Source organism: Trichomycterus rosablanca, chromosome 16, assembly GCF_030014385.1.
Source record: "Trichomycterus rosablanca isolate fTriRos1 chromosome 16, fTriRos1.hap1, whole genome shotgun sequence".
Taxonomy (NCBI): Eukaryota; Metazoa; Chordata; class Actinopteri; order Siluriformes; family Trichomycteridae; genus Trichomycterus; species Trichomycterus rosablanca.
In genome coordinates, this window is record NC_086003.1 from 27565701 (window position 1) to 27622754 (window position 57054).

The 57054-nt window shown below is 42.4% G+C and overlaps 1 protein-coding gene across 1 annotated transcript; it reads left to right on the top strand.

The window, feature by feature from the left end:
- Nucleotides 1-1313: 1313 nt before the first annotated feature.
- Nucleotides 1314-45710, top strand: capn5b (calpain 5b). The gene is made up of 13 exons (XM_063011511.1): nt 1314-1401; nt 16131-16309; nt 26564-26695; nt 32533-32741; nt 32970-33162; nt 36841-37034; nt 39920-39997; nt 40331-40526; nt 40606-40728; nt 41491-41687; nt 42196-42317; nt 43694-43830; nt 45255-45710. The coding sequence occupies exons 2-13, from the start codon at nt 16145-16147 to the stop codon at nt 45435-45437; spliced, it is 1929 nt and encodes a 642-aa protein (XP_062867581.1). The 5' UTR covers nt 1314-1401; nt 16131-16144; the 3' UTR covers nt 45438-45710.
- Nucleotides 45711-57054: the final 11344 nt, after the last annotated feature.

Here is a 57054-nt window from a genome sequence, read left to right on the forward strand (position 1 = left end):
AAGTTGTTTGCTGGTATTTAAAGTGGGCTGCAGTATATATTGTATAAGACTGAGGCTGCTGTTGCAGTAACAGTAAACTACCGGTAGATGGAGACAAATACTGTAATAATATAATAAAGGAAAATTATGGGACGCCCGAACAACTTTAATGCATTTTAATATCAATCACACAAATTTAAAACACTCACACACACACACACACACACACACACACACACACACACACACACACACACACACACACACACACACGGGTTGTGGTGTAGCACTCAGAAAATTGACTTGGAAACATACTTGATTTGTTCTGTTGCTAAAAGAATAAGCTTTAATAAAAACATAATTTAGATTTTAAATATTACAAATACCAATATATCCAGGCTCTTTGATACAACACATGCCATGTTACTCATTCTTCTTCTGAAGAAACAACACACGTCATATGAGTATAAGTTAAGCCATAAAACATGAAGTGGTGAAGCACTGAGACCTGTTCCGTTCTCTTGGTGTATGTCATGCATGCCATTAAAGACGTGAACAATGGACAAAAGACAGAAGTGCACCTCACTCATCCGCCCACTCACTCACTTACTCACTCACTCTCACACTAACTCACCCACTCACTCACCCACTCACTTACCCACTCACTTACTTACTCACTCACTCCTCTGTCATCCACTCACTCAATCACTTATTTATTCATTTACTCACTCACTCATCCACTCACACACTCATCCACTCACACACTCACTCACTAATTTATTCATTTACTCACTCATTTAGTAATTAAATCACTCACTCACTCACTCATCCACTGTTTCACTCACTCACTTACTTACTCACTCCTCTGTTATCCACTCACTCACTTATTTATTCATTAACTAATTAAATTATTAAATTATTAATTAAATCACTCACTCATCCATTTACACACTTACTCACTCACTTATGTATTAATTTACTCCTTCACTTACACACTCACTCACTCACCCCCTCCTCACACACACACACACACACACACACACACACACACACACACACACACATTATCAGACCAATTTAAAGTACCCAGTAGATCTTTTTCATGTTGGAAGGACAGAAAAGCATTCTATTGTTTTGCATTTTTACGCAAGATGGACCAGCGGTGAGTCCACTGCTGAAATGAGTTTTATACCCACGCACACGTACCTGAGTGGGATGGAAACGTGCACGCGCGTGTGTGCGCGTTCGCGTTCATTTCCGCCGCACATGCTCAGATGCGGAGTGGGGGGGAGAGAGGAGAGGCAGCGGGAGCGCGCACGCACGAGCACGAGCACGGAGGAGGTTCGGGTCGCGGCTGAATCCCCCTCCGGAGGAGAGAAGCGAGAAGAGAAGACGTCGCGGAGGGAGCGGAGCGGTGCTCAGGTACAGCATCACTCACTGCACGGGCCATGCGCGTTTATATGATGGGATTTAAACCAATACAGTCCGGTTTGATTTATTTCAGGCTTAAACAGCTACAGTGCACCGGCTTGTTCTGCGATTTGTGTTTGTTATGATGCACCGGGAAGTAAATCTGTGTTTGGACCTGACAGAAGGACCACTGATGGGTCACTAACGACCCCCCGTGTGCATTTTGCACAAGCTTTTGCACTGTAAATGTGTGTTTTGCAGCTTCTCATCTGAACCTAACCTGGTATGCACCACCGGCTGTGTGAATCAAGGCAAACAGAATATTGTCCCAATGCTTAGCTCAATTTAAAGATAGATACTTTAATAATTAAGGAATTTCCTTCGGGATTAATAAAGTATCTATCTATCTATCTATCTATCTATCTATCTATCTATCTATCTATCTATCTATCTATCTATCTATCTATCTATCTATCTATCTATCTATCTATCTATCTATCTATCTAAATACTTGTATTTCAGAAATGCATGCAATTTATTGATTGATCTGTTACTGTAATCTATACTAGGGCAGTGGTAGCTTAGTGGTTAAGATGCTGGACTAGTGATCATAATGTTGCCTGTTCAAGCCCCACCACCACCACCACTGTTGGGCCCCTGAGCAAGGTCCTTAACCCTCAATTGCTCAAAGTGTAGTCATGATTGTAAGTTGCTTTGGATAAAAGCGTCTGCTAAATGCTGAAAATGTAAATGTATACTGTATTTCTGCCGTGCATGAGCAAAGTCACATTTTAAATGCATTTAAATGTATTTAGAAAGCTTTGGGTATCTGGACATCATGCCAGTATATAATGTTGTAGTGTCTGGAATGCATGTAAGTATAAAGTGTATTTCAGATATAAAGTTGTATACAGTGACATTATATTCAGAAACACTGCTTATTGTAACCTGTTTTTCCAACAAAAGACTTTTTTTACTACTCTTTTTTCCTTATTATGGCTGTAAATGCGTATTTTATGTTTTACTACAAATGTTATTTGCCTGTTTGTGCTGCTTTAACATTTATTGTAGGCAACGTACTGTAAGTGCTTGTAATAAAAACTCAGTGGTTTTAGCGCCCTCTGGTGGCTGTGCGGCTCTAAGCAGATTCTTTTTATTATTTATTTATTAGCATTTTTAACGTCGTGTTTTACACTTTAGTCACATTCATGACATTCATTAGTTCATGTTTTTAAAGTCAAACACAGTCATGGGCAATTTCGTATCTCCGATTTACCTCGTTACCAAGTCTTTGGACTGTGGGAGGAAACCAGAGCTCCCGGAGGAAACCCATGCAGACACGGGGAGAACATGCAAACTCCACACAGAAAGGGAATAGAACCCAGGACCTTCTTGCTGTGAGGCGACAGTGCTACCCTCTGAGCCACTGCCTACAGTAGGATAAAACCAAAGGAACTACTGCTCGTATCTTAATTCATTTATTAATTCATTCATTCATTGTCTGTTTTACCACCGCTTCATCCTGGTCAGGGTCATGGTGGGTACAATACACTTGGTGAAAGGTATGAAACACAGGTTGTCAGTCAAGCACAGGGCAAACACACACACACACACACTTGAGGCAATTGTTATTTTTTTCAATGCATTTTCTCCACATTTTACTCCTGATTTAGCACACTCAATTTTGTCTTCCGCTGCTGAGGGATACCCGATTGCATCCGAGGAGAGCACGTCGCTGTACACGCCTCTTCCGACACGTGCACAGCCCACCTCTTCCGCCAATCAGGGTCCCTACACAGCGTATGAAGACCCACCCACCCACAGATAGTCCGGTCCCCACCCTGCAGATACGGTGGCCAATTACTATCTCCTGCAGGCACTGCCAATTATGCCCGCTAGATGGCGCCCAGCCGACCGGTGGCAACTGGACTGGTGCTAGCGGAATATCCCGCTGCACCACCTGGCCCGCCTGCACAGTTTTAGTATCTCCAATTAACCTGACTGCATGTCTTTGGACTTGTTGAAGGAAACCGGAACACCAGTAGAACCCCCCCCCCACACACACACACACACAGAGAGAACATGCAAACTCCACACAGAAAAGACTCGACTCGCTTCTGGGGATATTCTTGCTGTAAGCACAAAATCCGAGGCTGAGGGCAGGACCCACTCTGGCCTGATGCCATCATGCCCTATGCAGTAGTATCTGCAATGCCAGGACTAGGATACCCTGAAAAGAGAATACAGGAAGGAAGAGAACAGGAGGGGGGTTTAACCAGCCATTTGGGGTGCTTTTTGCCTCTGAGCCAGCCAGTGCATCTATCTTAGTTTCTATTTTCCTTTCTCTCTTGCTCTCTTGATTCATTGCAGCTCACCCCTGCATCACCATCGTTTATTGTTGGCACTGTATTGCCGTTACAGCCCTACGGGATGCTTTGCTTTCAGGGCATATTTTCACCAGGACTCGGGCTTATGCAGTGCCATTTTGTTTCATTATGAACGCGAGATATTAAACCACATCCATTTAGCAGGCCGCTTGTGAAGTTTAATGCGAATGCTGCAGATAAGCTAGCGAGTTTCTTTTGTAGCTTAAATGCTTTAAACATTATCAGGCATCAGTCTTTTCAGTAGCGGATGTTTTCATCCTGTAGTGAGTATCTGTACCAGACGATAGCCTAAAGTATTGGACCAGGACAGGCAGGGACGGATCACGTCAACACTGGACACGGGCTCATACTGTATACTTGACAATTAAATCAATCCATTCGGCCTTTCCTGATTTAAACATGATAGGAAGTGTATAAATAACACTGTCAATTAATCCTTCAATGCTGTTTCTATATTTGTTATCCTGTTTCTTGTATCTGTATCTTGTTAGAATACACGACAGATCAGCGATTACTGAAGCAGGCCTAGCGCTTTAGTCCTAGCAGTCCTGTGTTCAAAAAATTTTTCACAGCCCCCCTTGCACATGAGTTATAATATTATTCTTATGGTTTCGGCAAGTATGATAAAAGATCAAGTCTTCAAACAAATGTTTATTAGCCCTGTTTGCTCATGGGAAATTAGATGAATCCATAATGAAGGTTTATACAGTGGTACCTTGTAACTCGACGTCCCCTAAACTCAAATATTAGATGCCCTGCGTTGAGAAATTTGTACCCTTAAATTCGAAATGTGTGCGACCGGACAGCTTGAGCGGTAAAACATGCGGAAAAAAAAGTGTGAATATGAGACAAATCTGCATTTGTGTGGAATAAGCATCAGATCCAGGGTTACAGCTCCACGTGTATCTGTGTTTATCTGGATTTTCCTCCCTGTTTCACTTTTAAACTTGTGTTAGAGCTCCAGCTTCTGAGAAATTGTGAGAATCAGAATCAGCTTCTTCCAGAGTCTAAAAATGCTTCTGGTTCAAAATAAAGCTTAACGTGGTTTAGTGTAGTAAAAGAAGGAGACAGGAGAAATAAACTTCTCCTCATTATTACTCCTTATAAGTTCTCTCTCACTCGTTGTTTTAGTACAATAAGTCACGTTAAGCTTTGTGCACCCGGCACAGAAAATAACAACACAGCAGCGCAAAAGCGGTTCTCACGTGAATGTGCCGGTACTTAACTCGTTAAGGAATCCGGTTTTCCATGATCAAGCATCTCCACCATTAAGAAGCATAAGGAAACAATAAAGAAGTAAAGCTAAAGTTCAGGTTTATTAGATTATATTTGTGTTATTTTCAGTGTATAAGTGTCAAAAACAACCCCATTATTTTACATGAGCCTAAAATATATGCAGTTCAACTGGACGCATTAACAGGTTTCCCCAAACATCCTTATGGGAAAAAGTTCCTTGAAACTCAACGCCACTCCCAGAACCAATTGACATTGACCGCTGTACCTCGGTATTTTCAGATTGGGTTGATGTTGTGGTTTTACTGCTAGTGCTTGAAGAGCTTGTCTAACTGGTGGTTGGAGCTTCCTCACCTGGGTTTACTTCACCAAGATCTACATCCCCAACTGAATCAGAATTATTTGTGGTGTTTTTGTATTTGTGTTGACCTTTGCGATTCTGAGGTGGACAAATCAAATATTTGTCCACTCTCAAAGCCCAGTAAAGGCTAAAGGTGTATGACGTAACAAGAGATGCTATTAGCCTATTGATTTTCCTGTCTCATCATATGTGATTATTTTTACTCTTCTTAATAATGTGTAACAGGACCCCCCAGGTTGAGAACCCCTGGTATAAAGAACCTTTAGCTGACCCTCTGTGAGTTTAGTGCTGGTTGATGGATAGAGAACGTACAGAGTTTATGCATGTAAAGAAACGTTTGACTGATATCACGAGGCAGTCACGAGAGGACGACCGACACCATCTGTCATGCTGGCTCATGATCACACTGTTTTTATTTCTCCAGCTTTTTACAGGCAGAAGTGCAACAGTATCGACACTATTTCAGTCCTGCTCACACTGAACCCCGAATAATTATCCTCTGTCCATAAAGTAAACCAGAGATTCAGACTAAACCAAGTCTTCTATTAATTTAGACGTAGTTAATTCCCTCCTCCTCATTATGTAGGTTATTTATTCTATCATTGATGGGTCGCGATGGGTCGGATTTACTGGGAGAAAGATAGAAAACACCCCCAGACAGGTTGCAAGCCCATCAAAGGGCAAACACACACACACACACACACACACACAGAGGGAGAGCAATTAGGGCAATTGTAATTACTCTAGTAAAAGGATAGTAGCCTTTATTTGTCATATATACATATACACGTGTACAGTACAATGAAATTCTTTCTTCGCGTATCCTAGCTTGTTTGGACGCTGGGGTCAGAGCGCAGGGTCAGCCATCGTACGGCGCCCCTGGAGCAGAGAGTGTTGCTCAAGGGCCCAACAGTGGCAGCACGGCAGAGCTGGGATTCAAACTCTCAACCTTTCAGCTGATAGCCCAAAGCTCTACCCACTAGGCTACCACTGTCCCTAAAGTCAGTGTGGCCCGTATGAGGGCCTATATGACCTAACTGCATGTCTTTGGCTGTGAGCTCCCAGAGAAAACCCAGACACAGGATGAACACACATACTCAACACAAAAAGGCTTCACCTGGGAATCAAACCCGAGACCTTATGGCTTCGAGGCGACAGTGCTACCCACTGAGCCACCGTGCCACCCCACTATGTAGGTCTGTGGTTCCCAAACCTTCCTCTGTGTTCAGTGTAGCACAGCATTCTTTTTCTTGTTGTTCCTCAGCCTTTGTCCCGTTTTTCGATTACGGGGTCGGCATTTCCGTCTTCTTCCCGTTAGGGGTCGCCGGCGGGATTTGGCACAGTTTTCACGCCGGATGCCCTTCCTGACACAACCCTCCCTATTCATCCGGGCTTGGGACCGGCACTACAATGCACTGGTTTGTGCATCTAGCGGCTCGGTATCTATAGGCCACCCTAAAACAGGGTAACACAGCATTGATCTCATGATTAATGATGTATTGTAATGATTGTATAGATATCGAGTGTATTTTTAATAACCACAACAACAACAATAATAATAATAATAATTATAATGATTCATAATAACCAGGGTCATGGTGGGTGCAGGCTCACTGAGAACAATGAACATAGGGCAGGAATACACCATCTGGGTCATTCCTGGGATTCGGTGCCTTTTGGAACTTAAAACTTAAAAATGAAACACTGTTTTAATTTGTTTTTCATGTTTTATTATAAAAAGGACGTGTTATACTTTTCCAGACTAATACTGGTCAAGCTCAATTACACATGCACCTCATATACACTGTGACATCCAGCCTGTTACGTATAAGGTTGTAACAAGGTGGACCATAACGGTGGACATTCTGACATAAAATCAGCCATTAGCTAGCGAGTGAGCAAAACCATGCTAACATAAAAGTGAATTCCGACAAAGAATTCTCAGCTTTTTAGTGTGATAATTTTTAAAATGATCAAATCGTTTTTGCTTTTTCTCATATATCCCATAACAGGGTGGACATGTTATGGTTGACCATATAAGACTTTTAGGATAAAATGTGGAAAAAACAACATTAAAATGAGGAGTTTAATAAGCCGCTCATCTTCCACAGTTGTTTTCCCTCCAAAAAGATCATGTGAGCTCCAGGAAATGATGTCAGTATGTAAAACAGTTCTTCATTATAAGAGACAGTAGTAAGAAATAACAGGGTGGACGGCAACCTGAGGGACGTGTGAAAAACCCTCATAATCAGCAATAAAATTAAACTCATGAAGAAATAAAATCCAAGGTTTAGAGGGACTTAATCAAAGCTTTTAAACAGTATTGAAAGAGTAAGAAATTTTCATGATTAAACCTCATATATCATCACTAAATCAGAATGTACAGCACTGGGGATCATGGGAAAACCTCTGCTATCTAACAGATAAAAACATTATGTATACAGTCATTTTATTTACATTGTGTTTAGTATTTGAAAAGTGTTAATTATTTCAGTAAGATGTTTAGAAATTGATTAAAATGTATTTAATAAATACAATGATCAGTACTGGGGACACAAAAGGCACCGAATTGTAGGAACGACCCATCTACAGCTTTTTAAATGATTTCCTGGATGTTCCTGTATGTTGTTTGGAGGAAAGTTCTCCGGCAGGCCAGACTGACTAGATTCAAAACTCTCTCTCTCTCTCGCTATGGTTTATGATGGTCAGATTCAAAATGAGCGAGACTGTTATTCTACATGGCTGATGAAATTAAGACTGGCTTTGTTGACCTGGCTAACCTACTGGGTGTTGGATGACTTGGAGAATGAAAACACTGTGTACATGTTAGTAAAGACCTGTGTAATAAATACTCTGGTTTTTGGCTGATTTTTGATTGTATGAAATTATTTATTCATTGTCTGTTTCATTGGGCGAATCTCTCTCTCTCTCTCTCTCTTTTTCTCTCTCTTCGGGCAGTAGCACCACCCAGGTCTTTCTTGCTATGAGGCGACAGTGCACCACCATGCCACCCCATCCCCAACCTGACATTGTTAATCATGTCTGTATGTAGACGCCCGACTGGCCGATAGCCCCGCTGGGGATTTAAACCCCGGATCCCAGTGTTAGTGGCCTGGTGTAATTTATTGCTGCTGCGCCACCCGAGCGCAGATATAATGTGATAATGTTTTCCATTTATTTTCTCAAGACTTTTTCTATGTTTTTTTCCCATTAAATCCCTATTTAGGATAGCTGCTGTTTTTTTCAGTTCCATAATGCAGTTTTGCTGCTCTCCACCCCCTAAAAAACTCAAGCTGCAGAAAAAAATTTAAGCTTATTCTTGTTTAGTGTTCTGATAGCAAAAAACCCCCATTATTTTTGCACGTTGTGATAAATACGCTTTAAAATATTCGTGCTCCGTCAGGAACATTGACTTAGAACTGTGAATACAATTTTGAATATATTAAATATCGAATATTTAAGTGCATATTTAGGAGGCAGCAAATTTATATGGAAATTTTAAAGCTCATATTTATTTTATTGCTGATAAAACAAATCCTCTTATTTGACTATTTTTGATAGTAAAAAAAATCAAATGGCTCAGTCTCAGGAGGATCCGTGACTCAACACTGACTAACGCTGAATGATTAAAGGAATAAGTGACGATAACATATTTAATAGATGATTTCACCCAAAGCAGCGAAACATTTGGCAGGACACAAAACAAGTCCCATCATACACTGCTAGTGTGGCCACCTCATTGTGCGGCAAGAAGGTCCTCGGTTCCCCAGGTGGAGCGGTCCGGGTCCTTCCTTTTAAAAATATTTTTCTTAATGCATTTTCTCCCTTTTTTTTTTCGCGTCCGATTGCCCGATTGCGTCACGCTTCCTCTCCACCAATGCCGATCCCTGCTCTGATTGAGGAGAACAAAGCTAACCCACGCCCCCTCCGACACGTGGGCAGCAGCCGTATGCATCTTGTCACCTACACTTTGACGAGTGCAGTGCAGCACAGCGCTATGTATGAAGGGACACACCCTGATAGCACTCTTTTCTCATCTCTGTGCAGGTGCCATCAATCAGCCAGCAGAGGTTGTAATTACATTAGTTATGAGAGAGAGACCCTATCAAGCTTTAATATCCCACCCAAATCGTTGTTCATGTTGCTGCTCAGCCCAGCCAGCAGGCAGAGCTGAGACTCGATACGATGTTTCAAGATCCCAGCTCTGGTTCCTGTGTGTTTTTACTGCTGCGCCACCTGAACGCTCGTGTCCGGGTCCTTTCTGTGTGGAGTTTGCATGTTCTCCTCGTGTCTGCGTGGGTTTCCTCTGGGAGCTCCGGTTTCCTCCATCCAAAGACATGCAAGTGAGGTGAATTGGAGACGAAATTGTCCATGACTGTGTTTGACATCTTGTGTAATGAGTAACTACTGTTTCTGTCAGGAATGTAACCAAAGTGTGTGAAACATTACATTAAAATCCTAATAAATTAATAAATAAATAAACTAAAGCTGTTTCTGTCATGGTCCGCTTAAATAGATAACAGCTCTAATGCTCAGTGCAGCTCCTTCCAACTAAAATCAAGTGTCGAAGAATGTACCATTAGTCCAGCAGCAGTGGACAGAGAAGTAAAGTTATGATTAATCAGACCGGAGTTCTGGGACTAGAGACGATGAATAATTCACTGCAGCTTCAGCAGTAGCACACAAAACCATGGAAGAGACGTGAGTGACAGAGCGGCCCTGCGCTCCCGACACCTCATCTAAAATACGAGAATAAGAGAGCGGTCTCCTCAGAATTACCAGAATTCATCAGACCTTCCTCTGAGCTCTGAAATGGCACTCGGCTCATCCTCACATCCACCAGATCCAATTAGTTTATAACCGTAATAGCAGGAAACGACTTTTTTCTTTTAAAAATTGTGGATGAATAGAGGTGCAGGTACAGGGTGTCGTGTTTTTGGCTGACCCGCGGTTTAAGAGCAGGAACAGAGCGTGAAGAACAGCGCAGAGCTGGCAGTACCCGGCGTGTTCAGGCACCGGCCCGTTACACGGCCTGATTCTGATTCTGCTTCTGCTCGACTGCGAGAGATAAACGACTAACGAGATTAATCCGCCGTCTCGCTTTATTCGGCGACTGTATCGTCCATCTAGCAACTGGAATCGTTGCTAGCCGCTTATTGCACGAAAAGAGATCATCAGATCAGGGAGGGCAGTCACCAAACAATAGGTCTTTTTTTTAAACAGACAGCTGGCACTGTGAGCAATGAACTACACTATAAGGACTAAAGTACAGCATTGGGACACCTGAGCATGAGCTTGTTGAATGTCCTGTTGAATGTCCTGGCTTGGTGGGTAGCACTGTTGCCTCACAGCAAGAAGGTCCTGGGTTTGATCCCCAGGCGGGGCAGTCCATGTCCTTTCTGTGTGGAGTTTGCATGCCCCCCCCCCCGTGTCTGCGTGGGTTTCCTCCGGGAGCTCCGGTTTTCTCTCACAGTACAAAGACGTGCAAGTGAGGTGAATTGGAGATACAAAATTTGTTTGATATTAAAAATTTAGTAATTAAACACCAGTAATTATCTGTCATGAGTGTAACCAAAGTGTGTAAAACATGATAAAAGAAATAGATTTTTCTTAACTTTGGAGGGAATGTGTCTGTGGGAATTTGTGCCCATACTGATGTTAGAATAGAAGAGAAGGCCTGGCTTGCAATCTAAGTTTAATTCATCCCAAAAGTTTTGAGTTGGGTTCAGTATTCACCAGCGCTGTGTGTAGTCGACTGGAGCGCCTTTGCACACAACTAGTCAAATCATGTCTTTATAAAGCTTGCGTTGTGCTCAGGGACATATTCATGCTGAAAGAGAAAGGGGGATTCCCCAAACTGTTGCCACCATGTTTTTTTTTTCTATTTTATTTATGCATTTTCTCCTATATTCTCCCTATTTAGCGTAGTCAGTTTGTCTTTCGCTGCTGGTGGATCCCTGATTGCATTTGAGGAGGGAATGTTGCTGCTCACGCCTCATCCGAAACGTGCGCTGTCCTTAGCGGACCCGTTCTTTTCGCCCATGCATTCTGCACTGGTGCCTCTATCTTCTAACCAGGGTCCTTGCACAGCGTTTGAAGACCCCACCCCCATAGTCCGGACATCCCACACTAGCAGATACGGCGCCCAGCGGACCGGTGGCAACGCCGAGTTTCGAACCGAGGAGTTTTGAATCTCGGCACTGGTGTGCTAGCGGAATATCCTGCTGTGCCACCTGGGCGCCCTTATATAATTTTTATGCACTGATAGCAATAGATGTGACTGAAACAACTACGTTTAAACATTAGGAGATGTGTCCACATACTTTTGGCCATATAGTGTATCACAGACTGGTGTTGTTCCTTATGTTTTAAGAAATGGAGCTGCTTGGGACTTATTTTATTTACTGCCATGAGGCTGGGCGCATAATGCCACTTACCCAAGTGTTTAAACGCTTCATGTGATACATGAGAAATCTGATTTTTGCTGGATGTTCCACTGAGCAGCGAGCTTAAAAACAACACGCGGTAGTAAAAGTTTTGACTGGCAGTTTTGACAGTGTCTTCACAGTTTTATATTTTAGTTTAAATTAAGAATGCTTTGCAACCGCTGTCATTTCGAGAAGTGAGAAGAAAATGCAATAAAGGAAGCGGGTTCATGAGCATTTATTATTTTGCCAATCACAGTGTGAATGAAATCTTATTAAAGAGCTACGAGGCCACGACAAGCGATTCCAGAATTAGTAAACGTAGGCGTGCTGTCTAAATGCAAACCCAGTATCACCGTTTCAGGTTGCCACTGCTGGGCCCTTAAGCAAGGCCCTCCACCCTCCACTTACCATATAGAAGCACGTTGTAGTTCTACAATTACTGACTGTAGTACATCTGTTTCTCTACATGCTTTGTTAGCCCCCTTTCATGTTGTTCTTCAGTGATCAGGACCCCCACAGGACCACCACAGAGCAGGTATTATTTAGGTGGTGGATCATTCTCAGTACTGCAGTGACACTGACATGGTGGTGGTGTGTTAGTGTGTGTTGTGCTGGTATGAGTGGATCAGACACAGCAGCGCTGCTGGAGTTTTTAAATACCGTGTCCACTCACTGTCCACTCTATTAGCCACTCCTACCTGGTTGGTCCACCTTGTAGATGTAAAGTCAGAGACGATCGCTCATCTATTGCTGCTGTTTATGTCGGTCATCTTTTAGACCTTCATCAGTGGTCACAGGACGCTGCCCACGGGGCGCTGTTGGCTGGATATTTTTGGTTGGTGGACTATTCTCAGTCCAGCAGTGACAGTGAGGTGTTTAAAAACTCCAGCAGCGCTGCTGGGTCTGATCCACTCATACCAGCACAACACACACTAACACACCACCACCATGTCAGTGTCACTGCAGTGCTGAGAATGATCTACCACCTAAATAATACCTGCTCTGTGGTGGTCCTGTGGGGGTCCTGACCATTGAAGAACAGCATGAAAGGGAGCTAACAAAGCATGCAGAGAAACAGATGGACTACAGTCAGTTATTGTAGAACTACAAAATGATTCTATATGGTAAGTGGAGCTGATAAAATAGACAGTGAGTGTAGAAACAAGGAGGTGGTTTTAATGTTATGGCTGATCGGTGTATACAGTCCATTGGTGTGATTGTTTTTGATTTCTTCTCTGATGTAGTATTAGGTTGTGTATCAGCGGACCGGTCTGCTGTCATCACAGTTGTGTTTATTGTTCTGGACTGCGGACTAACGTTGGTACTGACGTTAGTATTTTCACCACATTAACAGCATTCGCGTGGATAGCAAAAGAGAGTCGCAGTGCCTTGATTAAACTGGAACTGGAATGATTTTTCACCCCTCGGCAGCGTTGTGGACAATATGAGGAGGTAATAACTCACCCACGACTCAGTTACCGGCTGAAGTAGAAGCTAAAGTAGAAGCTGAATCCATCACAGCCTTTCAAAATGTCCGTGAGTGAGAACATGTGCTGCTTATTACATTAGAGATGAAAAAGAGAGAATGGGTAAAATGTGTTTAACATTTATTTTCTAAAAGGAAATATCAGTATCTGTACTTTTAAACTTGATTTCTAAACAATTCTGTTACTTGTAACTGAATTTATTGCTAGACTGTGATGTATCTCACTTTCATATATAGTTTTTGAGGCCAGTATTACAATATACATTAGGGCAGGGGTTTTCTTCAAGCGATTCACATTTTGTCTAGGATTTTTACCACGACCCAGGCAACAAACAATGCATCAATACGAAACACAAAACGAAATATACTAAATTAATAAAACTGGTGGCAATCTGGTGCCACTGTGGTTTACAAGATGTAATGTAAAGCCTCCACAAGAGGGCGTTTGTGTACAAGTTCGTTACGAGGGTCGTTACCCAGGGTTTGAAAAACTCTGCATTAGGGGGACATGTTCCCCCAACATTCAGATATGCCATAACATTAAAACCACCTCCTTGTTTCTACACTCACTGTCCATTTTATCAGCTCCACTTACCATATAGAAGCACTTAGTAGTTCTACAATTACTGACTGTAGTCCATCTGTTTCTCTACATGCTTTGTTAGCCCCCTTTCATGCTGTTCTTCAATGGTCAGGACCCCCACAGGACCACCACAGAGCAGGTATTATTTAGGTGGTAGATCATTCTCAGCACTGCAGTGACACTGAAGTTTTTAAAAGACCTCACTGTCACTGCTGGACTGAGAATCGTCCACCAACCAAAAATATCCAGCCAACAGCGCCCCATGGGCAGCGTCCTGTGGCCACTAATGAAGGTCTAGAAGATGACCGACTCAAACAGCAGCAATACATGAGCGATCGTCTCTGACTTTACATCTACAAGGTGGACCAACTAGGTAGGAGTGTCTAATAGAGTGGACAGTGAGTGGACACGGTGTTTAAAATCTCCAGCAGCGCTGCTGTGTCTGATCCACTCATACAAGCACAACACACACTAACACACCACCACCATGTCAGTGTCACTGCAGTGCTGAGAATGATCCACCACCTAAATAAATCCTGCTCTGGGGTTGTCCTGTGGGGGTCCTGATCATTGAAGAACAGGGTGAAAGCAGGTTTAAAAAGTATGTAGAGAAACAGATGGACTACAGTCAGTAATTGTAGAACCTTTAAGTGCTTCTATATGGTAAGTGGAGCTGATAAAATGGACAGTGAGTGTACATGTTGAGTACAATCCCAGCTTGTTTGGAAGTTGAGGTCAGAGCGCAGGGTCAGCCGTTGTAGCCCTGGAGCTCAAGGCAGAGCCAGTATTCAAACTTACAACCTTCTGACGAATAGCCCAAAGCTCTACCCACTAGGCTACTGCTGTCCTGTACTGATGTAAATATGATAAATAAACATATTCCACTCGCTAGCCTTGTGTAATGTCAGGATCTGTCAATCAAGTACGCAGTTGTAGCCTAGTGGTTAAGGTAATGGACTAGTAAGCAGAAGGTTGCTGGTTCAAACCCCACCACTGCCAAGTTGCCACTGTTGGGCCCTTGAACAAAGATAACCCTGAACTGCTTAGACTGTATTCTGTAAGTCATCTTGGATAAAAGCGTCCACTAAATGCCGAAAATGTCAATGTAAATGTTCCTATCAGGTGGTGATATGACGGGAATGATTTAGAATGGCGGACCTGCCACTCTTCTCTCATAGATTTGGTTCCCCCATGTTTAATTTATGGCTGTGGCCTTGCTGCCTACACTAAACTGGAACACTACAGAGTGCAGGAGCCATTATATCATACAGCATGATGTGCTCGACACTGTGCTTATACGGGCTGTGAGTTACTGTAAGCCTGCGCTATATGTAATAAAGTTACAGTGGACCCTTGAGTTACAAACGGTTTACCATACGAACATTTTGGCTTACGAACGATCCTTTTCAACTTAACGTACGAACAAATTTCGGATTACGAACCGAAATTCGCGAAACACGTGACATCACGAACAAGTTCACTCCAGCCATCTCTCTCTCTCTCTCTCTCTACATATACTGTATGTATATACAGTATATATACAGTGATCGAACATTCGGACAGCGGACGGTGTTTTTCCGGTGTTTTCTTTATATTTTGTAAAATTCTATGCAGTGTTACTGTTTGTTGTTGTATAATTACTCCTGCCAGTAGCTGTCACTGTGTATCAGACAGAGGGGACAGTGAGTGAGAGAGAAGAAGGAAGTTATTCTTTCGTGAAATTACACCTACAAAGTACAACACTATTGAAATAAAGAAGGAAATAATAGAGAAATATGAGAGTTATTGTTGTTTCTGGTAGATACATTTTATATAAAAAGAAGGAAATGTATTATGGTGTATGGTGCAGCACACGTACTGTACTGAAATGTGATGTGTGTTTTTATGTACAGTACTACTGTGTATTGTTGTTTATTATTGTTTATTACAGTATTATCTATTCTATAATTTAAGATTTAAAGGAAATATACTTGTATTTATAACAAAAAAAGCCTTTAATACATTATAAAGGTTAGGTAAGGGGGGTGTTTGGGAGCTCTGGCACGGATTAATTCTATGTACGTACATTATTTCTTATGGGAAAAATAGGTTCAACTAACGAACATTTTGACTTAAGAACAGCCCTTTAGAACCAATTAAATTCGTAAGTCAAGGGTCTACTGTATATTTAATGCACATTCAGATATTCAGATCATTGTAATTCATCATGCATCGTGAGATCTGACGTTGCGACACCCTTAATGCGTCTACGTCTCTATTTCAGCTGCAGCTGGAAGGATGTTCTCCTCTGTGAAGGCGTTTGAGGGGCAGCACTATTCGGTCCTGAAGAAGCAGTGCATGCAGAGTGGGACGCTGTTTGAGGACCCGCTCTTTCCTGCTGTGGACGACTCGCTCTTCCTGCAGGGGAACCGCATTGGGCACGTGCACTGGAAACGGCCGGGAGTGAGTTGTTCCCAATAATCTGATATTGATGTATGCTAAATGTAATCCAAGCAGCATGTGTCTCTTTTAAATCTCAATAAATATACAGTATACACTGATAAGCCATAACATTAAAACCACCTCCTTGTTTCTACACTCACTGTCCATTTTATCCGTTCCACTTACCATATAGAAGCACTTTGTAGTTCTACAATTACTAACTGTAGTCCATCTGTTTCTCTACATACTTTTTAAATATGCTTTCACCCTGTTCTTCAATGGTCAGGACCCCCACAGGACCACTACAGAGCAGGTATTATTTAGGTGGTGGATCATTCTCAGCACTGCAGTGACACTGACATGGTGGTGGTGTGTTAGTGTGTGTTGTGCTGGTATGAGTGGATCAGACACAGCAGCGCTGCTGGAGTTTTTAAACACCTCACTTTCACTGCTGGACTGAGAATAGTCCACCAACCTAAAATATCCAGCCAACAGCGCCCCATGGGCAGCGTCCTGTGACCACTGATGAAGGTCCAGAAGATGACTGACTCAAACAGCAGCATCTACAAGGTGGACCAACTAGGTAGGAGTGTCTAATAGAGTGGACAGTGAGTGGACACGGTATTTAAAAACTCCATCAGCGCTGCTGTGTCTGATCCACTCATACCAGCACAACACACACTAACACACCACCACCATGTCAGTGTCACTGCAGTGCTGAGAATCATCCACCACCTAAATAATACCTGCTCTGTGGTGGTCCTGTGGGGGTCCTGACCATTGAAGAACAGGGTGAAAGCGGTTAAAAAGGTATGTAAAGAAACAGATGGACTACAGTCAGTAATTGTAGAACTACAAAGTGCTTCTATATGGTAAGTGGAGCTGATAAAATGGACAGTGAGTGTAGAAACAAGGAGGTGGTTTTAATGTTATGGCTGATCAGTGTATATGACATATGTCACACACACTAAGTCAAATTTTTCTAATTTCCCTGAATCTGTTTTACAATATTATGCACAGTAGATGGCAAAATACCTAAATTATTTGCATTCTTGCTTTAAGAAATGCTTTTTGAACTGTTTGACAATACTCTTACAATGTTTGGCACAAATCTTGCTTGCAAAGACTGAACCTCTAGTGGATTCTGCTGTTAAATGAAACCATTATTTTATCACCTGGTACTAATTTATTTGCTTATTATTAAGTAATATAAATTTTTTTTGCCAAGTTTGGTTTACAGACCAGATCAGCTGGGAGTTAGGTAGGGCCTTGTTTATATTACTTATGCTATTATTCCAGATTTAACACAATATTAGGCTGCATGCTTGGCTAATGTTACTACACGCTGTGCTGTTAAACATCTCAGGTAGCGAACACAGTGGGTGGGCAGCGTTCAATTTATTCTCATCCTGTGGCGTCTAATCAGGAAGCACCGAGTCCAAGGACGGAGAGAAGAAAAATAGCACTGTAGAGTAAAGGATTTGATTAATGTCTGCTTTCCAGATCGTCCTGTGAGTCCTGTTATCTAATCGCAATGTTTGACCTTTCGGTTTTGGTGTCAGAGAAGAAAGAATTGCCAAACCGCTCTCATCAGGCACTGAACCTCTAAACCCAGTTTAAGTTTCCCCCCAACACCTAGTCCCCATAGCTTGACCTGAGTACTTTAATTGGGATCTTCTGATACTGGGCTGACTGAATGGTAAAACCTAAAGTTGCACAGTTACGTCTTTAAGTATTTATCTATTTATTAGGATTTTACCGTCATGTTTTACACACTTTGTTTACATTCATGATAAGAACGGTAGTTACTGGTTACAAAGATTCATCAGTTCATAAGTTTAATGTCAAACACAGTCATGGACAATTTTGTATCTCCAATTCACCTCACTTGTGCATCTTTGGACTGTGGGAGGAAACCACAGAGGTGATGCTGGGGATCCTGGGAACAGAGATGATGCTGGGGACCCTGGGAATAGAGATGATGCTGGGGACACTGGGGATGGAGATGGTGCTGGGGCCCCTGGGGACAGAGATGATGCTGTGGACTCTGGGGATAGAGATGATGCTGGGGCCCCTGGGGACAGAGATGATGCTGGGGACCCTGGGGATAGAGATGATGCTGGGAAACTGGGGATAGAGATGATGCTGGGGCCCCTGGGGACAGAGATGATGCTGTGGACTCTGGGGATAGAGATGATGCTGAGGACACTGGGGAGGAAACCAGAGCTCCTAGAGGAAACCCACACAGACACGGGGAGAACATGCAAACTCCACACATTAAGGACTCGGACCGCTCCATCTGGGAATTGAACCCAGGACCTTCTTGCTACCCATCGACAGTGCTACCCAGTGAGCCACCGTGTCACCCAATGAAATCAATTAATGTTTTAATTTTGTGTGCTGTAGACACGATCCAGGATCTGATGTCCTCTTTTTGGGGTTATGGAGGTGGCCACACTAGCAGTGCATGATGGAACTTGTAGTTCATTCATGCTGCCACCGCTGGGCACTTGAACAAAGCTCTCAACCCCAAATGACTTGTTTTGTGTCCTGCTAAATGTTTCGCTGCTTTGATATCATCTATTAAATATGTTATTGTCACTTATTGCTCCTTTAATCATTCAGCGTTAGTCAGTGTTGAGTCACGGATCCTCCTGAGACTCAGAGAGCTGCAGGCGAAGTGAAAGTGATCGTCTCATTTTACATAATTCTTCAGGAGCCTAATGGAGGAGCTAAATTCACCTGTTAATAATCCTGCAGCCCAAAGAGAAGAACAGTGTGAGCAGATCGATCACCTACAACACCCAGAGGCGACTTCAGTGTCCGCGCCGTCTAAATCAATCATCCTACAGCCTTACAGTCTTACTGTACTGCCCTGGAACACTGCACACACACACACACGCGCGCCTTACGAGTGTGTGTAAACTCTTCACCTCCACCACTGCTGAGTAATATGTCACTGTCCCAGTCGGACATATCTATTTACCCCTACTTAAAGACACGGTCACAGTGGTGCAGTTGGTACCACTGTCACCTCACAGCAAAAGGGGACCTGGGCTCGATTCCCCAGTTTCATTATTTATACCACTTTGTAACCACTTGAAGATGCAGTAGGGATGTTTGGTGCGATTCATTTTTGTACCCTTTCAAGTCTAGCTTGTCTTTATTCATCTTCTGCTCTCATCTTTAATCCTTATCTCTCATCATCACCTCCTTCCTCTGTCTCATTTCTGGAAAGTCTAACTGCTGCAGCTGTAAATCAGATAGAAATGATAGAAATGATGCTGGGGACTCTGGGGATAGAGATGATGCTGGGGACTCTGGGGATAGAGATGATGCTGGGGACTCTGGGGATAGAAATGATGCTGGGGACTCTGGGGATAGAAATGATGCTGGGGACTCTGGGGATAGAGAGGATGCTGGGGACTCTGGGGATAGAGATGATGCTGGGGACTCTGGGGATAGAAATGATGCTGGGGACTCTGGGGATAGAAATGATGCTGGGGACTCTGGGGATAGAGAGGATGCTGGGGACTCTGGGGATAGAGATGATGCTGGGGACTCTGGGGATAGAGATGATGCTGGGGACTCTGGGGATAGACATGATGCTGGGGACTCTGGGGATAGAAATGATGCTGGGGACTCTGGGGATAGAGATGATGCTGGGGACTCTGGGGATAGAGATGATGCTGGGGACTCTGGGGATAGAGATGATGCTGGGGACTCTGGGGATAGAAATGATGCTGGGGACTCTGGGGATAGAGATGATGCTGGGGATTCTGGAGATAGAGATGATGCTGAACACTCTGGGGATAGAGATGATGCTGAACACTCTGGGGATAGAGATGATGCTGGGGACTCTGTGGATAGAGATGATGCTGGGGACTCTGGGGATAGAGATGATGCTGGGGACTCTGGGGGTAGAGATGATGCTGGGAACTCTGGGGATAGAGATGATGCTGGGGACTCTGGGGATAGAGATGATGCTGAACACTCTGGGGATAGAGATGATGCTGGGGACTGTGACCACCCCATTCTTACAGGCTCCAATACTGTTCCCATGTGTCCATTTGTGCCCTCACACAACCCGTCTCCAGGTGCTATGATGCCATTTCCACTCTATAACACCCTGACCTAACAGTATCCTCACCTCATATCTATGTGCCCCAGCACCGCCCCTGTCCCCCTGTGTCCCAAGAACCGTCTCCATCCTGCCAACATGTACCCAACCTACAAAAGAACATAACCTGTGGTGGTATTTTAGGAACGTCAGGTAATTCAGCTTCATGTTTTTCACCCAGAAGATCTGAGGTTGATGTAATGGTTCTGTGAGCCTGAGGTCTTACAGTGCGGTACTTATTACGAATTAAAATTCGTCTCACGTCTTTCGAGTTCGATTTATTGGCGCGTCGCTGAGAGCTCGTGGCACGGCCGTCCCGCTTTTTCTTTCTGATTCGTTCATTCTCATGCCCTCCTCGAACGCTGTCTGAAACACGAGAGCGCTATCGATCTTCGTTTCAGTGTCGAGGCCTTAAAGTGCTCAGACTCCTTCATAACGTTTTGCCTTGATGAGTAGAAATGATTGTCAGATGTGGAGCGATTCTCCAGTTCAGTTCATTTATTAAAGATGATCGATAAATTGGCTTTTTTTGCACGGAGAGTAAACTGAGAGGCTTTTTTACAAGATCCTAATGTTGTATTATTCACTAATAGCACTTACAGCTCTACATATAATTGTTATAGATGCGTGCCACGGTGCTCTCGGGATTTTAATTACTTCTGCAGCAGATTTAGTTTTATTGGGACACACTTATTAATTAAAAAAAACCTCTAACAGTTGAATATGTTTATTGTGGATTTGCTGAGGATTGGGTGGTGTAGGAATGTCATTTAGCTACATGTTTTGACCTTCTAATTCCTCAGTAGTGATTATAAGTTGCTAAAGCTTGTGTCTCTCTGTCGATTTGACTGCACTTAATAAACAAGATTGTCATTTTAAATATTTTTGTTTATGCATTTTCTCCTCTTTTTCTCCCGGCTTTTTAGCGTATCTTATTACCCAATAGCTTTACTCTTCCTTTCTACTGATGCCGATCCTCACCATGATTGAGGAGAGCCGTGACTAACACACGCCCCCTCCAGTGTGCAGTAGCCGACTGCATCTTTTCACCTGCACGAGGCGGGTTCATATGCGGGTCAGCTTTGTGTATGGAGAGCCACACCCTGCTCACATTATCCCTCAGCGCCATAAATCAGCCAGTAGTGGTCGTAATTGCCTCAGTTATAAGGAGTTCCCTGTCCGGCTCTTACCCTGTGTGAAACGGACAATCATTGATCATGTAGGCGCCCAGCCTGCCGGATGGCAGGGCTGAGTTTCGAACCGACGAGTTTGAAATGTCAGCTCTGGTGTGCTGCATTGTCATTTTAAACCATCCACAATCAGCTTCTGATTCCAGTATTATCTGTACAATAATGTTATAGCACATGGAACAGTGGTCTCTTTGCCAGGAAGTCAAAATTGAGTTTTTGTTTTAGTCCGAGTCCTTTCTGTGTGGACTGTGCATGTTTAAGGTGACACGGTGGGGCAGCAGGTTGTCTGGGTGCTGGATAGCTGCAAAGACCCACAATTAATCGTCATCTCTTTTTGGTCTGGAGTTTAGCACGTTCTATCTGTCTGTTCAGAGTTCCCCGACATTCTTTACCCCATCCTTGTGTCCCCCAAGACCGTTTTCACCTGCCAAAACACCATCCCTCCCAGTCTCATCCCCACGTACTCAGAAGAAAAACCACAAGGATACATGGACGTGAGACTCAGTTTGATAAAAGCAGTCGTGCACTGTAAATGAACACTGTCTCGTTTCAGGCTCGGAGCGCCCAGACTCCCGCCGTCTGCGCCTGATGGGCGTCAGAAATGAGAAACGCACGTGGTGCGAGTGGGTTTTCCCCTGACATCATCAAATTTCATTTTCACGCGCTGCAGGACTTCCGTAATAAATAGTTCTCCTGTTGGACGGTGTGTGCTGAGAGCAGGTGATGGATAAGCATTGTGAGCACAGTCAGCACACCTGCTGAGGTCTGGCGAGCAACACACACACACACACACACACCTGAATCAATATAATAGAGAGAGAGAGAGAGAGAGTGTGTGTGCGTGTGTGTGTGGGTGTGTGTTTTATCTGTATTAATGCAATAAAACAGACCCGCTGGTGCATTTTGTCTTACAGCCCTGCTGATAAAAGCAACACAAAACAGCATCAGTCGGTTGCTTGCTTGAACTGGTTTCTTCTGGTATTATTGTTTTATTGTTAATCTGTTACTGGTTTAAGCTTTGGTTTGTTGGTTTTACTAGCTAGTAAGGAAGAGCTGGTTTATGCAGGTGAGTTGTGGTCCTAGTACACTAACAATTTTGTCTTGGTGGCTTTATTTAAGAAACCCAGTCACATTTGGCTATCCTGTAAAAGCAAAATAAGAGATTTTATTAAGACTTTAAGACTTTATTGATCCGCTTAAAGAAATTAATTTGTTACAAGAGAAAGGTGGTAAATAACAGAAAAAAAATACAGACTTAAGAGCTGCAGACAAAATGCACACATAATGTGTAGTTATTTGCACTAATATAAGTAATATAAACCACCTCCTTGTTTTTCACACATATTTTATCAGCTCCACTTACTATATAGAAGCACTTTGTAGTTCTACAATTACTGACTGTAGTCCATCTGTTTCTCTGCATGCTTTGTTAGCCCCCTTTCACCCTGTTCTTCAATGGTCAGGACCCCCACAGAGCAGGTATTATTTAGGTGGTGGATCATTCTCAGCACTGCAGTGACACTGACATGGTGGTGGTGTGTTAGTGTGTGTTGTGCTGGTATGAGTGGATCAGACACAGCAGCGCTGCTGGAGTTTTTAAACACCGTGTCCACTCACTGTCCACTCTATTAGACACTCCTACCTAGTCGGTCCACCTTGTAGATGTAAAGTCAGAGACGATCGCTCATCTATTGCTGCTGTTTGAGTCGGTCATCTTCTAGACCTTCATCAGTGGTCACAGGACGCTGCCCACGGGGCGCTGTTGGCTGGATATTTCTGGTTGGTGGACTATTCTCAGTCCAGCAGTGACAGTGAGGTGTTTAAAAACTCCAGCAGCGCTGCTGTGTCTGATCCACTCATACCAGCACAACACACACTAACACACCACCACCATGTCAGTGTCACTGCAGTGCTGAGAATGATCCACCACCTAAATAATACCTGATCTGTGGGGGTCCTGTGGGGGTCCAGACCATTGAAAAACAGCATGAAAGGGGGCTAACAAAGCATGAAAGAGAAACATATGGACTACAGTCAGTAATTGTAGAACTATAAAGTGCTTCTATATGGTAAGTGGAGCTGATAAAATGGACAGTGAGTGTAGAAACAAGGAGGTGGTTTTAATGTTATGGCTGATCGGTGTATTATATGACTGTATGATGATAAAGCTCCACCACGTTGTCAACCTCTGCATCACAAACAACATATGCATCATAAACAACTATGACTAGCATGAGCCTATTCTGACATGTGAGGGCATTGGGCTCTTATTTTCACCAGCCGGCAGTGGATTCCCACAGAGAACTATTACAGGCATGGTGGAACACGCTACACTTAAGTATTCCTTCACCACTTGTGCAGACACCTTGACCAGACAGTAGAAGTCAATGTTGCAGCAACAATTTGCCGATGACCCATCCACTCTTCTGTTCCTTAAACGCTTTGTCTTTACAGTAGTTGACCAGGCCAGTGGCACAGGTGTCAGTCTCAGCGATGGTGGGCTAGTCTGTGGTGCCTCCTAAGTGCCACATCTTGAGATTTGAGGTTTCTACATGCATTTCCCGACTTTAGCATATCCAATTACCTGATTGCATTACGCTTCCTCTCTACTTATGTTTATCTCCACCCTGGTTGAGGAGAGCCATGACTGACACACGCCCCCTCCGACACGTGTGCAGTAGCCGACTGCATCTTTTCACCTGCACGAGGCGAGTTCATATGCGGATCAGCTTTGTGTATGGAGAGCCACACCCTGATCATTTCATTTCCTGACCATCATTTAGCCAGCAGAGGTCGTAATTACATCAGTTATGAGGAATTCTCGTCCGGCTCCCTCCCTGTATGAACAACAAGCCAATCGTTTTTTTTTATATTTGCTGGTTTTATTTACTTGGACTTTGTGAAAAGGGTGCATATTACTACAAAACTCTACAGATGACGCTCGCGAGTTCCCATGTAGAAAATGCTATTTCCAATTTCCTTGTGTGCTAATTTGTATTTGTTATTTTGTCGCTGATAGTGTATGATGAGGGTAGATGAGCTGTAGCATCACAGAGGCCTGATTGTGGCTAGTGTTGAGGTCCTTCAGTTGCTATGCAAGCTAAAGAGACACTCGTGATTTATTAACGCCGCCTCATCCACATCCATAACGTTTAGGGAATTAATTAAAGAAACCGCTCAGGCAAGAATTACATTTACACGTAATCACCCTCCTCTCGCCAGCCCGCAAATGTAGCTGCTCAGCCATAACATGTTTTGTGTCTCAGGTTTGCCTTTTCAGTATTGCCAACAGGAGTAAACAATTAGATCAGGTTAGCATAGCATAGCATAGTCTATGTTTCATATCAGGTCTTGCTGTTTAGTCCTTTTAAAACGTGCTTATGTTGTACATAACACTAGACACATGGCCAAAGGTATTTAAAGTCACAATATTTAAGGACAAACTGCAAGTTAGAAGTGAATGACTAAATAAAGCAGTTCCAATCATTGTTTTTGCTGAACCATCAAGAGGGGCAGCCAGATTGTGGGCACCAGATGGGCACCATCTGATAGTGCCTGAAGCAGACAAAATTGGCCACAGAGTCTGCTGGGTGGGAAAAAGGCTGGACTAACTGGGTGAGGTCTTCAAACGCTGTGTAAGGACCCTGGTTTGCAGGCTGAGCACCTGTGCAGAAGTGGATGAGCCTCATGTGCGAATCCAACGAAGCACGGGCGAAAAAGAAGGTGGTGGAAGAGGCGTGGAGCAGGCGAATATACCCTCCTCGAACGCAATCCTGATCCTCAGCAGTGGACGACTAATTGGCTACGCTAAACCGGGAGAAAAAATGAGAAAATGCATAAATAATTAGGAAAAAAGGCCAAATTTGTTTACTGGCTAACTGACTTTACCGTATGTAAACAAATGTAAACTAGGCCGTAGTGTAGACAAAACTCACTGGCCACAAACCACCTGAGAAGAAGAAAAGCAATCGTAATATTGGATGGACCGAAGATCTTTTGTTATTTACAGTGTGAATCCAGCGTGGTGAGTCCATCACAGAAGGTGCTTGTTTTTAGTCCGGTATCGTCCGAAGGATCAAAGGTCATAGACATTCGGTGGTTTTTAACCTTGACCTTTACACTCATGTATTTACATTTTCAGCATTTAGCAGACGTCTTTATTCAAAGCGACTTACAGTGGAGACCATATACACCAATGAAGCATAACATTATGACCACCTTCCTAATATTGTGTTGGTCCCCCTTTTTGCTGCCAAAACAGCCCTGCGACTGTGATGCTCTGTGTATTCTGACACCTTTCTATCAGAACCAGCATTAACTTCTTCAGCAGTTTGAGCTACAGTAGCTCGTCTGTTGGATCAGACCACACGGGTCAGCCTTCGCTTCCTACGTGCATCAATGAGCCTTGGCCGCCCATGTCCCTGTCCCCGGTTTTCCACAGTTTTTTCTTTGGACCTCTTTTGATAGATACTGACCACTGCAGATCGGGAACACCACACAAGAGCTGCAGTTTTGGAGATGCTCTGACCCAGTCGTCTAACCATCACAATCTGGTCTTTGTCAAATTTGCTCAAATCCTTACGCTCGCCCATTTTTCCTGCTTCTAACATCAACTTTGAGGATAAAATGTTCACTTGCTGCCTAATATATCCCCCCACTAACAGGTGCCGTGATGAAGAGATAATCAGTGTTATTCACTTCACCTGTCAGTGCTCATAATGTTATGCCTGGTCGGTGTATATTGCAAACAATTGAGTGTTAAGGGCCTTGCTCAAGTGCCCAACAGTGGCAAGCTGGCAGGTGGGGCTTGAACCAGCAACCTTCTGATTACTAGTCCTGTACCTTAACTGTTGAGCTCCTTTTTCTGTTTTTGTCACAAACTATTTAAAGATCTGCACAACTGCACACTCTTTTATTTCTCTTCCTCCTCACTCCCTGTTGTTGCTTCCTGTTTGTCTTCACCAGGAGCTGTGTGATGATCCTCATTTATTTGTGGACGGGATTAGCGCTCACGACCTGCACCAGGGGCAGCTGGGGAACTGCTGGTTCGTGGCGGCGTGCTCCAGCCTGGCCTCCCGTGAGTCTCTGTGGCAGAAAGTAAGTATTTTCCTGGTTTTCCTGGAATGTTTGTGTTACAAGTAATGCCTAGTTCACACTACACGATTTCTGCCCTGATTTTCGCTCGCCGACTGGTCGGCGCTAGATTTGCCGGCTCGGGAGCAACTCAGCGTTTGCTCGGTAACCAAAACTCGGTTCTCAATCGCTATGTGTGAACTACTCAACAACTCGATCCGAGCGGCTCACCGAAGAGAGATATTCAGCTTGTCGAATATCTGGATCTGAGTTGCCCAACTGGCAACTGTGCTATGCCGAACAGCCAATGAGAACGCAAGATACGGGGTGAGGGGAAACGCAGGGGAGGAGTGTAAAAAGGTGGGGCAGGGGCGTAATATAGTTTATATCAGAATACATCAGCACACACACACACTACTTTTACAGTATTTCTGACCTGATCGTTCTCTACAAAACAAAACACCAACACTGCATTGCAAAAATATTTATTACCCTCCAACTCACTACAGAACAATCCATGCTGTTCCTATTTTTCCTCTTTGATTTTACGCTGCACATCAGCGCACAAACTTTGATCGCTCGCTACTTGTTGATGTGCATTTTTGGACGTGGTATCATTAAACCCCTCGTCACTTCTCGCGTTTGTTTTCATGACAAAACGTAGTTTGGGAGACCAGAGAAGCTCACCTGTGATTCCAGTTGGTGATAGATGGTGTAGTGTGTGACCCCCTATCGCCGATCAGTCGTGTAGTGTGAAATACACACCGACCTGAAAGACTCACGATTACAAGAGATCCAGTCGTGTAGTGTGAACTGTACAAGGACCTAACAACTTGGAAAGTCATGTAGAGTGAACTTAGCATAAACCATCCTATGACACAGTAGTCGGTTTGCACCGTTACTTTCGGCCCTTGCGACAGAACTGCCCTGGATGAGCGAATTGCCCCAGAGGCAGCGTGACATTCCTTTTTCCGTAAATCTACGTCTTGCTTGTTGCACCAGCTGGTTGCCGCTCTTGCATTTCTGTCCTCGACTTGTGTTTAGTGTTCACTTTCCTTTCCTTTTCGAGTTCTTAATTCTGCGCTATCTCTGTTCCATCCACTTTCTCCATTGTGTGGTGCGGATGTTTCTGCTATTTTGGATCTATCTATCTATCTATCTATCTATCTATCTATCTATCTATCTATCTATCTATCTATCTATCTATCTATCTATCTATCTATCTATCTATCTATCTATCGGTCTATCTCTCTATGTATCTGTTTGTCTGTCTGCCTAATTGTTGAAGGATCATATAAATGGATCATATAAATATAGGACACATTCCCTCTATAGCATATGCTGAGGAACCAGTGTTTGCTTTATTAACATTTCGATGGGATTAGATTGCAGTATGTTGCTGCCGTCTCAGATAAGCTTTAACAACTTAAAATCCTGGTTTTCGAGTACTATTTAGATACGCGTTTCCCCTTTTTTGTTAGCAGCTTTTTAGCCACAGAATTGTTCTACATTCATCGAGTTCCCCTGTACTCGAAAACCAGGATTTTAAGTTGTTAAAGCTTATTTGAGACGGCAGCAACATACTGCAATCTAATCCCATCGAAATGTTAATAAAGCAAACACTGGTTCCTCAGCATATGCTATAGAGGGAATGTGTCCTATATTTATATGATCCTTCAACAATTAGGCAGACAGACAAACAGATACATAGAGAGATAGACCGATAAATAGATAGATAGATAGATAGATAGATAGATAGATAGATAGATAGATAGATAGATAGATAGATAGATAGATAGATAGATAGATAGATAGATAGACAGACAGAATTGTTCTACATTGGTGGAGCATTTTCATTCTTGCAGGTGTGGGGCTTCACTTTACCCACCCTGTTACATGATAAACAACATAGAGGAAGTTTCATACTGGAAAATCCTAAAGCTGCTTACTGTACAGTGCAAAACCAAACCTGTAATGAAATTCATTCATGAGTTTCATACATGGACTGAAAGCTACATTTGTCAAGTTTACAGGGAAATGAGTTACATCGTATTATACATGTACAGCTCCACATTTCTGTGTTATTATATCACCTTCATCACCTCCCGCACCATGTTCAGCACTCAGCTATTGTATTATAAAGCTCATTCATTCACTGCAAACTGCTGACGGCACTTCACACAGAGGTCAAACTGAACCTCTGGGACCAAATGGGTTTGGGTTTGAAACAAATGTGCCAGCGTAAACCCTCTTTGCTTCAGAGGTGCTGCATAATAGCTTTTGCTCCTAAACCTTTTGCTCTGACTTTAATCTACTAACAAGCAATCTATCATTCATAGAAAAACCAGTCATGTACCATTATGTGACTCCCTGGCAAGCTGGATGGCCATATTCAGTTTGGAACCGACCTGCAATGCTACATCTTTACTTACTGGTCTGCAGGACTGGCTCTTGGCCACTGTTGCAGTCCTTTGCAGACCTACTTAAAATAAAGGTAAAAAATCGCAGGCTTATAGATATTACATATTCCCGTCATGGTCACGAACAATTACTGCTGCACTCCTGTATCAACACAGATTACAAAGCTCCCATTTAAATAAAATCAATAGACGTTCACGTGCATTATTTATATTAAAACTTGCATCTGCAGCATCAGTTCTAGTCTCACAGTGTAAAAAAGCTCATCTGTGTTCTGATCTCTTGGCTGTCGTTGCTTGTTGTCTGTTTTAGACTAATCCAGTCAGTCTGTCGTCTGTCTTCTCGTGATTAAAGATGCGAGCTGTGCACACAGTCTGCACTAAACGATCAGATCGAGGTTCTGCTGTGTGTATCGTTCACACTTATGAGCTGGATTTGCAGAGTGGATCTATTTTAGGTCTTTCCATTCACATTACTGTAGACATCGAGTTCCCCTGTACTCGAAAACCAGGATTTTAAGTTGTTAAAGCTTATTTGAAACGGCAGCAACATACTGCAATCTAATCCCATTGAAATGTTAATAAAGCAAACACTGGTTCCTCAGCATATGCTATAGAGGGCATATGTCCTATATTTATATGATCCTTCAACAATTAGACAGACAGACAGACAGATAAATAGATAGATAGACAGACAGACAGATAAATAGATAGATAGACAGACAGACAGATAAATAGATAGATAGACAGATAGATAGATAGACAGACAGACAGATAAATAGACAGATAGACAGACAGACAGACTGATAAATAGATAGATAGACAGACAGATAGATAGATAGATAGATAGATAGATAGATAGATAGATAGATAGATAGATAGATAGATAGATAGATAGACAGACAGATAAATAGATAGACAGAAAGACAGACAGACAGATTAATAGATAGATAGACAGACAGGTAAATAGACAGACAGACAGACACAGATAAATAGATAGATAGACAGATATATAGATAGACAGACAGACAGATAAATAGACAGACAGACAGACAGACAGACTGATAAATAGATAGATAGACAGACAGATAGATAGATAGATAGATAGACAGACAGATAAATAGATAGACAGAAAGACAGACAGACAGATTAATAGATAGATAGACAGACAGATAAATAGACAGACAGACAGACACAGATAAATAGATAGATAGACAGATAAATAGACAGATAGACAGACAGATAAATAGATAGATAGACAGATAAATAGACAGACAGACAGACAGATAAATAGATAGATAGACAGATAAATAGATAGACAGACAGACAGACAAAAAGATAGATAGATAGATAGATAGATAGATAGATAGATAGATAGATAGATAGATAGATAGATAGATAGATAGATAGACAGACAGTTAGATAGATACACACAAACACACACATATATATATATATAGACAGATAGATAGATAGACAGACAGACAGACAGACAGATACACACAAACACACACATATATATATATAGACAGATAGATAGATAGGTAGATAGACAGACAGACAGACAGATAGATACACACAAACACACACATATATATATATATAGACAGATAGATAGATAGACAGACAGACAGATACACACAAACACACACATATATATATATAGACAGACAGATAGATAGATAGATAGATAGATAGATAGATAGACAGACAGACAGACAGACAGACAGACAGACAGACAGATAGATAGATAAGATAGGTTCTAACAGAATTGTAGCTCAGTAGATGTTGATAAATAAGGTGGACCGTTACTGGACCAGCAGCTTGGTGTTTACTGGTTCCAGGTCAGTGAATTTCTGAAAACATCACAGTTTGAGAGCTTGTACATGAGAAGCTCTAACAGACCTTCTGTTCATAGAGCCATTAGCACAGAACTCTGTATGAAACCCAACCTGTGTGGCATCTCAGAAGAGCTTCATCACCACCAAACAACTTCTCAACATCTCCTAAATCACTCCCATGATCCTCCAGGAGGATCGGTTATCCTTCAATAAACGGCTCCACTGGGAGAGGTTACTGGATCTGTCACAAGCTCAGCAGCACGGATTTTATGCACCACGTTAATCAGAGCGTGGTTAAACTGGGAACGCGGACTGGTGAGGCTGCATATCACAGCAAGCTGGGAAGCAAATCGCACAACACATGCTCTCACCCAGCCTGGGAACCAATTATTGCCCTTCTGAGGGTTACAGCACATGGGTGGTGTGTCGACACAGCTTCAAGGTCTTAGGTTCAATCCCACCTCTCAGTGTCAGTGTAGAAACTGAAATATTGACCTGGAAATAATAGATGCTACTGTCTAATTTGACCTTGACTCATAGCACAAGCATTAGATTTGCTGTAAAACATGAACTATTTATATTTATATATACTGTATATATACACCGATCAGTCATAACATCCTTGTTTCAACACACATTGTCCATTTTATCAGCTCCACTTACCATATAGAAGCACTTTGTAGTTCTACAATTACTGACTGTAGTCCATCTGTTTCTCTGCATACTTTGTTAGCCCCTTTCACCCTGTTCTTCAATGGTCAGGACCCCCACAGGACCACCACAGAGCAGGTATTATTTAGGTGGTGGATCATTCTCAGCACTGCAGTGACACTGACATGGTGGTGGTGTGTTAGTGTGTGTTGTGCTGGTATGAGTGGATCAGACACAGCAGCGCTGCTGGAGTTTTTAAACACCTCACTGTCACTGCTGGACTGAGAATAGTCCACCAACCAGAAATATCCAGCCAACAGCGCCCCGTGGGCAGCATCCTGTGACCACCGATGAATGTCTAGAAGATGACCGACTCAAACAGCAGCAATAGATGAACGATCGTCTCTGACTTTACATCTACAAGGTGGACCAACTAGGTAGGAGTGTCTAATAGAGTGGACAGTGAGTGGACACGGTATTTAAAAACTCCAGCAGCGCTGCTGTGTCTGATCCACTCATACCAGCACAACACACACTAACACACCACCACCATGTCAGTGTCACTGCAGTGCTGAGAATGATCCACCACCTAAATAATACCTGCTCTGTGGTGGTCCTGGGAGAGTCCTGACACATTAAAGAACAGGGTGAAAGGGGGCTAAAAAAGTATGTAGAGAAACAGATGGACTACAGTCAGTAATTGTAGAACTACAAAGTGCTTTTTTAAAATTGTTTTATAAAAAAGTCAGGATCAGATGGTACACATGTCATTAACGTTTGTCATTCTCATCATTTATGGTTTGTTCTGTAGCTTGAACAGTAAGCTGGGTCACTAATATCCAAGGTCATGGCGTGATTGGCATTTGCAGCACATTCAAGGACTTCGTTTTGAAGGACTTTTAACAGTGAGATCTATAAGGTGGTCTTATCATTTTGTCCACTGTCTCTCCAGGTTATTCCGGACTGGAAGGATCAGGAATGGGATCCGGAGAAACCAGATTCATATGCAGGAATCTTCCACTTCCGGTTCTGGCGTTTTGGAGAATGGGTGGACGTGGTGATTGATGACCGGCTGCCCACAGTGGATAACCAGCTGGTTTACTGCCACTCAAACGACAGCAACGAGTTCTGGAGCGCCCTGGTGGAGAAAGCTTACGCCAAGTATGAATTTAGATTCTAAAAACAGAACTGTTTATTAATAAATGTGTTCTGCTGCCTAAACCTCCAATTTTTATAAAAGGTTTGACGTCTGATATAAGTTGTTAATAAAACTTGGTTTTGAACATCGTTTGGGTGCAGCAATAATAGGCAGTTGAAGCTTATCTCTCTCTCAGCGCTGCCGCCAGTGCTTTTTTATTATTATTACTTTATTATTATTTCTCTCTGCAGAGTTTATGGATGCTATGAAGCCCTGGATGGAGGAAACACAGCTGACGCTTTAGTGGATTTCACCGGCGGGGTGTCGGAGCCCGTGGACCTGCTGGAGGGTCAGTACGCTCAGGATGAAGCTGCCAGGAACCAGCTGTTTGAGAGAGTGCTGAAAGTGCACAACAGAGACGGACTCATCAGCTGTTCCATCAGGGTGAGATACTGTGATTAAACCAGAGATGTTCACAAGTCACAAAATACGAGTCCGAGTCAAGTCACGAGTCTTTAGACTAGAGTCCGAGTCAATATAATAAACACAAAACATATATTGTAAATGTAGCGTAGAAATAAACAAATAATCTGTAAGTTCAGATTAATAACAACAGATGAGCGACTGTATTTAGCTGTTTTACTTCGTGCCTTTACTTTCCTAGTCATTGTGTAAATGAATGTAATTTCCGTAACAAGAAGGTTCCAGTTAAAAGCTTCAACTGATACGTTTTGTTTTCATTGCAAAACAAAAGCGCTCGATAAATCACAGCACAGCAGCCAAAATCCCAAACAGAGCATGCTATTACATTTATAAGCGTGCGTCCCATTAGGAATAGAATCCGTTATTTTGTAAATGTGCTTATAATTAAAAACCTCCAAACTTTTCTTGGTTGTGAAGTAAAACACGAACTCGTTAGAAAGCCGATCAAGCATTTCATTACCACGTCATCTGTGTGACGCGAACTGAATAAATGCAAATAACAGCATTTCTTACTAACAATTACAATCAGAAGATCTGATTGGTTCAGAAAGCGGTTCTTACAATCATTAGCACCGATTCTGTAGGAGCGTTCCATTCACCCAGGTTGTTCCTGTGAAGTGCACTACGTAGGGTATTGCACCAGTTTAAGTGAGATTCCAATCCAAAGGTAACGAAAATGTTCAAATGAAGTGAACTTCAGACTGTGTAGGGAGTAGGGAGCGACGCCGGAAGCTGGCTGTAACATTTACCCACTGCGTGTGTTGCGGGTTTAGACGACCGGAGCGTTATTAGAGAGCAGAAAATGACACGATCAGATTGATGTCGGATAGACGTTTCATTCATCTTTAATAAAAGGGACTCTTGTTGGTTACGAGTCATTTTTTTGCGAGTCATGAGTCGAGTCCGAGTCATTTGAAACGAGTCTGAAGTCACTGTGTGTCACAGACTCGAGTCCCCATCTCTGGATGAAACCACACTAAAGTTTGTTTTGAACCAGACTGAAACCAGTTAGTGACCCCAGTACTCACACGTCAGCCAAGTTAAGGATTTATTTCTGAGGAAAATACAGAATGAGACGTTTAAATAATCAGGATCACTTATTTAATCAATTATGTTACACACACACAAGGAATTTATCTTGGTGAGATGTAAGGTGAGGACACACCTTGCTACTAAAAAGCGAGAATGGCAGAATGGAAGCACACCTACAGCAATAGAAAAGAACCCAAGTGCAAATGTTTAGTCGAGGTAGAACAGCACCAAAGTAACAAACGCAGCCCGCAACTGAGAAAGTGGACAGAACATGGACTGCTCAGAACTAGACGTCAAGATATGGTAGGCTGCTCCAATTGTCTGTGATAGGATAGGATAAGTGGCCACTAGTCTGCAGGGTCGAAAATGGGGTGGGGTCTTCGACGCTGTTTAAGGACCCTGGTTAGTAGCCCGAGGGGCCTGTACAGAAGCTGAAGATCAGCGCGTAACTCTGTGTGCTAGCGGAATATCCCGCCTAGGCGCCTGTTTGACGCGGTGATCGGAAGGTCCCTGATTCAAACCCCATCACCGTCAGGTTGCCACTATTGGGCCCCTGAGCAAGGCCCTTAACCCGCACTGTGTTTAGTCCCAGTTGTAAGTCACTTTGATTAAAAGTGTCTGCTAAATGCCATAAATGTATTATTTAGCTTATAGAATTTCTATACATCTGTTAGTAATGGATGTGGCAGTCATTAGAAGGGGTGTCCATATATTTTAGGCCCTAAAGTGTATTTTGTCTATCATTTCTTTCAGACTTTCATTTCATTATACACAAAGGCAGACTCGATTTACTGAGCGTCTGCGTGACTTTTTTATTAACGAGTGTTTTTCTTTTAGAGGAGAAACAAACCGAGCGCCGAGATCTTTAATACAACGTCGAATCAAACGCTCCCGATTCTCCAGCTCTTTTTGATAAATGTCTTTATTTTTTCATCCAATCAGTAGAAACGAATCCCAGAAATCTAGAGGTTAATCCAATCTGAAGGTCAAGTGCTCTTTGTCGGGGTGTGTTGCTTTTTCGGGGCAGTTTAATTTCAGGATTGGTACATTAGGAATGCACCGGAGGCCTTCACCTCATCTGCTCGTGCTCCTCCAGACACGATCGAATGGCTTTTTCTGTCTTGCTCTGCTCACTGTGCTCCGAACATGAAGAAACTTTTATTTATTCAATAATATAATTATAAGTTCAATGAAATAGTTGCATGGTTATTTATTAATTTGTCAAATATTTAAAACCTACTTTATACTCTATGCCATGATGCCACCACTCACTCACTCACTGTCTTAACCGCTTATCCAGTTAGGGCTGCAGGGGGGTGCTGGAGCCTATCCCAGCTTTTCAATGGGCGCAAGACACACAATAACACCCTGGACGGGGCGCCAGTCCATCACAGGGCAGACACATACACACACCAATTCACCTATAGGGCAATTCAGTGTCTCCAGTTAACCTGACTGCATGTTTTTGGACTGTGGGAGGAAACCGGAGCTCCCAGAGGAAACCCACGCAGACACTAGGAGAACATGCAAACTCCACACAGAAAGAACCCGGACCGTCCCGCCTGGGGATCGAACCCAGGACCTTCTTGCTGTGAGGCGACAGTGCTACCCACCGAGCCACCGTGCCGCACATGGTGCCACCAATTACATGAGATTACTTTGCCAATCCTTGCCTCGTCCGAACCAAACTTTCAACCCAGTGCAGGTCTCCGTCTGGCCCCTGCCGCCATCCTGCCAAGTGTCCTCTGTTTTGAAAACCAAGATATGATCACCCTATTTTATACAAAAAAGCAAATTAGAGAAGCGAGGGCTTCTGTACTTAGGCATCAGAAAAAAAAATGAACAGAATGTGGGAGAGCAGACGCTGAGTGGCGTGTGGAGGAAGGACGGGTGATTCGCTATCTTTGTTCTCCAATGTGTGGGTTATATAAAGAGTCATATCAAAAAAGAGTATATATATAGAGAGAGTTATATAGAAATACTTATTTTTTAAATTTAGAAACATTTTTGAATGTACACTATTGTGCCAAAAGTATTTGGACACCTGACCATGAGCTTGTTGGACATCCCATTTAAAAAACAAATGCTATTAAAACAGAGTGACCTCTATGTGATCCTTTCTGCTTTAACAACAGCCGTTCTTCTGAGAAGGCTTCTCACATGCACAAGACTTTGAAGTGTGTCTGTGAGAATTTGTGCCTATTTAGTAAAAACAGTATTTGTCACCAGCACCGAGTTTCTGAACTCCCCGGCCACCGGTCGGCTGGGCGCCATCTAGTAATTGTAGAACTACAAAGTGATTGTAAAAGACAGTGATTGTAAAAACAAGGAGGTGGTTTTAGTGTTATGGTTGATCAGTGTATAATTAAGCAGAACTGATTTATTACATGTTAGTGATTGTGGCTGAATCACATGGATGAAAGAATTAGAAAAGGTGTCCCAATACTGTCCATATAGTGTATTTTCGAGTTGATTTAGACATGCAGGCTGTATGATGCCAAACCTCTAGCCAGTGTTGGTCTCCAGAATAAACTAAAATACAAAGCAATTCCTGGGGAATCAACTGATCCATGTGTTGTTTTGGTTTTGTGTCCTGTTCTTTCCCAGGCCACCACAGTGGAGGACATGGAGGCTCGACTGGACTGTGGTCTGGTTAAAGGTCATGCCTACGCGGTCACGGACGTGCGGAAGGTGCGCCTGGGCCACGGCCTGCTGGCCTTCTTCAAGTCAGAGAAGCTGCACATGATCCGGATGCGTAACCCCTGGGGGGAGAAGGAGTGGAGCGGACCGTGGAGTGACAGGTGAGTGCGCTGGTGCATTGATGTTGTTAATTGCAGAGGAAGTGCAGTAGAGAATTTTAATTTGCCAGAATAGGAGGAAAGTGGGGGGAATGCAAAAACCAAAAAAAACAACCTAACAACTTAATTAAATTTTTACCCCCAGTTTTTCTCCCAGTCTTGTCATATCCAATTACTTTTTCTCTCAACTTTTAGCGATTGCATCATGCTTCCTCTCCACTAATGTCCGCCCCGGCTCCGATCAAGGAGAACGAAGCTAACCCACGCCCCCTCCGACACGTGGGCAGCAGCCTTATGCATTTTGCCACCTACACCAGACGAGATCAGCTGCGGATCAGCATCGTGTATGGAGAGACACACCCTGATCTGCACTCTCTCCCCGCCTCTGTGCAGACGCCATCAATCAGCCAGCAGAGGTCGTAGTTGCATCAGTCATAAGAGAGCCCCAATCCGGCTCAATACCCCGCCCCTATATGAACAACAGGCCAATCATCGTTCAAGCGGCTGCTCAGCCCAGCCGGCAGGCAGATCCGAGACTCGATACGATGTATTTGAGATCTGGTATTTGACATCTGGTGTGCTAGCGTGTGTTTTTACCGCTGCGCCACCTGAGCGGCCCTAGGACCGCTTCTTTGTACCTGCATGAGGCGGGTTCATATGGAGATCCATATTGCGCACAAAGCGTCGTGCACTGATCTCTATTATCCCCCGTCTTTGTGCAGGCGTCATCGACCAGCCAGCAGAGGTCATAATTGCAGCAGTTATGACAAATCCCTAAGGCCCTCCCCCCTTCAGATGAGCCAATCATTGTCTGTTTAGGCGCTCGTGAGTTGACGATGCCATCTCTGTTGTGCTAGCGTGTTTTACCTCTGCGCCACCCAGGCTCACTGAACGATAATAGCAATTTAGTTTGTGCATTTCAAACATTGTCAAAGACAGAGAACAGTTGGCCGCTCAGGTGGCGTAGCGGTAAAAACACACACTGGAACCAGAGCTGGGATCTCGAATACATCGTATCGAATCTCAGTTCTGCCTACCGGCTAAGGCTGAGCGGCCACATGAACAACGATTGGCCTGTTGTTCAGATATGGACGGGACTAAGCCGGATGGGGTCTCTCTCTCATGACTGGTACAATTACACTGATTGATGGCACCTGCATAGAGATGAGAAAAGAGTGCTCTCAGGGTGTGTCTCTCCGTACACAGTGCTGATACGCATTGCACTCGTCAAAGTGTAGGTGAAAATCAGAGCAGGGATTGGCATTGGTGGAGAGGAAGCGTGATGCAATCGGCCAACTGGACGTGCTAAAAAGGGAGAAAAAGGGGAGAAAATAAATAAAATTATTAAAAAAGACAAAGAACTGTTGCAAAAATCATTAACATCCCAAGACTGCCATGAAACAAATGTTCCATACAAGTGCACGTGAAAATATAAAATATGTCTGAGGACGTGGTGTATTGTTTATTATCCACAAAGACTGAAGATGATCATCTCGTACTTTGTCTGCTCCTCTCCGACCCAGCTTAGGTGTCAGTTCTTATCACTCGCGGGTGTGAAATTGAAACATCAAGCCAGGCAGGTGGATATAAAATTGGGAGCACCTAGAGGGGAAGAAACAGGTTCAGGGGTGTTTAGACAATCATATTGCTCATTTAAATAAGAAGCATGTTGTTTTATCACAGCCAGCCAGGCTGCGTTTGCTTTACGAGATCCGGGTGTGAAATGGTAATGCCATTACAAACAAAACAAAGAAATAAATCGTGTATCATGAGTCGAGTTCTGCATCAGTTCTGCTGAGGTTCTACAGAACCCTGAAAGATTTATCATGTTTTTATCTGACGGTATTGAAGCACAGCCCGTCTTCTTTCATATCACTCCCAGATGAAATATTGATTAGGGGTGTAATGAGAAATGCACTCCCATATATACAGCGGTACCTTAAAACTGGACCTCAGTCGGGTCTGGGAGTGACAGTGAGTTTAAAAGATGTTGAGTTTCAAGGTACTTTTTCCTATAAGGATGTTTGGGAAAACTGTTAATGCGTCCCATGGTCCTGTGGAGCTGCATGTATTTTAGACTAATAAAATATTGGGGTTGCACTGAAATACAATTGAAAAGCAGTTAAATACAATAAAAGCGGCTATTGTTTCCTTATGCTTTTTAATTGTGGAGATGCTTGAACTTGGAATACCGTATTCCATTCAGTACCGGCGCATTCACATAAGAAGTGACACAAAACTTAACGTGGCATATTGTACTAAAACAACGAGTGAGGAATTTCATTAGTGGAGGAACTTATGAGCAGTAATAATGAAGAGAAGTTTAGTTCTCCTGTCTCCTTCTTTTACTACATTAAACCACGTTAAGCTTTATTTTGAACCAGAAGCGTTTTAGACTCTGGGAGAAGCTGATTCTGATTCTCACAATTTCTCAGAAGCTCGAGCTGTAACACAAGTTTAAAAGTGAAACAGGGAGGAAAATCCAGATAAACACAGACACATGTGGAGCTGTAACCCTGGATCTGATGCTTATTCCACACAAATGCAGATTCGTTTCATATTCACACTTTGATGACGTTTTATTGCACCGCTCAAGCCGAGCGTTGAACAAAGCGACTGTTTATTGTTAATTTAAAATTAAATAAATACATTTAAAAAAAGGCTGAACTACATAGAATTTAAGGGAAACAAGTTAAGGGAACAAATTTCTCCATGAGGGGGGTCGAGTTTCAAAGATTTCGAGTTTAGGGGATGTCGAGTTACAGGGTACCGCTGCACCACAGTTCTTGAGATACTTCTGGAAGATAGAGGATCGAGTGTGTGTGATGTACAGTAGGTACGGCAGGATGATGTATCTGACGGGCCGTGATGAATCTGGTGTGTTGCAGCTCGGAGGAATGGAAGAAGGTGAGCAAGAGCGAGAGGGAGAAGCTGGGGGTCACAGTTCAGGACGACGGAGAGTTCTGGTGAGAACTTTTCAAACTACCTGATACCATAATGAACTGTTTCTATTTAATTTATTCATTTTCTCCCGGTTTAGCATAGTTGTTCAGTCTTCCGCTGCTGTGGGATCCCATGCGCATCTGAGGAGGGTATATTCAACTCACACTTGCTCCCTCCAACACGTGTGCTGTCCACCGACCCCTTTAATTCGCAGAAAACAGAACAGAAGTCGCTAACGTCACCTTTTATTTTTAAACGTCAGCAATTCACCAGGACCTGTAAACACACGTCTGCTCTTCCAGAAATGATGTTTTTGGGTTTAGGGTTACCCTGCTGATTCTGACCTCTTCCTTCAGGATGAACTTTGAGGATTTCAGTCACTACTTCACCGACCTGATCCTGTGTCGGCTGATCAACACGTCCTACCTGAGCATTCACAAGACCTGGGAGGAGGAAGTAATGCATGGCTCCTGGGTCTACAAAGACGACCCCCTGCGCAACCGCTCGGGGGGCTGCATCAATCACAAATCCACCTTCCTGCAGAACCCACAGGTCTGTCTGCATGTGGTGTGTGTGGGTGATATCTGTTGGTTGTTGAATATCTTTGTTGAGTGCGTGCTCCTTTTTGTAGTATGTGTTTGACGTGAAAAAGGTGGAGGACGAGGTGTTGATCTGCCTGCAGCAGAAAGAGAAACGAGCCACTCCCAAAGAGGGCAAAGGGGAGAACCTGGCTATAGGATTCGACATCCATCGGGTAAAAAACACACTTAAACACCTACACGGGGTCTAAAAAACCTAGCAAAGATAGACTAAGAAAAGATAAGATAGATATAAGATAAGATAGACTAAAATAAGATAAGATAGATATAAGATAAGATAGACTAAAATAAGATAAGATAGATATAAGATAAGATAGACTAAAATAAGATAAGATAGACATAATATAAAATAAGATAATATAGACTGAGATAAGATAAGATTGACTAACATAAGATACACTAAGATAAGATGAGATAAACTAAGATAGACTAAAATGAGTTAAGATAAACTAAGATAAGACAGACTAAGATAAGATAAGATAAGATAGGGTAGACTAAGACAAGATAAGATAGACTAAGATAAGACAGACTAAGATGAGTTAAGATAAATAAAAAAAAGATAGACTAGATGATAAGTTAGACTAAGATAAGATAAAATAGACTAAGATAAGACTAAGATAAGATATATATAAGATAAGATAGACTAACATAAGATAGGATAAGAAAAGATAATATAGACTAAAATAAGATATACCACAATAAGATATACTAAGATAAGATAGACTAAGATAGACCAATATAAGATAAACTAAGATAAGATAGACTAAGATAGACCAATATAAGATAGACTAAGATAAGATAAACTTTATTGTCATTGTAGTTATACAATAAAACCTGTACTGAGACCAGCAGCAGTAATAAACTATTCTTCATTTGAAGTGTCCTGAGCAGATGCTGTATGTCCTCCCTTCCACCAGGTGGAGCTGAACCGGAAATATCGCATGCATACGCCTCAGCAGAAAGTCGCCGGTTCCATCTACATCAACTCTCGCTGCATCTTTTTGAGGAAGGAGCTTAAAGAAGGACGTTACGTCATCATCCCCACGACCTTCGACCCCGGTCAGCAGGGAGATTTCCTGCTCCGGGTTTTTACTGATGTGCCTTCAGACTGCAAGTAAATACAAACAGCCGACGCGCCTTTACTGTCCTGATTAATTTATTATTTAATTTATTTGTTAGTTACACTATGGCCAGAAGTATTTGGACACCTGATCATGAGCTTGTTGGGAGTCCCATTTCAAAAACAAATGCTGTTACAATAGACTGACCTCTGTGTGATCGTTTCAGCTATAATAACAGCCGCAGTGTGTCTGTGGGAATTTGTGCCCATTCAGTCAAAACAGCATTCGTATGGCCGGGTCAAGAGAGCCTCAGTTGATGTTCCAGTTCATTCCAAATCTGATCAGTGGGGCTGAGGTCAAGGCTCTGATTTATTACACCTTATAGCAACAGTTCTGGCTAAAATGCATGAATTCAATAATTAGAAGGGGTGTCCCAATACTTTTGTCCATATAGCGTATCCTGATCACTTGTATTTTGGGTCCCTACAGCAGCACTAAGAGTAGCTGTAATGACATCAGTGCTGTTGGGGTTCTGATACGTCCCTATCTTTGTTGTAACAGAGAGTTAACTCTGGACGAGCCTCCTCAGACGTGCTGGACGGGAATGTGTGGATACCCTCAGCTGGTCACTCAGGTTCACGTGCTGAGCGCTGAGGGTCTGCAGGGTCAGGACTCCAACGGAGGTAAAGCACTTAAAACAGGGACCTTGACCTGATCACCCTGATACTGCGGTATTATTTTATATATGACGTCTTTATTTCTCCTGGAAATACAATCATTCAGCAAAATGCAATTAAACAGATAAATCAGGTGGTGAAGCGGCTACATTAGAGGTACCAGTCTGATTAATAGCACCGGCGCATCAGGTCTCCGTCTCTCTGTTTCTCCAGGGGAAAACGATTTATGTTCACTGCCACTAAAATTCAGCGCCTCTGCTGTGTGTCGTCTCAGGTTTTGTGGGTAATTTGGTTCTTCTGTGAGCAACCAGAGACTTCATCTTCCTTCCTACCTTCCTTCCTCTTCCTTCCCTTCTTCCTTCCTTCTATCCTCTTGCTTCATCTTCCTTCCTTCCTTTTCCTTCCTTTCTTCCGCTTGCTTCATCTTCCTTCCTTCCTTTTCTTTCCTTCCTCTTCCTTCCTTCCTTTTTCTTTCTTACTTCCTTCCTATTCCTAACTTTCTCCTTCCTTCCTTTTCTCTCCTTTCTTCCTCTTCCTTCTTCTTCCTTCCTCTTCCTTCTTCCATTCTTCCTCCCTCTTCCTTCCTCATTTCCTCTTTCTTTTTTCCTCTTTCTTCATTCCATCCTCTTCCTTCCTTCCTCTTCCTTGCTTCTTTTCTTCCTCTTTGTCCCCCAGCCCCTTTTTCCTTCCTTCCTTCCTCTTCCTCCCTTTTTCTTCCTTCTTTCTTTCCTTCCTTCTTTCCTTCCTCTTCCTTTCTTTCTTCCTTCGTGACTGTTTCATTTTTCTTGGTCAGTCTGGAACCCTTCTCAAAAAGATGCGAGGCTGGAACACATCCTAAACAAGTCAATCCATTTCAGGACATCGAACATTTAACCATTCACTCTCTCTTACTTACAAACAGTTTAGGCAGTTCAGAGTAGCTAATCCACCTACTGGCTTATTTTAAAAGGCAGAAGAAAACCAGACAATCAAACCCAGATTCTCCAGGACGATATGAATTAAGATGCAGCACTTTTACATTTTTAAAAGCCGATTCCCTATCGCACTCACAACACCGCAGGCTCACATGCACTTCCTCTCACTGGCGCTGCTCATGCTGGTGCCTCCACATCTGCCGTCCCTTTTTCAGACTGACCTGTAAAATGTATCTGTAGAGTGTATCTGTGTATCTGAGTGACCAATCAGACCAACCACTGTGCCACCCAAACACCTGGTGATTGTTTTTCATGTTTATATAAAGAAAGCACGATGGCACAGTGTGCAGAAGAAACTATTTGGTCTGTAGTTCTGGTGGTGGTTGTGTTAAAGCATGACAAGCAATCGTGCACATTTTAGAACATGATTCTCTAGGTGTTACCTGACAGTTGGTTCTCTTTTTCCAGGCTCAGATCCGTACGTGATCATTACCTGTGAGGGGGAGAAGGTACGCTCCCCAGTGCATAAGGACACACGGAGTCCCAACTTCGACATCAAAGGAGTGTTCTACCGCAAAAAGCCAAAGGAGGGGATTCATGTAGAGGTACGTGTGAAGCTCTAGTGTTCTGTTTAGGCACCCATGTGGGCTAATTTCACACAAAGTGCCAGAACGTTTGGTAGTTTGGTGATGACTGGCACCAGCAGTACACAACTTTGGGGTTGGGGTGGCAGCAGTGATTGTTGCTGATTGGCTAAACATACATGTGGTAGCCTAGTAATTAATTAGGTACAAGCAAAGAACTGTTCTCTTAACCGAATGAAGAATAATCTGATCACATGCATGCTAATGTTAATAAAATATTTCAGTGCCTTGATAACGACCCTACATTTATATTCATCAGATTGAGGTGAAACATCAATGAAAACTAAAATCCTATAATGTTATAATGTTATAATAATGTAGAGATCTTTCCATGTTATTATTGTTAAAAAAAACAACAACTTGTTAGTCATTTTATTGCAGTAAAAGCAGATTAAAAACAGCCGTTAAGGGTCTCTGTCACTGTAATGACGCTTGTGGTCACTTTGACCCTGTTAACCCATCATCTCTGTAGTCACGCGTTTATGTTCACTAACCATTTTACCCTGGTCAGGGTCGTGGTGCGTTTTCCTGGAAGCAAATAAAAAACAAGTCACAGAACACAGGTGACACTGTACACAGTCCAGCGAGCTTTACATCGCTATGGGCTATGAAGCTCCGAAATCAGCACCTTAAAGCTCGACTGGCATTTGTTGCTGATCACGCAGACCAAGACAAAGCAGGAGCGTTGCATTGTCAAGTCAATATTATTTATATAGCGCTTTTTACAATGGACATTGTCTCAAAGCCACTTTACAGAATCCAGGACCAACAGACCGAAAACCCCCATTGAGCAAGCCGAGGGCGACAGTGGCAAGGAAAAACTCCCTTAAAATTACAGGAAGAAACCTTGAGAGGAACCAGACTCAGCAGGGACCCATCCTCTTTGGGTGGTCTGGAGGATTTTTTTAATAAATATAATTTACACAAATAATACAAACACAAAATTAAATTAAACTGAAAGTTTTAACTAGCAAAAAATAATAATAATAATTGGAGTTCTTCATTGTTCAGTCCAGTCTGTGATAAAGTCCGTTGTAAGTTCTGGACATTTTTGGTGCAAACACGGAGCAGCATTGTTGACACTGCAGTCTCTACTTGCAGTCTAACCTCGAGAGGGTGAACAGGTTTCCCTCAGAACCACCTCGGGGTAAAACAACAGAAGATGTAGTTACAATGTGAAATCATTAAGATTGTGGGTGCACATACAGCTTGAGCATGTGATCATGTGTAAACAGGATCCTTCAGTGTTGTTTAGTTTGAGCCAGTTCTGCCTCTAATGCAGTGATAAAATGCCCTTAAGATAAGATGACCTTGACTTGGCTTCCAGCTCTGTTTTCTTAATTTATTTCTTTCTTTTCTTGGTGCATCTTGTTCCATGACGGTAGATCTACAACAAGAACGTAATAGTCGACACCTTTTTGGGTCAGGTGACCCTTTACAGCGACCCTAACGACCGACAGGAGCAGCACACCGTCCACCTGAGGGACAAGGGCAGTCGACAGGAGAACGACCTGCCGGGCACCCTGACTGTGCGCCTGATTACCTGCACCACGCTGACCAACATCTGACCAGTCGATGCCCCCTTCCTCGCCCGCTCTCGCTTATTGATATGTGCAGATTTATTTATTTATCCTTGCTGATGTTCCTGGCTAAATTTAGCTGCGCTGGTGGGATGCATAAGGGCTCTGCATTAGTGTGCATGTGCAGCTGAGGGGACCACGGTATCTGGACCTGGTGGAGTCTTCGTCTCACGATCAGCCGCCGGTCTCTGTTTCCAGCGACCCTCAGTGGAAATTCCTTTCTCGCCTTTATTGTTCAGACTAGCGTTACGACCCCGTCAGCCTGCGTTCTGAGGGTTCAACTAAAACTAAAAAAGGATTAGAAACCAAAAAAGTAACTCTCACAGAAGAGTCCTCAACCATGCTTAAAGCAGCATGCTTTATGTAGCTTAGCAACAGCACGCAGAAACAGGGGATGCTGGGACACGGAGAGGAGTTCAGCTGCGACCGACCGACCGCCTCCGGGGACCAAAGGCCCACCCGGCCTTTCCGCTGTGTCATCTCCATGGTAACGCTACTGCCTGATGACCCTGATGTTCTAACACAATTGCCTAACATTGTTTCCGTGTGTGTGTGTGTGTGTGTGTGTGTGCGGCTGACATGTTATGACGATGCTTCAAAGGATGTGCATGTGAAAACAGATCTGCATGGATACCTCACTGGCAACGAGGATTTTGGAACTGTATCTTTTAGGATATGCGTTTCTTACCGCTGGAGCTTCTTCGATTTTTGCCAAACAGCATGTGCCATTACGCGAGTCTTATTAGAGCCGTTCTTCTTCCAGACCACAAGGGGGCTCTGTGACATTCCTCTCTAAAGTGTTTTATACATGAACAGCTTGTTTATTAACCTTTTTAACTGCTAATGTGCTCTTGAACTACGCCAAGCTGTTTAGCATTCACATGTTGCGCAGATTTCAGTAGCAAAGAAGAAAAACAGGTCTTAGTATTTGAATCTTACTTCTGATATGAAAATGCTTCTGATATTTTGAACTTCAGCTGTAGTGTAGACTGTTTATCAAACCACATGATAGTGATAGTTTGTCCAATATTAAAATTTACATGATTTATTGGTTGATTAGCCAAGTTGTATTTGACGTGTAGAGTTTGCTTCTTAAGTTTTGCCCTAAACATTACTTTTAAAATCATTTAATCCTTATTATTGACAGAATTCTACCCCCCACCCCCAAAAAAAGGCCTTTCCAATTTCTGTTTCCAATGCCTTCGTAGTCTGTGCCCCAAATAATTAGGTCTGTTCTAAAAGCAAAAAGGGGTTCCATCCAGTATTAGTATGCTGTTTCTTATAAAGTGGCCAAACAGACCTAGAGAATTACAGGGAGAACTCGGGACCACAAAGGACAATTTATTTATTTATTATTTATTTATTAGGATTTAAGCATCATGTTTTACACACTTTGGTTACAGTCATGAGCTCCCGGAGGAAACCCACACAGACACGGAGAGAACATGCAAACTCCACACAGAAAGGACCCAGACCGCCCCACCTGGGGATCGAACTCAGGACCTTCTCGCTGTGAGGCGACAGTGCTACCCATGCCGCCCACACAAACAAAAAGAAGTTGGTTTATCAGAATCAGAGTTCTAGTCCAAGGTGTGTGAAGAAAGTTGATGTTAGAAATTATTCAGATGATAATACAGCGGCAATGTTCAAATATATTTATATATGAAGCTATAATGAATTATATATAATGAATTTAAACCTAAACTTGCTTGAGATAATAAAAGTAATAAAAATAATAGATAAGAAATAAGAAATAGCTAAGGCAGGAATTTATAAATAATACAATTTAATAATTTTAAGTTTTTAAGCAGTATTAAGGTTCTTTTTGCCTATAATGATGATATAAATGATGCCTTAAAATGATCAAATTTGATCTATTATTGAATTTATGACTTTAATATATAAAAAAAAAAAAAAAACCTCAACTGGGAATGACTGGAAAAGTCTGGATTGTTGCCCCCGTCTTTTTTTTTAATAAATATATATATTTTGTTTATGCATTTTCTCCCCTTTCTCTCCCGAATTTAGCGTGTCCAATTACCCAATTGTGTTACGCTTCCTCTACACTGATTCCCGCTCTGATTGAGGAGAGTGAGACTGACATACGCCCTCTCCGACACGTGTGCAGTATCAACTGCATCTTTTTACCTGCATGAGGTGAGTTCATATGCGGATCAGCTTTGTGTGCGGTGAGCCACACCCTGATTGCATTATCCCTCAACTCTGTGCAGCGCCATCGATCAGCCATCAGAGGTCATAATTGCAATAGTTATGAGAGAGTCTCTTATACGGCTCCCATCTGTATGATCAACAGCCAATCGTTGTTCATGTAGGTTTCCAGCCCAGCCGGATGGCAGAGCTGAGTTTCAAACCGATAAGTTCAAAATGTCAGCTCTGGTGCACTAGCATGTTTTACCGCTGTGCCACCTGAGCGCCGTATCCCCCCTCTTATATAATAAGTAATATCATCATGATTTCTCACACAGTCAGCACAGTCAGTAGAACATCTTTAATATGTAAAAAAATAAAATAAAATTACAAGTATTAGCTCGGTTAGCCTGGAGCCACATTTTCCCTCTCTGTAGCTTGTATAAATGAAGTGAATGTTGGTAGTAAAAACATTATGTGAGGTCCAGTTTTCTATTCTGATGTAACTCGAGTGCAGCATGGTGGTGGGACCAGAGTCTGTCTTGCTAGCACAGGATGAGAAGCATGCCTTCATAAACATTAACACACATTAATCAGCAGTGAGGATTGAACCTGTAACCCTGGAGCTGTGTAAATAGCATTACAGCAGCACAACATCTGCCTTATTGTGTCATCCCAAGGTATTTAGTTATTTTAATGAATGTTTCATGTACAAATTGTTTTATTTAGCTGATATAAAATTGTGATTTAAATATGTAGCTTAAGCTATGCTAAACAGGTTGCTGTAACCGTCTCTGATTTGTTAGCTACGTTAGCCTAACATCTACAGTACAAACCTTAAGAAGCAAACTTTAAACAGCAATCACGGCTTGGCTGATCAACCTTTAGGGTAATAAAAATTATATTCATTTAATTTTTATTGAAAATGTTATCAGTGTTTTTGTGTGTATTCTGTTTGTTACTTGCACAAAATCTGCGTTTATTTCCACTTTTTACTCACGTTTAGTGTCTTTTAATGCATTTTCTGGATTATTTACATGAACTGACTGAGTGTTCTAGTGTTGCAGTGTTCTAGTCGCCGTGTTTACAGTCCTGATTCAGATGACAGAACAGGAAGATAAATGTTTGCTAAATTCTGCACTCTGGTGTGTGATGAATACGGAAGTAACGAGCGGAGGAAGGACTGACTGATTACGGTCTTAATGATCATATTCTGTCTGTCGGTGATTTTGGATCCCTGATTTAATCATGAAGTGCCAAGCAGATTCCAGCGTTACACGTCAAGTCCAAGAACAGGCCTGAGATATTTTATAATATAAGCGCATTTATAATCTGAAACTACAGTACAATCTTTTTTAAGGACTATAGATGATTATTTAAGGACTTTGTTTATCCTATTTATCATTCTTTCAGTATTCCTCTGACTATATTGTGACACCCGAAGATATTTTCATTCAGAAAAAAAACAGCTAGCGGGAAATTGCGCTAGCACACCAGCACTGAGATTCTGAACTCCTCTGTTCGAAACTCAGCCTTGCAACCGGTGAGCAGGGCGCCATCTAGCGGGCATAATTGGCAGTGCCTGCAGCAGACATGTTTCTGCTAGGGCGGGATGACCGGACTACGTGGGTGGGGTCTTCAAATGCTGTGTAAGGACCCTGATTAGCAGATAGAGAGGCGTCTGTGCAGAATGCATGGGTGAAAAAGGGTTTCGCTGAGGGCTGAGGAGGCGTGAGCAGCAATATACCCACCTCGACTGCAATCAGGGATCCCCCAGCAGCGGAAGACAAATTGACTATGCTAAATTGGGAGAAAATGGGAGAAAAATGCATAAACAAAATAGAAAAATCAAAAGAAAAAAACAGTTTGGTACAAAACGGTTCATCTATATAGTCTGTTCATCTATAGTTTGGATATTAAATGTAATTTAGAGACAGCAGGGCGGTGTGAGATGATGGGTTACACGTCTACAGTTCATTTACCAGAGAGAAAAGGATTTGACTTGCTGAAAACTGGTCCTTTTAGTCATTAGCATCCACTAGTAATAGTGCCAAAAATATATGGACACACATGTTTTTTCAATCAATGTTTTGTACTTTTGGTGACAGATTTATTTGTCTTGTTTCACTCTCTGCCTCTGGTGTCTTTAACTCGTATTTTCTTATTTATTATTTACTAAAACTGAGTCGTAGTGCAGCTTTCTCCTCTGTATCGAGCTCTTTTGCTAGTCAAACTGGCAAGACAGAATTGTTCAGTTACCACCCCAAATCAGAAAAAGTTGGGACATGGAAAATGGAAATAAAATAAAAACACAGTGCTCCTTACGTTACTTTGACTTTTATTAGATTGCAGACAATTTGAACCTGAGATATTTTATGTTTTGTCTGCTCAGCTTCATTTATTTTGTTAATAAACCTCCATTCCTGCATTTCAGGCCACAGTACTGTCCCAACTTTTTGGAATGGGGCAAATGGTTAATTTTTTACAAAGTATGAAATGCAGGGGTGCCAATAATTGTGGCAAAAGGTGATTTTCTGATTAACTTATACAGACATGTTTTTATAAGACATATAGAACATATAGGACGTATAGGACATGTATAAGACATGTATAGCACATGTTTACGGCATGTATAAGACATGTAGAGGACATGTATAGGACATGTATAAGACACGTATAAGACATGTTTGTATAAGACATGTATAAGACATGTATAAGACATGTATTTATAAGACATGTTTGTATCAGAAATGTATAAGACATGTATAAGACATGTATAAGACATGTATTTATAAGACATATTTGTATCAGAAATGTATAGGACATGTATAAGACATGGATAGAACATGTATAAGACATGTTTGTATAAGACATGTATAGGACATGCATACGATATGTATAGGACATGCATAAGACAAGTATAGCACATGTATAAGGCATTTATAAGACATGTATAGGACACATATAAGACATGTGTAAGACATATAGGACATGCATAAGACAAGTATAAGACATGTATAAGACACGTATAAGACTTGTATTGGACATGTAGAAGACATGTATTGGACATATATACTGCATGTATAAGACATGTTTGTATAAGACATGTATAAGATACGTATAAGATAGGACATGTATAAGATGTATTGACATGTATAAGACATGTATTGACATGTATAAGACATGTATTGACATGTATAAGACAAGTATAAGGCATGTATGTATAAGACATGTTTGTATCAGACATGTATGGGACATGCATACAATATGTATAGGACATGCATAAGGCATTCATAAGACATGTATAGGACACGTTTAAGACATGTATAAGACATATATAGGACATGCATAAGAAAAGTATAGCACATGTATAAGACAAGTATAAGATATGTATCAGACATGTATAAGACATGTTTGTATAAGGTGTGTATAGTACATGTATCAGACATGTATAAGACACGTGTAATGCACTGATGCAGCGCTGTTCCCTTCAGAAAACAATGCAAAATCTACAGCAGTGCATTGAAAGACTAGAAGGAGAGAACTATATCAAACAGTAAGCCTAATACTGCAGCATTTATTTGAAACCTTTAGGTCCCCATCAAAGTCAAAATTGTTTTGCTTGTGTAATTGACAGGGGCGAGTTTTAGAAAGCCGCTCTGATAGTTTAAGATATTTTTATCAGACTGAGTTCTTGTTAGATGTTAGAAGATTCCTCAAGACTTGATGAGACTGTGATGAGTGACACTGCGCTCTTTTCACTCTTTACCTTCGTTTCCATCTTGGTTTCTGTTTGTGATGCGCTAGCCCACTGGTCTGCATCGCTGCATGTCCTGTTACAAGCCGGAAGTGAACGTGAACACTGCCGCGTGCCGGCGTGTGCCATTTCTGGATACTCTAAGCTTCACAGAGCAGCTTCGCCTTAACAATCACGGAATGCTTACAGACGGCGTGACGTCTTCTTCCTCTTCCTGCTGTCCATATTTTTAGTGGATGAATTAAATACGTCGGGAATGAGCTCGTGACACTCTCGTATTTTTCTGCTGAAGCCGACGACGTAGACGCGCATGAGGATACGATTCTATAGCTGGTAGCAAACGCTGAGAACTTTGTAACCGCCGTCTTTCAGAAACATTTTATACCTCTTTGTTTAATCTTTTATATTCATGAATCTTGCGCTGAAACTGAATACTGGATGTCGATCTGACCGTATGCGTTCTGACTCTGTATCTCCTCTACGTTTCCATGTGAATTTTAATTATTGGTGTGTTATTTATTCCCGTCTGGCCTGGGTTACACTGTGCTTATTTTATATTTACTCGGAACGTTTTTGATTTTCTTTGTTTTGTATTTTTGTTATTTGTATTTTGTGGCATGACTTTGAAATAAAATTAGTAAAATCTTTAAGATCTGTGTAATATTTTATATTTATACCTTATTCCACATGTGTCAAGTGCAAATCCGGCCTGCCACATCATTTTATGTGGCCCGCGAGAGCTTAAAGGACGTATGATTGTGGCAACTTGGTGGTGGTGGGGCTTGAATGGGCAACCTTCTGTTTACTAGTCCAGTACCTTAACCACTGAGCTATCACTGGCCCCAGTCACTAGACGACAGTGTTTCCACATCAGTGTTTAACTGAGGCGGTTTTCCAACAAGTGATGTGGAGTAATATTTACAAATAATCCCAAAATGTACAAGAAGAGAAAATTGAAGCGGAAGGAGGAAATTATTATCATTTATCAGACGCTTTTATCCGAAGCCACTTACAATTATGACCAAATACCATGGAAGCAATCGAGCATTAAGGGCCTTGCTGTTGTTGAATACCACTGTTGGGCCCCTGAGTGAAGCCCTTAATCCTTTTACTTGCATTGTATTCAAGTATAAGTCACTCTGGATAAAAGATCCTCTACAGAAAGAAAATAAATATTACAAATATTTAATCACTGTTGTTTTGATTATTAAAAATACTTCTAGTACACAGTATGTGTCCAAAAATAAATCTACTTAGGTATAAAGCTTGCATATATTCTAATGTATATATAGTAGAGGCCAAAATTCAAAGACCTGTAGTAGAAATGGTCCCACAGCAACTATCTATCTATCTATCTATCTATCTATCTATCTATCTATCTATCTATCTATCTATCTATCTATCTATCTATCTATCTATCTATCTATCTATCTATCTATCTATCTATCTATCTATCATCAGTCTGTCTGTCTGTCTGTCTGTCTATCTGTCTATCTATCTATCAGTTTATCTGTCTGTCTGTCTGTCTATCTATCTATTTATCTATCTGTCAGTCAGTCTGTTTTTTTTTCTGTCAGTCTGTCTATGTATATATCTCAGTCTGTCTATCAGTCTGTCTGTCTGTCTGTCTATCTATCTATTTATCTATATATCTGTCAGTCAGTCTCTGTTTTTTTTCTGTCAGTCTGTCTGTCTATCTATCTATCCGTCTATCCATCTATCTGTCTGTCTATCTATTTGTCTATTTATCTGTCTGTCAGTCAGTTAGTCAGACTGTCTGTCTGTCTGTCTATCTATCTGTCAGACAGTCAGTCTGTCTGTCTGTGTATGTATCTGTCTGTCAGTCTGTCTATCTGCTGTTTGTCCGTCTATGCATATATCTGTCTGTCTGTCTATCTATCCATTATAAGTATTATTATTATTAATAGTAGTAGTAGTAGCATTTATTATTATTATTATTATTATTGAATGTTATTTTAAGAAGGTTTTATTTGGAACATTCCTTTTGAGCTGTTTATTTTTAGTCTGTTTTTTTAGTACCTGATCGACATTTTGATAAACAAATGAGTTCATTGATTGTATCAGACACAACCAGCTTTTATTTTCCCAGACAAAGCTTTGACCTTTTCCCAACACAAACAGAAGAGAGAGCGTGCAAGGACCAGGAGACTGGAACATGTGACTGAAACAGCACTGACCGGTGGATTTGGGTATCAGCTACTCAATCTTGCGCCTTCGTGGGCACCGTAAGCCCTCCCTCCTATAATCAGGATCAGGATTGGCACCCGGCGTGTTTCCACTGCTGTTTACTGCTGCTGTCTGGTCTGGTGTCTCTGAGGAACAGGTCACACCAGCCACGGGCCGTCAGACGTCCAGGGAATCAGGAAAATACAGACTGGCAGATGAGGAACGTGTCATGTGATCAGTTCTATTTGATGACATTTTTTTGAAGGGGTTGTTTGGACCTGCACCTGAAGCAGCATGTGGACTTTCTGTAGGTTCTAGAAGAGATGGAATGAGATAAAGAGTCACAAGAGAATCAAGTCAATCAGTGAGAGGTAAGTAAATGATTTGAAGTAGAAATTAGCAGCTTGAGTAGAACCACATGCTCTCCTGGGGTGTTACACCAATCCTCTTATTGCTATTTTCAGCTCCTCAACCCAGGCCACAATTACAGGCCATAAAGTTTATTTATTAGGATTTTAACGTCATGTTTTACACTTTGGTTACATTCATGACAGGAACGGTAGTTACTCATTACACAAGATTCATCAGTTCAAGTTTAATATTAAACACAGTCATGGACAATTTTGTATCATCAGTTCACCTCACTTGCACGTCTTTGGACTGTGGCAGAAAACCCACACAGACACGGGGAGAACATGCAAACTTGACACAGAAAGAACCCAGACCGGCCCACCTGGGGATTGAACGTGGGACCTTCTCGCTGTGAGGCGACGGTGCTACCCATCGAGCCACTGTGCCACCCAGAGGCCCTGAAGTGACGTATAAAGTATGAATGATGGTGAATATGTCATCGTATCATCGATATCAAATTGTGGTACTTGGGAAAACAAAGACATATCCTCCAGGCCACCCAAGGAGGATGGGTCCCTGCTGAGTCTGGTTCCTCTTAAGGTTTCTTCCTGTAATTTTAAGGGAGTTTTTCCTTGCCAATATGGGTTTTTGGTATGTTGGTCCTGGATTCTGTAAAGTTGCTTTGAGACAATGTCCATTGTATAAAGCGCTATATAAATAAATTTTACTTCACTTGACTTGACTTAGTGTTTCAGAATAGTTTACTGGATTAAAATATGATTCTTCATGTCAAACATCTTGTAAATTTTTTAGTTTAATGTAAAAACATGATTTGCTGGGTCAAAACATCACGACTATTGATGAATCATAAGTTAAGAGTAAGCAAAGTTTGGGCAAATTTGTCCGAGCAGTGGTAGCTCAGTGGTTAGGGTACTGGACTAGTAATCAGAAGGTTGCCAGACCATCACTCTTGGACCCCTGAGCAAGGCCCTTAACCCTCAGTTACTTGAACTGTATTTAGTGATAAATGTAAGTCACTTTGGATGAAGGCCACAAAATTAAATGTATGTCTGGGCACTGATGTTGGTCAAGAAAGCCTCCGTTGATGTTCCAATTAATTCCAAAGCTGTTCATTGGGGCTGAGGTCACTGGAGTTTTTTTACACCAAGTCTTGATCATGTTGGAACAGGAAAAGACCTTCCTTAAACTGTTGCTGCAAAGTTGTACGCATGTCATTTCCTTTATATAGGTGATTTATCACACTTGTTAGCAACTGTTGTGGCATTTAAAGCATTTACATTTTACCCAAAGCGACTTAACAGCACTGTGACAGTATACATTGTCTAAGCAATTGAGGATTAAGGGCCTTGCTCAAGGGCCCAACAGTGGCAACCTGGCAGAGGTGGGACTTGACCCAGCGACCTTTTGATTACTAGTTCAGTACCTTAACCACTAGGCTACAACTGCACTTCTAAAGCAGTTAGAAGAGGTGTCCCAATACTTTTGTCCATATAGTATATGTGTGGAGCTCAGTGTAATCCTCTTACTGAGCGTACTGTAAACACATGACACACCGCATGTTTCAGCCTATGTTTCAGCCGCTGCGCTCCAGATTAAGAATATAGTCAGCGCCGTTATGGCTCCGTACTCGCCGACGTCAACCGGCCTACCAACCGGTTCTGCAGCTCAGAGTAACGTTAAAAGCATTTCCCTACAATACAGGAAGTTGTTTCCGTAAATAGAACAAAACAGAACGATAACGGATGGTGGAGCAGCGTATGGAAATCACTTTAGAAGAGCATGTGAATGAAAGTGTTGCACAAAAAGCACAGAGCTTATCCAGAGGAATGTGAATAAGCTCCTAAATACTAAATACTCGCCTCCGACTGGAACACCTGACCTGTCTCGACTGTTCTGGCAGAACTTCCCATTATAATGTTCCCATAAAGGTTTAGTAATGTTTTAATCTGGAGATTTTGGAGGTTTCATAAAACTGGTTGTGAATTTACATTTGCAGCATTTAGTGGACGCTTTTATCCAAAGTGACTTACACTACTGTGACAGTATATTGTCTAAGCAATTAAGGGCTAAGGGCCTTGCTCAAGGGCCCAACAGTGGCAACCTGGCAGTGGTGAGGCTTGAACCAGCAACCTTTTGATTCCTAGTCCAGTACCTTAAACACTAGGCTACAACTGGAATTAGTGTTTACACCATATAATGAATCTGGATCCTTTACAGTTGCATCATACACCAATAACAGGCATAACATTATGACCACCTTCCTAATATTGTGTTGGTCCCCCTTTTGCAGCCCCATACACAACAAACTGTGATGCACTGTGTATCCTGACACCTTTCTATCAGACCCAGGATTAACTTCTTCAGCAGTTTGTTGGATCAGACCACACGGGCCAGCCTTCGCTCCCCACGTGCATCAGTGAGCCTTGGCCGCCCATGACCCTGTCGCCGGTTTACCACTGTTCCTCCCTTGGACCACTTTTGATGGATACTGACCACTGCAGACCGTGACACACCCCACAAGTGCTGCAGTTTTGGAGATGCTCTGACCAAGTTGTCTAGCCATCACAATCTGGCCCTCGTCAAACTCGCTCAGATCCTCACGCTCGTCCATTTTTCCTGCTTCTAACATCAACTTTGAGGATAAAATGTTCACTTGCTGCCTAATATATCACCCCCCCCCCCCCCCCCCCTGAGATAATCAGTGTTATTCACTTCACCTGTCAGTGCTCATAATGTTATGCCTGGTCGGTGTAGTTGTTGGATTACATGCGTCCTTAAAACATTATTGCCTCTACCATTGCAAAGGTGGCTCGTTGGGTAGCACTGTCCCTAGGTGGAGCGGTCTTGGTCCTTTCTGTGTGGAGTTTGCATGTTCTCCCCATGTCTGTGTGGGTTTCCTCCAGGAGCTCCGGCTTCCTCCCACAGTCCAAAGACGTGCAAGTGAGGTGAACGGGAGATACAAAATTGTCCATGACTGGTATGGGTAACCAATAACTACCTGCCCTGTCATGAATGTAACCAAAGGCAGTTGTAGCCAAGTGGTTAAGTTACTGGACTAGCAATCAAAAGGTTGCTGGTTCAAGCCTCACCACTGCCAGGTTGTCACTGTTGGGCCCTTGAGCAAGGCCCTTAACCTTCAAT

Coding starts and splice junctions, on each gene's coding strand:
- capn5b (XM_063011511.1), top strand. CDS start 16,145: ATGTTCTCCTCTGTGAAGGCGTTTGAGGGGCAGCACTATTCGGTCCTG. Junction 26,696..32,532: donor GTGAGTCTCTGTGGCAGAAA/GTAAGTATTTTC, acceptor CTGTCTCTCCAG/GTTATTCCGGACTGGAAGGA. Junction 41,688..42,195: donor GATGTGCCTTCAGACTGCAA/GTAAATACAAAC, acceptor TTGTTGTAACAG/AGAGTTAACTCTGGACGAGC.